Source organism: Pelmatolapia mariae, linkage group LG9, assembly GCF_036321145.2.
Source record: "Pelmatolapia mariae isolate MD_Pm_ZW linkage group LG9, Pm_UMD_F_2, whole genome shotgun sequence".
In the NCBI taxonomy this organism is placed as follows: domain Eukaryota; kingdom Metazoa; phylum Chordata; class Actinopteri; order Cichliformes; family Cichlidae; genus Pelmatolapia; species Pelmatolapia mariae.
The window spans coordinates 18,394,807-18,466,895 of record NC_086235.1 but is presented as its reverse complement, the minus strand read 5'-3'; the positions used below and the strand labels follow the sequence as shown (position 1 = coordinate 18,466,895).

The window sequence follows — 72,089 nt, the reverse complement described above, 5'->3', positions numbered from 1 at the left end:
AGGTGGACAGGGCCAGCTTTGAAAAATAACACCTTTGTGATCCCCAGTGTTTGGGGATGGATCGTGGTCTGCAGATGGCTCCGGATACTCTCTGTGTGGATGGTTGGGAATGAGAGCGAGCGAGAGAGGGCTGAGCTCTTTTGTATCCATTTTTGTACCTGAGGTTTAAAGATTGAAGTCTGAAGTTTCCAGTTATTCGCAAGTTACCTTAATGGGTCATTTAGTCAATGTTCTATTATTTTTGATCAACGGAAAGTCACAAATGAAAGTGCCGCTAGATGCAATTTTACAATATGCCTCCCCCAACACCATCATGATGATGAATACGGCCTGCAATTAAGTTATACAAAAAGCTGCCATCGTCCAGAAAGTTCACACGCGGCCTGCATATGGCTAGTTAATGGGTGCGAGTGGAAAACTAAGAAGCAGACGTGGGAACTGGGAGCCAACTGAGTTTTGGACAGGGGAGAATAAATTATTATAGGCCAAGCAATAGTGACAGCATTTTCCCCTCAGTCAAGGGAAGAAAACAGTATGCTGAACTTCTAACCCCTGAATCCAAAATCATTTTTAGCTGCAGTTGACAGTCAGTAACCGGCACTTGACAGCAAGCTCACGAAAGCTGGTGACACTTTCCTGGGGCTCAGCGGGGTCCTCCAGTGGTCCAGCCCTCTGTAAAGATGATCGGCTGTTGTGGTGTTTTTCTTTCCTTCGTCTCGGCTGTTTCAATGCGCAATAAAATATAGAGTGTGTTTCATTCCTTTCTCCACTTTATTTACATTTCGCTCCTTTGCTCTGTTTGCTCAGTTGCTAGCACCACATTAAGAGCCAGTATGGGAAATGCCAGTTCAACGCAAATAATCATTTCAAAAAAAAAAAGGGAAAAAAGATGGGTTTTGCATTTAAACAAAATAGTCTTTTGATCAAATTTTTTGCCAGCGTTTAAACTTTAAATTTCACATGCACATCATCTTGTAAGGTTTTTTCTCCACAGACATAACGTTACAGTATTGGGACAGAGCTTTCAAAGTCAGCATGAGTGCCAGTCTCGGAGCTCAGTAGAGAAGACAGTGCCTCACGAAGGCTTGTGTTGCCTCCAAACAGCTGTGGTGCCTCTTTTGTATTATTTGGAGGGCCTGTTGCCCCTGCTCTATTCAAGGCTTTCACACCAGTCTCACTCACTTCTCACTCCCTGGGTTCCTCCTCACAGGTCATAAATTAAGCGGAGGGAAGAGAGGCCTGAGATCAGAGAAAAAAGATCAGTCAGGGCCTTATTTCGGTTGGTTTTTGCCACACATTCTGCGCTACAACAGCACAGAGAGAGTCCGTTTCATAAGCAAGTGTAAGAAGCAAACCTGCTGCTTGGTGAGAGGTTCCCTAATGTACAGACAAGTCGGTGGATTTGTGAGTTGGGATGGTGCATTTTGTGTTCATCCACTTGGGGCCACACTGCTGTTGACACTATATGTTATTTTAATGAGTGTTGCAGCGCAGTGGTTAATGTGGCCACGGCTCGTGGCTCAGAGGTGCTGCGAGGAAGCGTGTGTGCGTATGAGAGAGACAGAGTTGGTGGGGGATGGGGGCTGGAGGGGTCACAATATGGTTACGGTGACAAGCACTGGAATAACTCATACACCTCTCCTGTCAAAACAAAGACTACTTGAAGTGAATGAGGCCAGCAGTGACATATTTTATGGTAACTGGAAAAGCTTTTCTTGGCGCCGATTTTTCTTTTTCTTTCACGAGTTCAGATGGTTAGTTCTCATTTTCACAATTCAAATAAAAAAAAAAATCAACATCGTGATGGACATATTGTATTCAGTAAGGTCACCAAACTCAACCCAGTTGTGCATACTGCGACAATGACTTAATGACATGAATGGGGTAAATACTGCACAGTTCAGTGGGTTGCATTGCGTGCTATTATTCCTTTGTGATACAGGGAGATCAAAATTATGAAATATCATGCGACACATGTGGGATCTATTCAGTGATATCACAAAACTCCCATTGAAAAACGGGTAAATGGCTTTGCATGAGGCTGTGTACAGAACCATATGGACGCCTCCACATCTCCTCATTTCATACATGTTTCTTTTGACATCAATAATGCCTCGGTATCCAGTCGCGTTTGGAACACATCCAAAACAATTATAAAGTTGCCGTGGAAACTGAGGTCCTGTGCCAGGGTGAGGCATACTGTCTCCGCTCAGATAACCACATGGAAAGTCACAGCAAACAAAGCACTTGACAGGGGTGCAGAAATGGGAGAAATAAAGAGAGGGAGGGAGGTGAGGGATGGGCAGAGGTGAAGAGACAGCGATGGAATAACAAAAGCAGCGTTCTTGGACAATAAACGTACAAAATAAATCTGTATTTTTGGGGGGTTTGTTTGTTTGGGGGTGTGAATTATAGACATTTCATGCTAGACAAAAAAAAAAAACCTTGTTGTGACCAATTTAAAGGCCAGTGTTCAGAACATAATAAGGCAAAAAAAGAAAAAGAGATTTAGAGATCGAGAACCAGCGTTATGTCGAGGTTCAGCAAAGGTCTTAGTTTAAGTGCGGAACAATGCATGTGTTTGTGCTCTTGTGTGCCTGAATGAACATTATCATGGCAAACTAAAACACAGCCTCTTCGGTGACACATGCAATTTTGTGTGCGGAACATTGGGACTGGAGTAATGTATTGTAACCTTATGCTAACCTAATGAACAAGAGGATGAAAGCGGTGTAATGGAGGCATTTTTACATTTATCTTTAGGCTCCTCATTATGCGGTGAATCTGACAACCTCGTTAGGAGTGCACGAAAGATTACCCATGCGGATAAAGAGCACCACCTTCACATAAAAAAAAAAAACAAAAACACACAGAAGAATTGTAGAACAGGTAGGAATGTCAAGAGCAAAGGGTGTACAACTGGTACGCACACACACACACGTACACAAACATGCAGATCATTCCCTGGTGGGAGTAACTCGGCTCTGGAAGTCAGAAGGACAATCTGACTGGCTTTCAAAGACCCCTGACGGTCTGTTTATTTAAATGGGAGTAAAGAATGCCACCATTTCCGAGGCAAAGCATTAGTATGTTTTGATCACACTGATGAAGACGTTTCAGTGCTCTGTTTGGGCAGCTGGGATGATAAATGGGATCACCGATGCTACAAATAAGTCTGCTTTACTTCACATTAGATCCAGGGTCTACAAACTCATGCTACATGTATAGTTGTTGGGGGGGGGGTAATGAATATTTAGGTTTTATAGCAAAACATTTATTTACAGAACAGAGAAAACACAAAGCAGCCTGTAGATTCAGCGTTTTTTAGGTTACATCAGGTCAGCAATCGCCGTAACGTGAATCAATTAAAACATGTTTTTAGGTGTTTGCGCCTGAAGTGTCAGCAGATCTGTGTGTGAGTCATCATTTGTTCTCATTAGTGTTTCTTGGAGAAATCAGTAGCGCTTGAGGAAATCAGGTAATTTGTATTCACAAATAAGCATACTCGACCCAACGACGTCATGTCATTTGTAACAGAGAAAATGTTTTTTGTGCGTGTGTGTGTGTGTTTGTAAGTACAAAAATATCTTCTTTTTTTCACAATGAAAAAGCAATTTCTACATTGGTCTTCTTACGAACACCAATGAGGCCGGGCATCATTAGCTCAATGCTGCTCTCCAGTGGATGCAAGGTACATTGATACACTCAAAGTTCAAGTGCACAGGGAGGGTTTTCTAGTATATTTGTAGAAATTGAGTCTCAAGGTTTTGAAACACCAGTGCTTTGCAGCTTAAGATTGTATAAGTCAACCTAAGCCTAAAGCTAGTTTTAAAGGACGGTTAAAAACATGACTAAGAAAAAGCTTTTAATAATCTAGGTCTGGGATTAATCCATGTCTAGGAAACCAAGCCACATTTTTTGGTTATTCCTGCATGTCTTGGATTATTGAGTTTCACTGTAAGTATGACATATGTTCAGAGTTTGACAAAACAAGATATGACTAAAACAAAAGTATCTACATCAGAACAGTATCTTAAAATCCTATCCTTAAGAGATAGGAAGAAAACAAGGAGAAAAGAAGATTACACGGAACCTGGACTGAGAATTTATGAAAAAAAAACAGATTTTAAGTACACGACTCCAAATTTGAAACTGTCGGTTCAAATTGCTGTCAGTATGTACATTACAGGTCAGGAGAGAGGTGCAACAGTGAGTGTATAGCCATGAAACCACACTGTAAAAGACAGTAGAGGTGTTCGATGTTCGGAATATTAAGAAATGATCAACACAGAAAAGTACCATCAGATTTTGATACACCATGCAATACTATCTGTAAAGGATGACTGTGATCCCAAACTCAGTGCCAATTAAGTAAAAGCACAGACAATTAAACACTGTCAGTGATGGATTACCCTCCACAAAACTCAACATTATTGAAGCAGTGTGAGATCATCTTGACAGAGAACAGAACAAAAGGCAGAAACAACCAAAGAAGAGCTTTGAATGTCCTTCAGTAAGCCTGGCGAACTATTCCTGAAGACTACTTAAAGAAATTACAACAAATCTTGCTTAACAGATTTCAGGCTGTGCTGATGAATAAAGGCAGCCATACTAAATATTGACTTGCAAAATTATTAGAACTGTATAAAGTCTGTTTTGTCCTTATATACTGTATTTTCATCAACACTGCAAATATTTCAAAACAGTGCACCCATTTTCATAGTAAAATACAGTATAAGGAAATGAAGAGTGACTTATTTGGACTTAACAAATTCATGCATAGTAGTTTGATATTCTAATAGATCTTAAAACAGGGAGATAAAATCAACTAACACAACTGTTATAAGTCAATTAGTCTTTCTCCTGTGTGAAGGACCTCAGTCTGAGACCTCTAGTCTGACTCTATTCAATCTATAAAAGTTGTGCTCCACTGTCAGGAGAGGACATTTTGGGCCTTCTATGGATGCCACGTTCGTTGGGACTTGGTTAACAGAGCACATGGACTTTTGTGAAAATGACGAAAATGATGCAGTTTCCACATTTTATGGCCTCCAGGGAGATTAAATGATAATTTTCTGCAGACATTATAATTTCTATTGGTAACAATCACATTACTTTTCAATTTAATAGAATTTCAGAAATTCTCTTCTGCACCAAAACTGATATTCAGCGTCCTTTCTAGTGGACAGCGAGACATACTACCTCACATTTTCAACCTATATCTATACTTCAGGAAGCACAGGGAAGGGTAAAGCTGAAAGGATTTTACTCAAATTGTAGAAGATGAGCCAGACTTGTTGGAGTTAGGAGATCTGGTCGAGGAAGGACAGACATTAGAGCAGTGCAAACACTGACTTTTGAGGTGGTATGTCATATGAAGTTTTTTTTTTTTTTTTAATATATATATATGGCTCTGAATTGTAAGGTAAAGACCCTACTAGATCCTAATAAAGAGAACACCCCAACAATCAAACGAGCCCCTTTGAGCAAGCACTTGGCAACAGTGGAAACAAAAAACTCCCTATAAACAGGAAGAAAATCTCAGGCAGAACCAGGCTCAGGGAGTGGCAGCCATGACTGATTGTGTGTGTGTATGCTAAAAGTGTACTAACTCTTCTGTCGTGTTGACAACCCAACCATCCATCCAACATACAGATATTGATTACATCAAACAGAAAACAAGCAACCAGGTTTTCAGAAAAAAAAACGTCAGACCAAACAAATCAGAGTCAAGTGCTCATCCCTGAAGGAACTCTGATAACCTTGGATCCAAATTTATTGGTTCCTAGTTATAGTCAAGACAAAATCTTCAAGATTGGCCATGAAAGGAACAAATTATCTTGATGTCACTGATACGGAGGGAAAGGAATAAAGCCCTCTGTAAGGTGAGACCTCCCTTAAACAGAATGCAATGAGGCTGCTTCAATTTGCTGAGACGGTGTAAAGATGATTCCCTTCACAGGTCAGTGTCACATATACCAGTTGTGAAACAAAATCCCACAACTTCAGAGCTCTAGTGGTGTCAACACACCATCCCTCTGTCATACTATCCATGATTATCGTTAGGTCCTTGGGTGACATGACCATACAACCCAGCTTTATGTGCTTATTGCCAGTGTTGGGGTTGGCACTCAATAAAAAAGTAATGAATTACAACCTAACCATTACTTTTCTTAAAAGCAGTTCAGTAATGTTACTTAATTACTCACTGTCACATGATTACCAGTTAGCAATATAAACCTTATGCTTCAGTCCCACACACCAACACAAATCCCTAACATACATAGAAGCTTTCTTTTAGTGTTTACGTATGAACACAAAACCCACAACAAAAAGCAAAGATGAAACCAGCTCAAAGAAACAAATGCCACAGTATTTAAGTGTTACTGTAGAAACATGAACAGGCACAAACAGGCTTCAAGCCTGACTGCTCATCACTGTCTTTGTTACCTGATAAAGATCAGTCTGGCTCCTGGGCTGGGCATGCACTCAGCTTTCAAATCACTCTGGGTTCTTGGCTAGCTTTGTGTTAGCATGCCGTCTGTGCAGGTGCTTCCAAAGAGCAGAAGTTGTGTTAGGACGATTGTTTCTGTTCTGGACAGTTTACACTTTGCCATCATTCAATTAAACTAAAACTAATGTTAAATTCTCTGTGGTAAACCGCTCCACCATTTTCCTGCTCCGGAACAAGAACTGAAATCAGCTGATTGCAGCGCAAGTGTGCGAAAAATAAAATGAAATTTTTTTCTTTTTTTTTTTTTATATCTACCCTGCATGTAGATAACAAGAAACTTTGTAACACAAGTAATGACATAATAATGAGTTACATTACTGAAAAATGTAATGTGATACAGTACAGTAATGCATTACACCCAGCTCTGCTATTTTGTGTGCAGATTAGAGTTTAATTGAAAAGAAAAAGAAATAAATTTAACTGTTAAATGTTAAATTTATGTTTAAAAGTCATATGCGTATTCTCAGTACAATATAGAATTATTTCTATGTAGTGATTTTTCAGTAAAAAAAAAAAAAAAAAAAAAGTTTCTCCAAATAGAAGCAGTTAAGCCAAAGACAGATAATCAGGGTATTAATGCCAAATGAGTGAGTTTAAAGCCAGATATACTGCAGGGTACTTACCCTTAAGGAAACAATCTTAATAAATGCCATCCATGCTTGCAGGAGGCAGCATATGGTTTTAACATCTGTTAAAGTTAAACATTGCACTATTAACTTTATTATCAAACAACAATTGCATCATAGCACTAAAACACAGGAAGACACAAAACCAACATCTGAGAGCTTAATCAAAGCACATAAACAAGGGATTGTAAAAAAAAAAAAGTTCTGTAGTAGAAATCACTGTGTGAGATCAGGTCTGATAAACTGTTGTGACTGATTTTGTCTGCATTCAAAAAAAGTTTGACCTTTACGATGCAAAGAAATTGATATATATGACCAAGATCCGGAAAAGCTGTTGTATTTTTTAAATATAATATGGATTGAGGCAAAGTAGAAAACTGTCATGTTACTCTTACAAATCAAATATTTACTTTTTTTGGGGGGGGGGGATTGCTTTTTGCGTTTTGCTAAAGACGGAAGACACTATCGGCCTGTTATCAGCAGGCAGTTCAAAAGCACACATATGCGATGTGATTACCATACATGGCAAGGGTTGCTTTCTATGAAGGCACCATTAATATTGGTGTAAATAACGTAACTGCTGGAATTTATTGTAGATTGCTTTGTAAAATCCACACGTTAAGATACACAGGTAACAGGATATACTTGAAACCCTTTCACAGTGTTGCGTTTCCTCGTATTTATGGTGACATCAAGAGGATGGAAAAAGAAAATACCAGGAAAACCGATATGCTGCTAACGTGTGCATAATGAATAAATTAAATAGCGTTAATTATTAATGTTTGCTTTTTCAATTATACTTATCTATTTTTGGTTTTGTTTTGCTTTTGTGCAATGCAAACGCTCTAATCGTGCAACTTATTCCTATTTTAATTTGCTCTATTTTTTTCAGTTCTACTCAAATCTATTTGCTTCTGCTGAGTTCATTTCTATACTCTCATATCGCCATTGGTGCATGAAGATGGGAAGTACAACCACGTCGACCAATGAGATTAGAGTTTTATTCCATTGGTTTGGTTCCGGAGTGGCCCGTTATTATTTTAAGTAGCAGGTTAAAATCGGTGAGTATTTTTTGTCCCTCTTGTAACATCTGGATGTCTCGCGTCTAGTTAGCACTGCGGAGGGCGTGTAGAGACACTTTCGTGCTGACTGTAGCCCGTCGCTTTGAACGACTGGCTCTGTCTGAATCCCAAAGTAGGCAGATCGGGGTGCGCTCTCTGCACCAGCTGACGAAACATTCACGGGTAGTAAACATATTTAACGTGATCGGTCACATAAATCTGCGCTGACTCGATCTGCTTGCTTGAATACGGTCAGTGTGGCTCACACGGGCTTTAGGCCCGCTGTCTATGTGTAAACAAACGGACTAAGAGGATTTCTCCAGCTGGTGTCTCCCCGTCAGAAGCTCGTCACTTCCAGAACCAACCAAGAATGTCTGTGTCGCCCACCATGTAGGTCTGCAGCCGCTCCCCCACGCTGTGGACTATGACTACATCGCTGTTGGTTAACAAAAGCATATTCTGGACCTTAGAGAGTACAACGATGCCCCCAGGCTCTTCTACCGACCTCAAAATACTAGATAGCTGTCGAAAATATACGGATCGTTGACCATTTGCTTCGGTTTAACAGCATTTGTTCACGACTGTGATTATACATAAGCAGAAGATGGCGCCATTTCTCAGTTTTAAACACTTTTCATCAACAGGTCTCATCAACTCCCTCTGGACGGTATGAACATGTATGCTGTGCCCAGCCCGGGAATACCAGGCTGTCCCCCAGGATTAGAGTACCTGACGCAGGTTGGTAAAGTACAAGTGACTCTAAATGGAGCAATCTGCATAGCCAAAAGTCTAAATTGATACTCAAGGGCAGACATAATGAGCAATATTACCTTCCTTCTGGTTCCTAATATTAAATAGCCACCTGACACAGCAGAAAATCACATAGCAGTGAAAACTATGGAAACATACTCTGACTTACTCATCCTTTGTGACTACATAGATTAAAACACTATGTAGCATTGACAATATTTCCTCTAAATTAAATAGCTTAAATTAAATGCTTAACCAAACTGACGTAACTAACAACCCTACATATAATAATCGCGACTGATGTTCACACAGGCATTCTGACATGTCACAGTAGGAGAGTGTGAAAAATTAAAGGAAAAGTGACTGAATTCTGTGCAAGCTGGTTTGCTGTTACATTATGATTGTTACACTTGTTGTTAATAGTGACACTTCTGCTTTTGCTTGCTGTGATAAGTCAGCATCTCCCCTGTAAATAAGCTCTGTTGGAAAGAGTTGCTAATTAGTTGAAGCCCCAGTCTTTTTCTTCATTTCTTGCAGCTTTAGGTCCATTCATTAAAGTTGAGAAGAACATAATAAAGTCCATGGTAAGAGTATATTGATCCACTTAAAATAAAGTGAGATGCGCTGCATGTGTTTATTCCAGAGGGTAAGTTGTTATAATTAGTAAAAGACGTGAGACCAGGCTGTTCTGATCAAATCAAAGGCTGTCTTTCAGAACAAAAAAATCACGTCATCAGAGCTAGATTTGTTTGTTCCCAGTGCTTTGCTCAGCTTCTAGAGCTCCATTTAAAGTTTGACAAATTTGAACTGTGACAAAACTTGTCTAGATTAACTGGCCAGCAAAGGTTTGTAGACGAGGCAGTGGCTCTCACATCCTCACTCTGCTGCCATAGCAACAAAACATTTCTCTGATCCCTCTGGCCTCGCCTGCGCCTCATTGCCTTCATCCTTTTTTTGTTTTAGAAAAAGCTTCTTACGTTCCAGCTTAGTTACCACCAGAGGCCAAAAGTGACAAACACAGTAATGGGAACGCTCCCTCTGTCTCTTCTGGCCTCGCTCTCATAAAATGAGTGTGTGCAAGTGATTTGAAGTTTATCTGCTGCTTGAATGACCCAAAGAGGGGAGAAAAATACCCTACTACAATTTTTGATAAGAGGTATCATATTTTGGGGGGAATGGATTTATCCAGGGCTATTATTGTTCTATTCTATTGATTATTTCTATCTGAGATCCTGGGCTACTCGTTAAAACAATGAAGGTTGTAGTCCTGGACAATTCATTTCAGTGTTATTTTTATATAGTAAAAACCCTATAATAATGTGGAGAACCCCCCAAAAATAACACAACTCCCTATAAGCAAGCACTTGACAACAGCGGGAAGAAAAACTCCTTTTAATAGGAAGAAAGCTCTAGCAGAACCAGGCAGGGGCAGATGTAGAAACGTTTTCTTAGATTTGCATGAGGGTGGCATGGAAATCAGATTAGGTGGCAAAATCAAAGCCATTTCTTTACACATATGCAGGTGTTACCTTCTGTAATATGTACTATATATGGATAAATACATCAAATGCAGTAAGTATACACGTTTCATATAAACATCATCTGTATCTTTCTTATTGGCTTTCACCCAAATAATAAAACATTTGAGTTGCTTAAAAAATGTGAATTTTAATTTTATGTACTATATAGCCTAGATAATGAATAAGCATTTAGCCCAATAAGTATACAATCCAGAAAACTGCACAACATGACGTGGATCAGTTAGTTAGAAATACAAGTCTAACTTAAGTTTCACACTCTTCTTATTAGAAATAATCAAATTGTTACACGCCTAAATTTACACAAAATGTCAAAAATGCGCTGTCAGTTGCTACTGACAACAAGAAACAAAGCCGTTTTGCGTTAGGGGCTGAACCATTTTTAATGAGGGGGGGGATTATACAGTATATTTCATTTTAGAATTGACATTCAATGTTAATTGAAGCTAGGCTCAAAGTGTTAGTGATAGCTTATTTTAATAAACAACTGTCATATGCAAATCTGGGGTGGTAATAGAGGTGGCAAAAGATTATTTTAGGGTGGCACATGCCACCCCAGGCCACCACAGTAGATCCGCCCTTGGAACCAGGCGCAGAGAGGGGGAGCTGTTTCCTGTGACTGGGTGGCGGTGAGGAGAGGGAGAAAGAATACAGCACCTGTTATTTATGTTTATGCCAGCATATTTAACACTACCCCATCAACAGCTGCTCCTCTCAAGTGTTACATAAAAAAATATAACATTGTTTATGTGGTTTTCTAGGTGGATCAACTGCTCATCAAACAGAAAGTTGAGTTGATTGAAGGTATAGTATGTAAATAGTTTACTACATGCATATTTTAAGGATGTCTTTAGCGACAGTTGTTCAGTGGTTTGTTTGTTTTTTTTAATCCATGCAGCTCTTATTGGTTTTGAAAGTAATAATAAGTATGAAGTTCGTAATGTCATGGGCCAGAACGTCTTCTACGCTGTCGAGGAGAATGACTGTCTGAGTCGACAGTGTTGCGGTCCCCTGCGCTCCTTCACCATCCACATCCTTGACAATTTTGGACAAGAAATCATCACTGTCACCAGACCACTTAAGTGCATGTCATGCTTCTTCCCTTGTTGTCTACAAGAGGTGAGAGTAACTACGTTTAGACACATCCTCTTTGTATATGTTAAATTACAGTCTTTCCCTTTGATCACCAAATCACTCATTGTTTACACCTTGCACCACATCTTTGATTTTTACATGTATTTTTTAAATGCTGACTAGAAATGAAACTCTGTTCTTTAATAATGCTTCATTCAGCTGGAGGTGCAGGCTCCCCCCGGCAACACAGTGGGCTATGTGATACAACAGTGGCATCCCTTCTCCCCTAAATTTATTGTTGCTAACGAACACAACGAACCTGTACTGAAAATTCATGGGCCTTTCTGCGGATGGAGCTGCCTTCCAGATGTTGACTTTGAGGTGGGTTTACCCAAACACAGAGAAATCCGTGAAATTTGTGAAAACACAACATGACATGGTTACATTCACACCCACTGGACATTATTTTTTTAAAGGAAGCCTCCTCGTGCTCTGAAGCGAGAAATGTGTTTCCAGTAACACAAGCCCATGGCTTGGATGAAGCCACTGCACAGGGCATGCTCTTGTGTGGCATAGTGTAGGCTTTGTTCCATGGCTCAGCTAGTTTTATTAGATTGAGCTGTGAAGGGGATTTGGGTCAGTGATACGGGCCTTTTGCCAGATCCAAAGAAAGGGTAACTGAAGCATGATATTACCATCCCCTAGCTGCTTTGAACTCATTATGGAGCGTACAAATCTCAGATTTCTGTGGCAGCGGGCAAAAAAAAAAATCGAATTATGAGCTGTTCAACGATCCTGTTCCAGTAAAACCAAACAAGTCCAGGGAATGACCTTTACGCTAATGCAACACATGTGCGCAATTTGTTTTCTTATGCAACTCTTTCCACAGATTTTAACAATGGATGAAGTCAGCAAGATTGGGAAAATCAGTAAGCAGTGGACAGGGCTTCTTAGGGAGGCATTCACAGATTCAGACAACTTTGGTATCCAGTTTCCCATGGATCTGGATGTGAAAATCAAGGCTGTGATGATCGGCGCATGTTTTCTCATTGTAAGTTCAACCTTCACTTACCTTTTAATCAAAATGATTATATAATGTATTAACCTGTCATGTTAAGGCTTTGTAAAGGATGTAATTTTAGAGTTCTTGAGCTGCAGATTAGGTGTAATTTTCAACACAGGGAACCAGCAACTGACCGACTGACTTAATGTGTAACTTTGCCCTCATTTAGTGGGAAATGTGGTTTAAAATCACCTGAATTTCAACTAATAGAAAACAGAGTTTGCTAAATTCTTTCAATATGTTTTTACTTTTCTAGAAAATTGGCAGTACAAATTTTATATATGCTTTGGCTGATGCATTTTAACAGACGATTAAGCATTACATTGTTACATTTTTAAACATTTTTATGAACGCTTTCTTTTTCCTTATTTTGCATACAGGATTTCATGTTCTTTGAGTCAACTAACTAGGAGCCAAACTGCATTTCCTTGTACCTCTGCAAGAAGAATGAGGCCTCAAAGCCATGATGATTAGTCCCAAATGCCCTAACAGCGAACAGCCTTCAAAGGAATAGTTTAAAGAAAGTACCAAATGGTACCTCAACGTCAACACTTTGCATGAACAAAGAAATAGAAGGTTTGTTTTAGTCTTAGCTGCTCAGGTTTGTTGCAAAATCATGTCATTGGGCTGAAAGTGCAAAATGCAGTTTTAGTTTAGCCAGTGTTCATGAAGATTTCATTATTATAATTATTATCTTGTATTTATTTAAAAGAAATGTTTTTTTAATATATTTTTTGCTGTGTGTTTTACATTGTGATCATTAATTCAATCTGGAACCCCCCAATAACTTTGCTATTACTGCAAAATAACGTTTAGGGTAAAGATACATTTATATACAAGGAAATAAAAACGGAGCACAGCGGTGTAGGAAAAAAATAGTTTGGTGTTAATATGGTTAGTATGAAACCCTCATATGCAATTTGGTCATATTACAAGTAAAGATACTAATTTACTTAATCTACTCTGCTTGCATCTACTGTGTGAGAACTAAGGAACTCGTTTAATTCAGTTATCTGTAGTTCTGATATCCAGTGCCCTGTTTTTTATTGCTTTATGTTTTGGTCATTTTCCACATATAGCGATGTCTGTGTGCACTGCTTTGAACAAGTGTTTGTGTGTCTGTGAGCTATGATTGTACTTGTCTGTGAACAGAAGTTATAATACCATAAAATATTTTTTTTCCACAGTATTTTTTTTTTTTAAGGAAAGGGTGGGTGGGAAGTAGAAAGGATGTGCTATAAGCTTGACATACTGTTCTTGTCGTACCCACTAGAGGGAGCTAGATATTCATTTAAGAATAAGCAGCCCAGATGAACGATCTAAATACTTGCTAATGTTATTAGTATCTGATGACATTGTATATTTTCTTGATAAACTCAGGTTGAAATGCATGCTACTACTGTATTACAGTGTTGGTTACTACTGGCTCTGGACGTTACACACCTGCACCTGATACTATGAACATAAAGCGTTCACTGGTTTGTTTTCTTAAATCATTTTGTACATTATATGATTTTAATATCCATATATTGCTTCCATTTTCTTTTATGTTACATTTAATTTTGATTATGTTTACCTTTTACATTAATATTCTATATGACAGTTTTACATGTATCAAAATATTGTAGTTTCCAGTACAATAGAATAATATTTTGCAGAAAATGGACATTGGTACTCTTTCGCCATACTTCAATTTAAAATTATAATACATATTAAATGTGGCAATCGGTGTGATTAGGGGTGGTATAAAGTATTGTAGCAAAGGCGTTATGTGTCAACTACATTGCCAGTTAACATTCTTTATGAAATATTTTTTTCACCATGACTGTATAATCTGTGACTTTACAAATCTGAAAAATTAGCCTCCATCTTAAGCCATTTTTACATATTAATACTTAAGCTTTTATTTTTGTAAAAGTACTATATAATGCCAGTTGGAAGAGATAATATTACTGGTGTAAACTTACATTTTTTTTGGTGTCCAGAGTGTTTTATTCTGCCTTTAATGTATTGACACTTGTTTTTAGAATAGCCATAAGTGGATATATTTCTCTCTTTATAAACATAATTTTTTAAACCCCTTAATTATGCGAAACCTAAATAAAAACTTAATAGATGTCTTTTATGAAGTCTGTTTTTCTTCTTGGCATACAGTTGGTTGAGATAATACTCAGTTGAAATAAAATCCAATCCCATTCTCGCCACTAGCATGGGCCTTTCTTTTTCTTACAATACAGTAGTAGTATAAGATGCTGGTGCTAGATCCTCTGAAGGCTCTTTGATTGTGTTTAAACGCCAAAAAATTAAGCCAAAATGTGATCTTAAAAAAGGGAACTTTGCTATTTTCAGTCAGTTATATAACAAAAACAGTTAGAGTCCTTATTCTTCTACTTTTGCACTATTACTGTAAACTGATAAACTGTTTAGTCACGCAATGAATGGAAATGAGCTACGCTTAGATTGTGCAAATAGTCCATGGAAAAACGTCAATAAAAAAATAAAAAAGAACTGTGATGTGTGATGTTCTTTTGATTTCAATACTAAAATGAGTAGAAACTGACCTTTAACAACCACTGATAGTGAAAAGGTTAAACTTTAGTAGGTACTATGAATGAACTTCTTTGTTATAGTCATTTCAATATGTTTTATAACAATGCTCAGACCTTGTAAACGGTTATGTAAAGGCATTGTGCTTGGTAACCACCTTCATCTGGTCTTTCATCGGTTTCCTTAAAACGTCTTTGTTAATGTTTCTGAATGTTGAATTTTAATGGAAAAACCTGATCTGAGGTGCAGAATAATCAACAGTTGCATCAAAGAGATATGAAGGATATTATGAAGAGGGAAACGAAAACTATTCATTTTCTCCCTTCTGAAATAAGCTGCAAACCTTTATTGGATAAGTCCAAGTAATTCTCATTTACAACAGCCTTTTCAATAACAGCATCTTTTGTTATGACATTTATTCAATGGAAAAATTATCTGCTGTGAAAATACTCATATCTTTTGATGAGCCTGGTGTTTATGAAAATTATCATTACTAAGTTATATTAAGAGCTTCCTTATAAGGTAACTATTTAAGGGCAAATTTCTCTTATATATAGGGTTTGTATTATACTTAAGGATATGTGTGAATCATGGCAAATATCAAGTTTCATCTATTTTTGTGGTGCAGATGGTTTTTTCATGTTATATGGCAATATTTTCCGGAATACATGATGTCCTACTTCTCTGAGTGGTACAGATAATTAAGTTGTGGTTGGAAAATAGTGTGGAGGAGTGCACGTGGAGGAGGGAGGATGTGATTAAAAATAACACTTGATGCCATTTTTTTTTATTTTTTTCTGATCATCAAATAAAATTCTTCTCATGACATAGGTATGGCAGTGGTTATATTTGCAGTAGTACTGAGGTGGATAGATGGTCAGATTGTTGTGGAGTGGCGATGTCTATGATATAGCAAGTCACATTTTCTGTATGTGCAAGTAAGCCTACCTCTTCTAGGCTTCAAGTGACATCCATTCTTTTATTAAAGGGTTTATGAAAGGGCTGTAACACACACAGATTCTAGATCTGACCAACCTTCTCAGCCGTGGGCAAAAGATGACAACCAATAAAATTCTAAAAGATAATTTATTAGTACACTGATCATAAAAATGAAGGGGCAAATTAGTCCAGTGTCCCACTTGCAAAAGGGATACAACACACAGTCCAAGCTATGCCACACTTCACTACGGCGACAACTTTAACAGGAAACAACAGTTGTCCTCCAAGACCCAACGCCCTGTAAGTAAAGGGCTGATAATCACTCCAGCCTCAGTAAACCAACTCTGCCTTTAGGCTGTGTCACATAGTAGGCCCTGGCCTGCACAGAGAAACAAAATATCACAGCATTGTATTGGGTATAAATAGACCAGAGTATCAGTACAATCAAATACACTGCCTTCAATTAATCCAACCCCATAACAACCACTCGTTCACAGCAATTGTGACACACAAAAAACCTCCCAAACTAGTGCCCAATACCCACAGCAAACATGGAGATGAGTAAATATAGGCAATACTAGTCCACCATATTACAGGGGCATCACTGGCTCAGTATAAGCCAGTGTAAACAAGCCAAGTCAGCAAGATGTTTTCTTTGTATATTAGAATGCTAACTTTAGCATTCTAACACAAATACATATACAGTATATAGCTACTATTAGCCGGCCTCCTGTTCATAAGGGATTGCTACAAGAATCAGGGATCAGGAATCCTTCATTGGTTTGGCAGATGTATAAACCAATACACTACAGAGACACTGTGACTGCACGATTATTTGACTTCATTAGTCTCTCACATTGTTGTGGAGAAATTTTGACCCACTCTTCTTTACAGTGTTGCTTCAGTTCATTGAACTTTACAGACATTTGTTTATGTACAGCTCTTACGGTACTGGCATGTTAATTAGGTTAAGGTCTGAACCTTTACTGGGCTATTTACTGGGCAACACCTTGATTCTTTTCTTTTTTAGTAATTCTGTAGATTTGTTGCTTTCTTGGCTATCATTGTCATGTTGCATAACTCAGTTTTGGCCAAGCTTTAGGTGTTAAACAGATGACCTCACATTTTATTCTAGAATACTTTGGTATACAGAGGAGTTCATGGTCACTTCACTGTGCAGATGCTGTGTTTGGTTTTCACCAAATGTAGCAGTGTGCATCAAACATCTCCAAATTGTTCCAGTGTTTAGCTTTGTTCAAAAGCAACTTTCCAAAGACATGCAATTTTTAGAGAGTGGAGGCTTTCTTCTGGCAACCCTTCCAGATAAACCATATTTGTTTAGTCTTTCTCCAATTGTGCTGTAATGAACTTTTACATTTAATATGCTAACTGAGGCCTGTAGAGTCCAAGGTGTAGCTCTTCAGTTTTTCTGAGTATTGTACAGTCTGAACTTGACGTGGATTTACTGGGATGTCTAGTCTTTGGAAGATTGTGGCACACACCTGAATGCTCCAGACCAGCAAACTGACAAAACATCTGCTTTTATAGATGTCCTCATACTTGGTCATCATCAAATTAATGAGGTATATTTGATTAGCAGCACATGGTTGCTAATTACCCTGTTAATTTCTATGGAAACAGAGAGTGTGTACCTAACTTTTTAAGTACATAACCTCACTAACATAACTAAATATAATCTATTTTTCTGACAACTGTAATTCTGTACTTAAACTTACCCTGGTTTTCAACCATGAAAAAAGAGGAACAGTTTTTTTGAGATTAACAATGTAGCACTATGTAGATGCCTGCAAAAATGGTAACACACACAGCTAAGATTTCACCACTGCTTGTTACAAATATCACCACCAGGTGTAAAACTGTCACCTGAACTCTTTGTGACCCCACATTTCAATCAACATCACTGGGAACTTTACTATCTGTTGTGATGAGCAATCCCTTTATTGTTGCAAATTCAATTTAACAAGGATTTAGAAGACTTCCTTGGAAAAAAAATCACCCTCCTTTGACATGTACTGTAAAAGAGCGCACATTTCAGAATTTACTGGAGTTCTGCTGTAACCTATCATGTTTCCAAGGAACATTCCACATTTGTTAGGAATTAAATATTTAGACCACACAGAATGACCTCATTGATGTCGGTGCAGCAATTTTGATGAGTGACATGTTCCAGACTGTGAAAAACAGATTTATTTTTTTATTTATTTGTTGTTGTTTTTTTACAGCAACAAATGTTTTGTGCCAAACATTTGAAACTTCATTATAATTAAGCACATTTGCTTTCAATAACTGTGTAATATTTTTGCAATACATATACTTAAAAATGACACAATTGGTTACACAAAAAATAAACATCTGTGAGTCAAACATATTTAATATACTACGACAGTGGTGGGTTAAGCAGACGTGTCGGTTCGGGAAACTAGATGGGCTGAATTATTTGTATTCCTGACTTGTGTGATTTACAACATTAAAAAGTATTTGAAGTCAAGCTGTAGTTCAACATTGACGTTGCAATGAAAAAATTCAAACTCAGATCAAAAAAACATTTGTCAAGCATTACAAAAATAGAACTGTATTAATTCGAATGAAGTATTAACAATATATACTTTTAAATCTGTATTTGCAGATTGTGATTTCCTTTGTTAGAAATCGTAAATGTGATATGAAACGAATTTATTCTTCAGCTCTAGCAACAAGCCAGCATTATAGTAGTGATCGATTCACAAGTTTGGCTGATTATTTTCTATTAACTGAACTGCTTGGTGTAATCACTCTACACATTTTTAATGATGTTGAAAGATGTTAAAATTCATTTTAACATCTGTTAGCATTTGTCATGCATGCAATAAGCATATCCTGTTAGTATTGTGATAAATCTGCAAAACCCAAGCTGGAATAGAAAACATATCTTCTCATTACATTTGCTGTTCTGCTCTGAGAATAAAATGGAACGCAGATTGCTCCGTGTTACAGTGACTACAATTGTCTCCCAACAGTATACAGAGAGTGGAATTTCTGGTATCTGTATTTTAAACCCAGGGTGATAAACAAATGGCTGAAGCAACATCTGTGCAAATGGAGCCTAAGAAAACACTATATACCCACAAGGGTAGAAGAAAACAGATGTAAAGTATAAAATGGGGGAAGGTTGTTTGCTTTTACACTGAAATAAGAAAGACTGGACTGGAGTCAGTTTAGACTGCCCGTGCCTATGAACAAGGTAAGTGTATCAGAAACAGCTTGTTTACAAAAAAGATTTAGAAGCTGTTTTAATTTGTAAATAAAAAAAAAGAAAGAAAGACTTTTGACAAACTAGTCAAAAAATGAAACAGACATTTGTGTTTTAGAGAGATTTTTTTAAGACCAACACTATAATACATGTATATACAGAGCTGTGGAGAAAGTATTTGCCCTCTTCTTGATTTATTATTTCTTTGCAGATCTGTCACACTTAATGTTTCAGATCATCACACATATTCTAATATCAGACAAAGATGATTGAATGTTAGTGTCAGTTCTTATCCAAACCTACCTCCTACCTGTGTGGAAAAGTAATTGCCCCATTGTTAAATCCTGAATTAACTGTGGAAAGTCACATGAGAAAGTCAAATCACAATCACATGAGTAGAAACAGTCTGAGAAACTGAAGTAGGCTGAAAGATCTCAAAAGCAACACATACTGCCATGATCTAAATCAGGGGTGGGGCAACTTCAGGCCTCAAGGGATGGTGTCCTGCAGGTTTCAGATATCACTCTGGGTCAACAAACCTGAACAAATGATTAGTTTGTTACCAGGCCTCTGGAGAACTTCAAGACATGTTGAGGAGGTCATTTAGCCATTTGAATCAGCTGTATTGAATCAAGGACACATCTAAAACCTGCAGCTCACCGTCCCTTGAGGCCTGGAGTTCCCCACCCCTGATCTAAATAAATAAAGAACAAATGGGAAACAAAGTAACTGACATCTATCAGCTTGTAAAGGCTTACAAAGATGTTTCTAAAGCTTTGGGACTTCAGAAAACCATAGTAAGAGCCAATATCCACAAATGGAAAACAGCGTGAGTAAGCCTACCAAAATTACTTCAAGATCACCTCAACAACTCATCCACGAGGTCACAAAAGAACCCAGAACATACCGTAAAGAACTGTATGTCTCACTTGTCTGAGTTAAAATCACTCAAAGTGTTCGTGATTCGACAATAAGAAAGAGACTGGACAAAAATGTCATCCATGGATTAAGAAAAGGGTTAGGGTTGGGTGTAGAACTAACACAGCATTTCATTAAAAGAACATCAAACCAACAGTTAAACATGGTGCTGGTAGTATGATGGTCTGCTGCTTTGCTTCTTCTGCTGTAACTGGAACCATGAATTCTTCTCTGTACCAGAAAATCCTAAAGTCCAGCTATCATTTCAAATCTTGAAGCTCAAGTACACTTGGATTATGCAACAGAACAATGATCCAAAACACATAAGCAAGTCCACCATTAAATGGCTAAAAAAAGAAAACAAAATTAAGGTTTTGGAATGGCCTAGTCAAAGTTCAAACTTAAATTTGATTGAGATGCTTTAGCATAACGTTAAAAAAGCTATTTATGCTCAATATCCCCCAGTGGGACTAAATTTAAACAATTCTGGAAAGAAGAGGGGGCACAATTTCTCCACCGTGATGTTAAACACTCAGTGCCAAGTTATTGCAAATGCTTGATTGCAGCTGGCATATATAATAGGAGCACTAAATGTTAAAGCTAGGGAAGTGTCTGATTATACTCCTGATCCAGAAGTGGGAGAGTGGCGATAGGCACTGTCTTGCTGAAACAGCCACAGGGTGCTGCTTCTACCTACTATTGATTGAAGCTGGAGATCCAAAGACTAGAGCACAGTGGGAACAATAGTAAGCAGTATGGACATAAAGAGCAAACCCAAGTCAAAACAGGGCTGTATATTATTTAGTTAAAATATGACAAAACCACAACCCTTTGGTAGTTGATGACATCTTAAAAACTGTGGGGAAAAGGACCCAAATCCTAATCTACACTTTCTAAATTGTGAACTTAACCACACACCCAAGCTTCCCCTGTGACCACTGAGATATAGATGTCACATAGCAGATGCACTGAACCAACTACTGTCAGTGAACAGAATCAAGGCAACAATTACTTGTCCTCCAAACTGCATTTGGAAAACCAAATTAGTAGGGTATGTACATATATTTATAGTGATGAGGTGGCACTATATTGGCAGGTTTACTACAAGGTTGAATCTTCTTTTCCTTAACCCACTTCTGGTACACATTTTGAGGCCTTGTGGTTCTAACTTTGCCGCCTAATGATGACATTCAAATGAAAGGCTGGAAAAAAGAGCTTATTATATGTGTCTCAAAACTCCAGCTTGTCCAGTAGAAATGGACATTCATAAGACTAGAACTCACATATATTTAAGAATTGCAAGAAACTATACACTTGATAAATACAAACTGCTGCCTCAAGTGGTTAAAGTAAGCTGTGGCCTGTTTTCTGAGACAGTAGATAAAAAGCCATCCACGAAAAGAGTGAATTAATCCATATCTAAACCCTTTCCCCTTGTGCAGCTAGACTCTGTGACTATAACAAATGTGCATGCTGTGCTATTTAAAGGTCTTTAGTCTAAGATTAAATGCAGTGTTACCTTCTAGCACTTCCTTCGAGGAATCCCTCAGCCACACCCTGGGCCAATGGAAGCCCTAAAATCCCATAAATGTGACCACAGGAGCCAGGCGATGACGTGGTGACGTACTGGGTACTCGGGAAGATGACCGGCTGAAGTAAGAAAAATGAGTTTTACTCTTTCCATTGATCTGGACTAGTAATTACACTTTCTGTGAAGTGATCAAAGCATTGGGATAAAAATAAAACCCATTCTTTTACAATCACAGTGCAGTTGTGGGTTCTCATGAATGCTTTAGGGGACCAAGTTTCTGTTATATGTGACTCACCAGTGCAATTGCAAAACCATACCAGAAAAAGAGGGTTATGTTAAAAATAGAGCACAAAGTAGAACAAAATCCAGGGCCAACTGACAGATAGTCAATATTCTGGCTTATATATTTCCTAAACTATTGCACTGACATAAATTAAATGAGTAATATATATTATTCTTTACATTTTATTCTCACTATTGTTTGTGTTAGTTACCAGTTAATGAGCAGTTTTGTCTTCAATTTTCCCTGTTTCTCTCATCTTTTTAAGCCATTTTTGTTGTTTTCTGTTCAGCATTGAGCATCTCCTTTGAGACCTGTCTTGCTAATGAATCATCTGTTTCTTCTTGCAGCTTGATTAAATTTAAACAGCGCTTTTAAACCCACTGTCTCAACAGCACTGCCAAAAATAGAGGATGGTCTGCTGTCGTCAGGGAGCTACAACACTATTTAGCCTTTTACTCACTTCAAGTGACAGTGAATGCTGGAGGCTTGTGTGTTTTTGTTTTCCACAAAAATGAGCTTAAATTAAAAGGCGGGCTTAAGAACACACCACCTGTGCTGCAGGAAACTTTCAAACAGCCGGCATTCCTTTTAAAGGTTGATAAACAGCTGTATTTAACCGTGTTGCCATCCAAAGTCTCCTAGTATCCCCTGATACGCAGGCAGATAGAGTGGGGATAATGAGGTCCAGGTGTGTCTTGTTGCAACGATGAGCTAATGGCGTCCTACTCTGCCATCACCCCCCTCACCGCAGCCATCTCCCAGTTTCTGTACCCTGCACTTGCCCATTTTTGTGTAATTAAATGCAATTTTCTCACCCACACCACATACCCAATGTTTAAACTTGTCAACAGTGCTACTGCCACCACCGTGGACTCTTGACATGTCATTACTTCAATCTGCAAGTGCTGACTTCGACAGACAAAACTCTATAGATGGCCTCCTGCTTTTTTGCATCTCTATGGTATGTCACATTTCCAATTACTGTCTCTGGCAGAAAATGAAATACCCTGTATGACTTCTGGACATTTTTGTCAGGGTGTAATCAAATCTAAAGAACATTACATTAGCTTTTTCAGATATCTAATGGGTATTGAGTCAGTGAACTGAAGCAATGGTTCTAGCATATTCCTGTCACAAGCTTCCAAAATAAAACATTAGGTTTTGCACCACAAACACTTTTATTTTCCAGCTGCAGAGAGTTCCCTCACAAACCCACAGGGCAAAAATCCCTGTTATAAGTTATATGTTTGGTGCTGAGCTGTCAAATTGCTTTAATCCTTCTTTTGGCTGTGAATGATTGGACTGAAACTTTTGCAAAAGTGCAAAAGCAAGGGTTGCTCTACTGTTATAACTTGGTCTGCGTTAGTCTGAGTTCCCAAATAGGAGGAATCTCTGTTGTTGAAAGTATTTCTATTCAAGAGAGACAGCGAGATTTAAAGGGGTAATTTTCTCATGACACTAATGACACACTAATTTCAACAAACGTGCCTGCCCAGTGCTTGCTATAGTGTCAGTTACACGCTGACTTACCAAAAAGGAAGAAATTAAAAACAAAAACAAGAGAACAGCTGAAATCAAAGTCAAACATCCAATGCCAATTTTCTGGCACGACTCTACATTTTATAGTTCTATCAGGGCCTCACTGGAAAGAAGTAATAAAAGTTCTCACTCTAAATTTAAAACCATGATTCTGGTGACGTCATTAAGCAAAACAATCTTCTGGCAGTGACTACAACAGCCATGCAAAGTGTTTACCAGGAAGAAATGGTCTGAGCTGGGGGGCAAGTCTGTTACTCTTAATAATGAATCAGGGACACAAATCACAGAAGGCATTAGTTTCAGTGTCAGCTAAAACACAAGGAAACACAAACACAATGTGACAGTTAATGAAAGCCAGATTTATCATCTGGTTTCTGCTTTCCCCTTCATTTCTTCTTGTTGAGGGCATACAGCACCTCTAACATGTGTAGTATTACATAGCTGCTTTATATATGTTCATCACCTCGATGATGTCACAGGATTCCCTACTGTGTATCATCACCTGGATGAGGATCTGCATTTGATGGGACCAGTTGGTCCTTGGGAGGATGGTCTACTCAACCAACAGGACATATGCATGAAATGCTCCATAGCCAGGAAGATCGCAGGGGATTCCAGCAACCCCAACAACCGGCTGCTGTCTGTGCTGCCATCAGGGAGCCTGCTGGCTGCCAAGACAGAAAGGACGAGGAGCTTTTATCCTACTCGTAGCTGGACTGTCACATAAGCTCCACATTGTAACTGTATAAGTTTACATGTCTAATTGTATATGTATTCAATTCGAGCTTCTGCTATAACACCAAATTATTTACACTCAATTATAAGGATTTTTTAACTATTCAAGTAAGTAAAATGGAAAAACTTTCTCATACTGTAATTTCTCTAATGCAAAAAAGCGATCCAAAACTACCTGGCCCTGTGTGAAAAAGCAGCTTTCCCCTAAAGCTAATAATTGGTTGAGTCAGCAAGAACAGCAATCAGTTGTTTGAAATAACTGGCAATAAGACTTTCACATCCATGTGGAGGGTCATCTTTACAAAATTACTTTAATTCAGCCACATTAGACGGTTTATAGAGACCGCTTAAGATCATACCAAGGTTTTCTTGAGCTTGCACTTGAGCTTCACGGGGCAAAAACTGATGGCCAAACAGTCTCCTTCAGGATTTTTCTTTTCTGGTAGAGTGCAGAATTCCTGGTTTCATCACTTATGGCAAGCAGCAAAGCAGCTTCAGCCACACTGCTACCACCATGTCTGATTGTTCTGATGTTCATTTTATCAAATGTGGTATTAGTTTTATGACAAATCTAATTGGACTCAAGCTCCCCAAAATTTCAGCTTTTGTCTTTTCACTCCACAGGATATTTTCTCAAAAGTCTTGGGGATCATCAAGAGTTTTCTTTTGGGAAATATGAGATGAGCCTTTGTGTTCTTTTTAATCACAGTGGTTTTGGCTTTGAAACTCTCCCTGTGGATGTTGTTTTTGGCCAGTCTGTTTCTTATTACTGAATCGTGACCACTGAGGTCAGTTATTTAGACATTGTTCTGTGTTTTTCTCCTGAAAAATGTGGTTAATCACAGTTAAATAATTTGAAATGAGCGTCAGATAAGTCTGTATATTTTTTTCCCTTGAATATTGAAATAATGATGCAAACAAACAAAACAAAACAAACAAACAGCTTTGTCTGGTTTTCTTTATCTAATAATATCCTAATAATGTATTATTATTTTTGTTTTTTAACCATCTGAAACATCTAAGTGTGAGAAATATGCAAGAAAGTAAGAAAAAAACAAGAAATTGGGATAATAAATAATAAATGAATAAAATAATAAGTTTTACTTATTTTTATTATAGTTATAAAGGAAAAAAGTTACTAAGTAATTTCTGGAAACGGACTTTTTTATATGTGTTTTTGCTGAGGTATTCGACAGCTTACACTGATGAACTGTTTGAACTTCCCCGCAGAAGGGGAGAAGTGTTGGTCAACCAGATGCCGTGTGCTCAGGGGGAGGGGACCAGAGGAGGGATAGTTAACAGCCGGCGGGGTGCGGGGTTCAAATACAGCTGCGCTTACTCACACTTTTCGCGTAGGACGTCCCTGTGCCAGGGGTGAATGAATACCGTTATCTTTCCCTCTGCACCGTCTCACTTCATAGGCTTTACCGGGAACTCAAGCTGCAGCTGCAATTAAGGAACCACGCCTGTTGCTATTTAATTTCCCTGAATTGTAGCACTTATACGACAGCTCCCTAGAGCTAAAAGAATAGTTACAAGCTCCCGACCAGAAATCACACTACTCGTCGATTCTTTTTTCTAACCCCCCCTTATTAATTTTATTATCGCGAGAACCAACAGTACGAGCCTCCTGGGCTGATCTTGACCACTGCTGCCGGGCTGGGAGTTAATATCCCCAGCTCTCTGACCTGGAGCACGCACTATAGCAGAGATGGAATACCTCAAGTTTTCTTTAGTGTTTTCTTGCTGGATCAAGTTTGCAACTTCTGTCTTGTCCAGTGATGTTCCTCAAGCCCCTGTGCCAATTCCTAAAGGTAAGAAACTATTAAAAAAACAAAAACAAAAAAACTTTCACTCCTTCCTATTCTTGTTTAGATACAAGCAAATATGGCTACTTTGACACAGCCAATGGCTACATCACATTTTACTGCGTTTACATGATACTGTATTTTCCTGCGTCTGAGTTGTCATGCCAACTGTGCAAATACGAAGTTGTGTAGGTTATTTTTCTGGCTGTAATTTCCGGTTACATGATGTCTACATGAGACGCAGGTTGTCTGCCTGCGGCTCCCTGTGTGGGAAAATGAATATGTCTAGCGCGACATATGTCGGAACGTAAAATTACATGATGTTGCTTGACAGAAGAGTCGTCTGCGGTTTCTCACAATTCTGTTTTTATTTGTTTGGCTGCACACAGCGCTGGCTTTTTATAAAGATGTCAGGCTGTAAATTTCACTGCGAGAAATAACTAACCAATTGCGGGCGAGTCTTTGATGATTTCACTAGTTTCCCCTTACTCTGCATTAAGACTAAAAATTCAAACCGTTATTGACTTAACCTAGATCCGAGTGAAATCCCCGAGTATATCATTTTATATATTAATTTATTTATTATACAGCAAACAAGCAATTATGTGATTGAGATACAGAGAAACGCCTGTAAACGTGTTATAATTTAAGGTTTATGGAACAGAGCCAAACACTGCTCAGATCTTGAGACAGGCTTTATTCTGATGTAAAGGGCTAAGCTCCTTGAAGCAAATCGTGTCACATTTTTATTGACTTTGGGAGGGGGGAATCCACCCCCTGCTAACACGTAGCTGTCGTTAAACTGCTCTAAATTACCCTCATATTATTCCCGTTTAGCATGACTTCTTCCATAGTCACAGAGCACCTTGTAAAACCTATAGACAACATAAGCAGATGTTGTGGCCTGTGTTTTAGTTAAATCTGGAAATCTGGTTCTTTTCAAATGATGCATCTTGCTGGGAGATTTGACTATCAGGACACAACAGCTGCTTTCAGTCTCTACAGGCTTGTTTTGTCATCTGCTCTGGACTAACCGAGCGCCTTCCACACAGTAGCCACATTAACTTTACGAGGGATATAATGTTTTATTGTGAAAGCCTTCGATCACTAACCTGATGCAATATGTTGGCTAAATTTGTGACAGAAAGCAAACTTTCAAAAACCATGACTAATATTAAAATTGAACCCGTAAACTGTAAACTCTACATATAAAGTCATTTAAAATGAGAGCACTGGACATTTCATTTTACACATTGTATATACTTGTATATATACAATGTATACAAGTGTATATATATGGTACTTACTAAATTGATTAAATGAAAAGGACTAGGAAGGAATTCAAAGCTGTTTTAGTTTTGGGAAGTTCTACATTAAAGATTCAGTACATGGTAGTGGATGATTGCAAGCCTTTCTTTTAAGCATCTGAAGAACATCAGAAAAGTATAAAGTAACTCCATTTGGGGGCAATTAAGTATTTAATACACAGTCACCCATTTCCAGGCATGCATTAGATGGAAGAAAAGGCCATGAGAAACATTTGTTCTGCCTGGCATCAACTCGATGAGTATTTTGCAAAAAGGCAACATTTCTAGAGAAAGGGTGGGTGTCAACAACTTGGTAGTTGTGTGTTTGCCAGGTGGACATAAATATGTTTCATTAGAACAAGTTCAAATCACATGCCGCTATGAAAGAACAAGGTGTCACCACTGTTCAAGTAAAAGTAGAAATGGTAGCTAATAAGGCACCAATGAAAGGACCCTAAGTCCCTAGGTGTTTGTTAAACACTGGTTGTAGCACAAGATGCAAACGGTGTGATTTAGCACTGAAAAGGGGTCAGTAGAAGGAGGAGGAATTTACAGCTCTGCCCATTTCTCACCAGTGTGCACCTGGCCACTCATGGTGAACAACGGACATGGCTGTCTGGTTTGTCCGTTTTGGAAAGTTACAAAAATTGGGGCTGCGTAGACCCCCACTGTCCAGCAGTCTGAAAGAAGCCTTTCACCTATGTTTGAATGACTGTGTGAACTTCGGACGGAGCATTGGATTCAACATGGAGGTCTTGCTAATCCAAGTTTGAATAGTTTGCTGCAACACATAGTTTAAAATAACCAGCCCACTGTTAACCTCTGACAGGCATCCTATCAGAACAATGTTTTTCCATTTTCCTTGGCCCAGCTCTTATCCAGTTTGAATGTAAAGTATCCAGTGAAAATTTAGCCGCTTAGGTGATTATATTTAACTGCTGTTTGTTTGCGAGACACCCCCCCCCACAGACACACACACACACACACACACAAGTATCATTTTAATTTGACGCAATGCCTGATGTTTAATAGTAAATGCTGGCTAGGTTAAAGGCTATTTCTCATGGCTTGTACTCTGTCCCCCTATTCCATGGATGATGCATCTCTCAGCCCTTTCCCAGACATCATTGACGTGTCAACAGGCAGCATTTTATAGAGAAGAAAAGGAAACCCCACCTAAGGTTGTCCATGCCTTATATACTGTATAATAGCGCTCTCTATTGCCTGTAATTCCAGTCTAACAAACTTAACAAACCTTGTTGCCAAGCCAAGGTTGTAATCATGCCTTAGAACGTTGTCACTATGTCACCACAAGGTTGGTTTCGTGCCTTCTTTTCAGCCAAATATGTGTTGTGTTGTCTGCTTTTTTGCATTGCCTTGTTTTCTCTCTGCTGTGTCCCAAGGATTTTATGTTAACTTGTAAATGTATAGATACATGAAAACTGCAAGAAGCACAGTTCTCAAGGAGAACTGACAGTGAATGACACTTTAAAAATGTCAAAACACTCCCTATTGTACAAATAATCAATTATTTTAAGTCATTTTAAATGGCTTTCTGGGAATCAAGCAGCTGTTGATCTTTGACAAAAGCCATGCTGGCTGAACCTTATATTGATGCAGCTGAAAAGACTGAAAAGGCAGTACTTTTCAGACTCCTGCATATTCTTCAAAATTTCAGGACTCATTTAGATTGTAGTAATATTGGCCAGAATGTCAAAAATATTGAGGCTGGAAAATTTACCTTCACCTACCAACAACTTAGACATTGGGACCAGTTTTCAGACTTTGCCTGTGAAAGTCATTACTATAATGCATTTATAGTGGAGAGAAAAACAACAAAACTTTTTTAGTTATTATTTATTTATGCTACAAAGTCAGAGACATGGTCATGTGCATTCCTGCTGTTCTGCAAAATTAAACAAAACTGAAAAGATCAAGGTGGAACATGAACAATGAGACAGTACATTAAGTTTTGATTTGTACTTCATAAAACTGCAGGATAAGTCATTAGTCTGGGTGAAGGATGTGCTTATCAAGTGCCTTTTGTAGTTGATTATAATGATGGTTTAAGTAATTGATACACAACAAAACCAATTTTAAAAAAGAAAAATTCAAAGGTAAAGCCATGTTTGTGCTATTTAATGAGGCAGTGATTCAGTTTATATGAGTAATCATTGATTCTTGTTAAAATAAATTCCATAGCTGAGAAGAAGCCAACCCATGCTCTTAGGGACCTGCTCATTGTTTGCCTTAAACAAATCATTTCATCCCCTTTCCAGGTGCAGCAAGAGAAGCAAATTTAATGTCTGTTTTTCTCTCTGAAAACTGTGTGACAGTTCTGACAAATGAGAGGAAACTGAGAGAGAATCAATATAATTATGATATAAGGGTGAATTCTTCTGTTAGAAATTGCTTGGGACTATGTGTTGTTGGTTTATTACAAATTATTCCTCTATGCAAACCTGAAATCTATGTGTAATATATATAATGTGTAGAAGAACATAAAATATTATTTGCCCATCAAATCCTGAGCCATCATTGGTAATGAAGTCACTGTTACGTTGTCACATAACTAAATGTTCACATCTTTTGGTTTTTCTGCAGTACGTACAACTAATTGAATTTATGGAATGTTAGAAAACCTTGCTATGAGGGCATCTCTGAAGAAATATTTCAAGCACAGTTTGTTGGCTTTGCCACTGATGATGCTGGAGGCATGATGGGCCGACACTCCTCATTGAAAAAATCGCCAAGATGACTATTATTTATTGAAACATTTAGAGTACTTAGAACTTGTGGTCCATAATGCTGGAAAACACGTTACAGATTAATTTTCACATGTTTCTTAACTCTTAAAGTTTGAAGTTCTGCTGGCGACCCCTCCTTCTCAGGTCAGATATTTACAGATTTGGGTAAAAAGAAAGACTCAATCACTGTAAACACTACTATCCAGGAAAGTAGGAGAAAATCTGAAATCAAAGCAAGTATTTTCTTAGGACTCTACTGCAGTGTTATGTTAATTCTTTCTTTAAACTGAAAGCATTTTGTACTGTTGCATTTTAACATTACGGTATGTCTTATTAAATACTGAAGTTAAATGGCACAACTACTCAAGTGGAGATGGGATGTAATCCTGGCATGTTTGCATTGTTTTGTTGGCTGTGAGTGTCTCAAACAAATTGTCAGACTGAGAATTGTGCATGTTAATTTAACACTAAACCTAATATGTTGCAACAGTAAGACATTAGTCTAACACACATATACAGTCCTGTTAACAGCTTTATTTTGACATATATAGTAGCAGCTGTCAAGGGAAGTAAAAGACCAGACAAGACTGAATATAATATGTTGGTAGTCTGTCTTTGTGTATAAATTAGATGCCGATTACTTGGAGGCCTTCCACAATCTGATTGAGTGATTGCAGTGAGTCCGATTTGGACCAAGACAGACTGCCTTGCACTAAGTGATCTGTGCAATCGCCTTGCTATGAAAAGTGTTTGACCAGAGGTTGAGGATTTTGCATGCTCAACCTCTGGACAACCAGCTGGTTGTAATCAGTCTAAAACAGCAAAAAAAAAAAAAAAATCAGCCCAATCACTTACACATTTTTCCTGGTTGCACAAAGGCTGACATTCAATTTCTACTCTAATGTGATTGAGACCTAAGTTGTGTTTGTCATTCCTTATACAGCAATTCAGCACAGAATACATTAGCATATTGATTGAGTGCTTAACCTGCAAGTGCATAATGTTGAACTGGACTATGTGTTCCTTTCATTACTGAAAGTCTATAGTATAACCGGAATTTTTGGCAGAAGAGAAAATTACTGTCCTAACTGTCACAGCATGACAAAACCTAGATGAGAGATTAGCTTTTTTTCTAGTTTTTATTTGTTTGTGTAAGGAAAGGTAATGAGCTATTCCTGATTCAAAATGATGTGTGACGAGACTACGAAAATTGTTTCCTGGCCCACTGTTGGTGACATCATGCCACATCCTACGCCTGAAGTGCCTGTGGTTTGAAATGTGTAATTGAAAACACAGCCGTTTCTGTGGATGCCCTCCGTGGCTCTTGTGTTATGGAAATAGTGTGTTTTACCAATTATGGTGACTCTGCTAGTCACTAAAAAATAAACTCTTTATTTTAGTTGTAGACAACAAAAATAAGACTTGTTTCATCAATTCTGCAAGCAAAAAGGTTTACTAATGCCTTGCCTATCCTCTAGGGCTACACACAGGTTAAAAGTAATGTCCTCGTGTCTGCAAGTCCAGGTTTAATGTATGAAAAGTGAAACTTCTGTGCGTAAGCCTCTTTGTGGTCACATTAAAATTCTAAATCTTCCAAAGCTGGAAAAAGCCTTACAAAATAGCTATGGGCTGGGTAGTATGCTTTATGTGTATCTGAAAACTTAGAGATGAAGGGATGTAAATGTCAGGGATTAACAGCTTAAGAGTTCATTCATTTTTGTGTATATGTATTCTTCTTATATTGTACACATTCATATGGTCATCATTTTCTAATTTTTATCAGTGCCAAGTTATCAGTATCAATATACACAAGTCATAAAGCTTCAGAAATACCCTACTCTCTCACATTTCAAACAAAGGTTTTGAAATGTCCAGTCAAGATTGGGTTTGAACTTTTTCTTCAAGTCCTCTGTCCCTTCACTGTGTTAAACCAAATTTACTAGCCTTCTGAAGGAGACTGACTAACACTGTGTGGCATTTTTAACAATGTGGGTGAGTTAAATAACCAAGTTTGCATTGATATTCAGATCAACACCTTTCTCATTCCAGCTGTGGCCCAGTATCTCAGCTGGGATGCCGGCTGATTGCAGATTCTTGTGATGGCTGAATTTGAATAATTTCGGTAACTTTGGCAACTGATACAAGTGATGAAATATTAATTCATCAGAAACTGAAGTATACATTCTTCCAGGGTTGGAGTTAGCTTTGCAGCACACAAGAAAATACAACAACCTCGTTATCTTCTATCTGGAAAATCTTAATAACGCTGAGGAATGTCATGGTAGACAAAGATAAGCGCTGTTTGCAATGACTAACGCCAAGAACACCTGGCATAGCTCCGTCACTTCCCAGCACCAGTATGGCCTCTGGAGCTAATCTTCCTTCATGCACTCAGAACAAAGCTTCCTCCAAGCATGTCTCAGCGCATTTTAGAAGCATGCCAAAAGTAGTCCTCTATGTTAAAACTTGGTTGGGTCCTTAAAACAGTGTTGTTATATTTTGTTGCCAAACCAACCTTGCTTCTCCAACTTGTCTTAGGAAAAATGTGCTTTGGCCAGCCAAATGATTCTCCATTGTACTTTTCTTTTATATAGTTATATTTTCAGCAGCATTACCTTTAAAAGAGAGATAATTGTATGTGAAGGACTTGTTACTTTAAGTAACACAATGAAGGGTTTCAGCTATACAAAGTGCTAGTATAAATCAGCGTTAAGGTTCTGGTTATGCACGAGGAGCAAAGCCATACATTAAGAGGAATCTTTAGAAATCCATTATACTCAGTTTCTTAACATGTTCCATATACTCAGAAATGCAGGAAGTCAACACAGACCTTAATTAAATTTAAATTTACATCACAGATTGGCTTTTCAGGAGTTTCTGCAAGAATATCTGAAAGTTCACTTTGAAATCCTTGCAGGGAAATCTAAATGACCTCTGGATGAGGTTATAAGAATTCCCTTTCTAGCTCAGTAGGTCTCTTGTTCTTGCCATCATGCTCAGGTTAATATGGACCAATTCCAGCAGACTGTGAATGAGGCCGATTGTTTCTCGTTGACATGAACAGCGTCCTCAAGCCAGTAAATGCAGATAAAATAAATGTAGGTCATTGACTGCAATATTTGCGAAGTATCTTTACTTACTTGACCAAAATAGAACTAAGGCTTGTGTTCACTGGCCAGGACCGTCTCATCAAAAAGAATCCTGTTATCCTTATGTGCAGGCCAGGGCACATTCCCATGATACCCCTTTCCTTTCTGCAAGAAATGCTTACTTAAGCCTAGCCCCAGCCAGTGAGTCAGAACTTTTGCTCATCCAAGTGTGAAAGTTTACCTAGACGGCTGAGCCCCATGTGGTACAGAGGAAAAGTGCAAAGGAAAGACCACTTGGCGTCCATGCCTTTTTTGGAGAAGAGTTTCAGCAGCACTGTATGAGCTACATTCCTCTCCTCCTGTGGGCTGTTCATACACTACTGACAAGAGAACACGCTGTGTTTACCCTGACTAGACACCAAAACTCTAAAATCACAGCTGTATAAAAACCTCCCTTTTAAGTGTTACCATCTGCCGCTCAATTATGCTTCATTATGGGTGTGATTATGGTGTTTGCATAAAAACACATCAAAGGACTGCTGGTCAGTTGCCCTAAGATTCAAAATTAGTGTTAGACAAAAAAAAAAACAAAGGAAGATGTGTATTTCTATTACCCTGAAAAAGTCCCTACGATTAAGTCAAATAATGAACGAAGTGTGTCTTCTATTAACACCCTAGCTCAGGGGTGTCCAACTCCAGGCCTCGAGGGCCGGTGTCCTGCAGGTTTTAGATGTGTCCTTGATCCAAATGCCAAATGACCTCCTCAACATGTCTTGAAGTTCTCCAGAGGCCTGATAATGAAGTAATCATTTGATTCAGGTGTGTTGACTCAGGGTGATATCTAAAACCTGCAGGACACCGGCTCTTGAAGCCTGGAGTTGGACACCCCTGCGCTAGCTCATCACCCAGTTATTTAGTTGGTCTAAACCAGGGGTAGGCAACTCCAGGCCTTGAGTGCCAGTGTCCTGCAGGTTTTAGATATCACCCTGTGTCAACACACCTGGATCATAGTTCATTCCCAGGCCTCTGGAGGACTTCAAGACATGTTGGGGAGGTCATTTGGCATTTAAATCAGCTGTGTTGGATCAAAGGACACATCTAAAACCTGCAGGACACCAGCACTCGAGGCCTGGAGTTGCCTACCCTTGGTCTAAACCAAGCCTATAGTAGCAATCATTATTATATTAAACATGAATAATATAGGTTATGAATGCTGCATAAAAGGATATTTATTTCTAAAAAAAAAATTAACATTTGGGGGAAACAAGTGAGATGGTATAGCTAGATTAGATGAATGATTGAACTATTTCTTTTCACTATTATAATCTGTTATAATTTAATAGTCTGTTATAATTTCATGGAGCCTTATCCCAGAAGCTTGCACTAATCTAATATGACAGTGCTGTTGCTCCATTAAATAATGAAGAGTGAACAAGTCCTCTAAATGTCTCCGCCTAGAAATGGGCAGATTTACCTGGATTTCTGCATTAATTGGTAGCAAAATGTGGTCTGGTTTTAATCTTTGTCACAATAGCAGACCACATGCTGGTTAAACTAGGAACACATGAATGGCTTTACTTTTAATGCTTCTGTTGAGCACATTATATAATTACCCAAAATGCTGACTGGAAATGTGAACCCTTGAATTAGTAACTTGTTGAGACTCCTGAAGCAGCAATAGCCTCCATCAAACGTTCCCTGACAAATTGGCTTGGCTCATCAGTTTTCTGATGGAACTTTGGCTTGCATTTGAAGACAGTTTCACAATATCCAAGCAAGGTTACCATCAACAGTTCACATGAGGGCACTGAAACTCCTAGGGGATTGCCAAAAATGTTTGAAAAAAAAAGAAACACTTGGAATGTAGGAAATAAAAGTGTATGTCTCATTTCTTTTAAATCAAAGGTGGTTTGCATTTCCAGGCTATACTTAAGTGGGAGCTTGCTTGTTGGGATGCACTCATGTGGTCTCCATGTTTATGACAGGAGTGAAGTATGTGGTTCCGAAAGGTCACGCCAGAGTCACAGAGGAGTAATTGGTGTTAGCTGTCAGTGCGTTTCTTCCTCATGGGAAATGTCTCACTGACATAACAGGAAAGTCACTGTTTTTCTTTTCTTTTTTTTCTCAGAGTATATAATGTACTGAAGCACAGCTCTTCGAAGTGAAAATGGATGTCACCGTGCAGATATCACAATATGCAGCACCCTGTTTTCTTTCATCGTAGAAATACAAACAAACCTACTTGAAGTCTTGAGTTTATGTGTATGTGTGTGCAGAAAAAACAAATGGAGTTAATTTCAAAAAGAAATACTAAACATTTCCCCTGGCTGTAATCACAGCCCACAAGTAAAAGAGACCTTTCATGGAGGTTTCAGAATTTTTCCAAGACATATTTGTGTGCGCCTTTTCTGTCTGCAACACTATGGCTAGCTTCCAAGGTACACAGTCTGAAAGTCTGTTCTTTTATCCCCATACCTAACCTGGCTGACCTGTGAGACATCAGCTTTGCCTCTGTGTTAGTACGGTTTAGGGAAATGGGCAAAATAGAACCCTTTCCTGCAACCATTTAAATAACCTGTTTTATAGAGCGGTATGAGAAATGTGTTTCTCAGCTGCTGGAAACATCATCCCCTGGCAGCACTGTGCTCCAACATCTTCTTGCTTCAAGCCAAGAACAAGAACAGGGAACACCTGTGGTTCAGAATAGTCATCCCTTGCCTCTTTACAGCGATTGATGTGAAACTCTTTCTTTTAAATGTTTCTAGGTTTTGTTGGGTGACATAGCATTTGGAACTGTTTGGAAAAAGCAAGACAGGGCATTATTTCCACCTTCTATCAGGACTTTTACGTCACACTAATACTGGAATGGCTGTGATGACGGAGCCACAGACTAGACAGAGATGAGAGAATGGCTAAGTCACACTGACGGTAAAGGGATGGAAAAGAGTTGCAATGAGGTTTCTGGACAAATACAGCTCTAGAATAGGACCTACCATGTGAACTAGTTCCTTACTTGACAGCATGTTTAATTTTACACTAGTTTCTGAGGTTTGTTTACATATATTCAGTTGTTTGTGTTTTTTGTTCACATAGTGAGAAGTAGTAGATAGTTGTTAGTATGTCTGTGTCAGTTCGTCCCCAGTAAAACAGGCCTAGAGACTGGTTAGTGTCTCCCTAGCAACCTCCAGTCACTAGGGAAGCATGTGTACACCCCAACTAGTTGGTGAGGGGTTGCTGGAGGTTTATGGCTGTCACTAAAAAATCAATTGCTAAAATTCCAATTGGTCACTCAGACTTATATACTGGTCTGTGGCCCCTGGTAACTACTGGTTACTCGGGAAAAATGTTTATTTACTGATCAGTCAGTGATTGATTGCTGAATGCTGCTGTCTTGCTAGGTGAAACTGGTCTCACAGACGTCTATGGTAGTGCTGCAGTCATCCACAGTTTGCTTAGAAGACACAGACTTGCCTGCAAACACTTGCTAACTACTAATAAAATGGTAGTGAAAATGTGAAAAGTGCAACACAAATGCAAATAAGACTGTTTGCCTTCAGAGTAAAAGCTGTGCCATACTGCTGCAGCCAACAAGTTTCAAAAGGGACAGCTTTTACTTTGAAAGCAAAGGGTCTCTGTTTTACCTTTGTTTCACATTTTTTAAGTTACACTATCACTTGTTTGCAGACAAATCTTCTGTTTTCAGGGTAGTTGTTCAAATGTTTTAAAAACCCGATGCTCCTCTAACTGTTCATTGTATGGGGCAAGGGATTGGGACAGGAACTAAGGTCTCTGTATCTTAACATTCAAAAAAATTACATTTAAAAAACTAGGGTTTCATAAACTGCATTTAAATTATATGAAATAAAGCTGAAGCGACAAATTTATCCATTTAACGTATCAGCTTTTTTAGATCCACATCAAAGGACAGCCAAGTAAGATTTATTGGGCCAAGATTAAGAGGTCTCTCGAGATGAAAACATGATGTCATAACATGTCCTTTTTGAACTGTCCAATAATTTAACTCTTTATACGTATAGTGAGGTTTGCATTGCAGTCAAAAAGACAAGAAAAAGATCAGTGATGATAATCGTGTTAAACTTTGCACTCCAAAGGAGAAATGGCAGCTCTTTAACTATGTTCCTGGGCAGGCTGCATTTTTGAGTTAGGTCCTCTGGAAGCCTTTATAGGTCCCAGATATCTACTCTTTCCCACTCCCAATTCCACTTGCCAATGTCCAATAAATATTTTACAGGGGTTTAATGGAACTTTGTGCTGTATATTAAACAGAGGATAGTCTGGTTTCCATATTTGAAAAGCAGGAATAGTGCTCAAATAGTCATTTAAAACCACATTAAAGCATCATTAACTTTTTTGTTAGCTTGTTTGATGGCTAGCACAGAACAGCACATTTTAAAATGTAAGCTAGGAATTAATTAGTTTCCCCCCTTTATGTTGTAACACCATTTCATGAAAAAGATTTGAAGATATGTGGTCCTTCTTCCCTTGGCAATAACTGCCAGAACATTTGTGATTAGAGCTCCCCCCCACTTCGTTTTACAAAACATGACAGAACAAGTGAAAACTAGCTCAGTGAGTTAAGCTTTTGAGGAATCTAGACACACTACAGTGAAAATTTGCATTTGGTTAACCCTTCTTCAGACCTCAGTTTTCAGCACTCAAGGCCACTAGAAATATCCTGGAGGTTTGTGGGAGTTCTTCTATCCCAAAAAGGAAGAAATTATTTTGTCTGTCTTTGAAAATACACGTCCGTTTTGGGATCAAAATAAAACTACAGTAGTCCCTCCTAATTTGAGACATAGGTTTGCTTAACCAAATAGTTACCAGTATGTTGACATGGGTTTGAGGTTTACAACGATCATGGTCCACAAAGAAGTGGGAATCTCAATGCGTATATTTAAGCTTAGAAAAATATACACATTTCTGTGGATATCCTTCAATGAAAGCCAAAATTTTTGCAACCTAATATGTCTTCTGCAAGAGTATATCCCTGCATCCCTGTAATTTCACAGGAAAGAAAGCATTTGATGACTTAAGGTCAAAATAAGGAATATTTAACGTTCTTTTTTTTTCTTTTTCAGAGAAATTGCTCGTCTTAACTGTTGCAACTGAGGAAACAGATGGTTTCCTCCGCTTCATGAGGTCTGCTGACTATTTTAACTACACTGTGAAGGTAAAACTTTTTCTTTTTAAATTTTGAAATGACTGCATATTCACAAATGCACAGTAAATGGCACTGCACTGACACAAACAGCAGCAAAATGTTTTAACACACACTTCCCAGGATTGATTGCACTTATTAAAAGAAACAATGGAGTGGAGCAAGCTGCAAAAACATTCATCTCAAACGGATAGCGTTTAATCTGGGTCCAGAATTCCCCTCTGTGGTTGAAACAACTGCAAAAAAACGCTTTTTCCTTCTTTTTTTTCTTGCTCAGAGTTCAGTTCATGCTCTGCCCTCATTTGTATGCTTATGTGTGTAATTGTGCTGCACCAGTTTGTTTTTGTTCTCCAGGCAGACATTTTCAAGAGACTTTGTTAGCCTTTTGGGCCAAGACAATCCATTTTAGTGGTTTGAACTATTTTAAGTACTTTTTGTGTATTGCTTCTTATTATGTGTTTGCTTATATTGTTTCTGCAAAATGCATACAACAACTTCTGTACAGAAAGCTCATAAAAAAGATTAGTTAAAAAAAAGAATATCCAGAAAATGTAATTGTATCTCAGGAGTTTTACCTGTTACTGATGGTTATTATGTTAGCTTAGGCTATTGTAGTATTATAGTATCACACTTGCATTATACGGGATCAGGCTGCAGAGTAAACATTGCTCCTGGATCAGTTTTGCACATGTTGTTATCAAGAAGGAGGGCTAGATGGATGTTTCCGGGAAAGGAATGCAACCAGACAGTTTACAGTTGTACACAGCTGGGAAGAAAAGGCTTTGGTCATACTGATCAACTTCACAGAAGTGACGAAACTGCCATTTAAGAATCCAGAAAACTCTTAACATGCTTTTTTGTCTACTGAGGCATTTTAAGGCTTGCATGCTCCGGATGCAGCACTGGTTCTCATCACAAACACTATTAAATTAAAACATCAGCTGTCTTGCAACGCTCCCATTTTCATTCCCGTCAGACAACGACTCCCTGTGTTCTCCAAATCAAGCCATAAGCGGGCTGATATCTTGTAGCAGTTGTGTAGACTGAGCGCAGCGTAATAAGCTCTTCAACTGAGCGATATTTACCCATCAGCTTTAAAGAATTTGAATTATTTTATCATTAATCAAGTAACCAATCTGACTGCATTTGGGAGTTGTTTTTTTTTTTTTTTTTGAAAACTATACAAAATAAAACTGGCTGCAAGGCCGTTTTTGGTGTCGAGCCAGTTTTGGGACTCATTGTGTGTTATGTTTTAGGTGTTGGGAATGGGAGAGGCATGGAAGGGCGGTGATGTGGGTCGTTCTATTGGTGGAGGGCAAAAAGTCAGACTACTGAAGAATGCCATGGAGGCTCTGGCTGATCAGGAGGATCTTGTTGTCCTCTCTGTGGATAGGTATGTTCTGTTTTTTTCTGATCTTTTCTTTAATATTCAGATTCATTTTCTGTTAAATAAACACATTTAATTACATGGGAAAATATATCAAAAATATTTCTGATTGGCTAAATTTATTTGAATCTAAGCCTTGACAGATGTAAGGTATCATGAATATTCCCAAAAGACATTTGTGAGACAGATGTGCAGACAAGCAAAAGCCTTTATTCTTATGATATTTACAGTCAATAAATATAATAAATTTAAAAAAAGAATAAGTTGTTTGATCATGTGCTTTTGCTTCCTTACACTATATCTTTGTTATTTCAGTTTTTTGTTGTTGCTCAGCTTCTGTTTAACCATCAGCTTTGATCTGATTTATGTTTTCTGTTTCAGTATAAAAAAGAGATGCAAAACACCTTTAATTGCTACGTAGAGCTATAAATGAGATATTGTAACTAATTTTCACAATCACAGAGCATAATAATTGCTTTGAAAGCCTTATTTCCTGAGTGAGAGGTGTTTCTGCATATTTACGTGTGCTCCACTTCTTCTTGCAAAGGCATTATTATAGAGCAATACCAAATACATGAGGAGAATAATTCTCCCATGCAGGTAGGTGAATTATGAGTTTTGCAGTCAAATGGAAAGTTTCACTGAGTAAATGTGAGTGTTTAAGAATAATAAGAGCTTTGCATGCCACATTTCCTTAAATAGAGCAACAGACGATGATACTTGCCATACCATGTGACATGAATAATGTTCACCATAATTGCCGTGCAGAGCTGTCACACCCTTGAAGCAGGTAATTGGAATGTATTTTTTTTCCTTTTAGAGGAAGTGATTGTAGTATATTCAACTGCCTCTGCATTTCAGAGGATTAGGAGCCAGTTAAATGTAATTTAACATCTATAATCCTGCTAGACCACCTCGGGTTTTTTGACAGTTTCTGCCTTTGCTACAATCACAGGCCTATATTTTGTCTTCTGATGAATTTAGTCATTAAACTGTAATTCACTGTGTTTTTTGTGCTCTTTAAAAAATGTGCTGAATTCTCAAAATCAAAACGCCTACATGCATTTAAAAAAAGACACATGCATACATAGAACTAATCACTTCAGTGTTTCACATTGCACATTATAAATTGTTAAATGTGTTTTCTCACACCTTTGTAAAGACAGGAAGAAATGGTTCTTCCATTTTTAAATTCATAAGACAGGAGAATAACACGTTTTCTCTAATTGCTGCCTAACTATGTCCAGATGTATTTTCTCCTCTTTGGTGGCTTTGACTTGGATCAATGCTACTGCAGCAATCAAAATGTTAATGAAGCAATGACAAACAATATATACAGTACATGTTCTGGATTTACAAGTACACTATGAATTGCACTGTTCATCATACGTTGCCTGGCACTTTTTACTGGGTACTTTATTATTGTTCAGCTGCTCACTGGTAACAACCAAGATGTGCAAGATAGCTTCTCTGAATGCACATCATGCTGAACCTTGAAGCATTTGGACTACAGCTGCAGAAGACCACACTGGGTGTCACCCGTGTCAACAAAAAGCAGGAAACTGAGGCCACAATTTGCAAAGGTTCAACAAATTTGGAAAACAAATTAATTACGTGCTTGATGTGTCTTGATTTCTGGTGCGACATTCAGATGCTAGAGTCCGAAATTGGTGTAAATAACATCCCTTTTATCAATGGTTCAGACTGTTGGTGCAGTAATGGGGCAGAGGATATTTTCTTGATATACCTTGGCCTCTTTAGCACCAGTGGAGCATAATTTTAAATGCCACAGCCAACCTGAGTATTGTTACTGAGTGAACCCATTTTCTGATGGCAACACACCATGTCCCAAATCTCAAATCATGACAAATTTTCTACTTACTTCATGGTAACTAGATCTTAATCCAATAGAGCACCTTCAGAATGGGATATTCACATCATGGATATATAGGTATAATGTGAATATGGACCAAAATCTCTAAGGAATGTTTCCAGCACCTTTTAAATCTATGTTAGATACTGGTTACATTCACCTGCTAGTTTATTTTGATGAGTCTAGCAACCTAAAACAAATCTTGGTACCAGTAGTTAATATTCACTAGTTAATATTACACAGTATTCCATCACACCAAAGTTTAGAATTGTAGCAAAACAATTTGGCATTTCACTACAGTGATGGTTAATTAAACATCATGAAAAGACATTTGAGTAAGTTTAGGTAAATACAAGAAATGCAGAGAAAGAAATCTAAAAGACAATTGTTTAATAGACAAATTTGTCTTCTTTACCTTTCTTGGTTTGCAAACTACATGACTAGTTACTATTGTTTTGCAATTGCTTTGCTTGGCGTGGTGATAAACTGTCATTGCACAACTCAAGCTGTTATAAAAAATGGGATTTAGTTCATGTGAATTCCCCACAAGTACAGACGAGTGCACACTTCATCAGAGCCACATCTATTAGAAAATATTTATTAAGCAATTATTTTGGGAATGGTGTCACTAAAATGAATCGCCTCTTTTATTGTTATGATTTCACACCTCCAAGTAATAAAATCACCTGAAATATTACGATTTTCCACATACTAAAACATCTGACCTTTGGGTAATAGCTTACTTTTAAACAAGTCACCATGGGGCCTATGTAATGAGACGGGCATTTTCCCCTCAGTCTGGCCCAGAACTGTATAGCCCATGCATGCGTCAGCACAGTTAAAGTGCTTTTGTGTGTCGGTGGCTGACAAATCACAGCATTTTTTGAAATGCCTAGCAGTACAATCCACAGTGCTTGGCTAAACAAGTGTTCCCACCTGAAGAATGTCTACTGTTTACATTGAGATGTTTATCAGTCTCAGGCAAGTAGAAGCCTAGGAGGTGTGTCAGATGTAAGATAAAAGATGTTGATGAAGTTGAAAGGTTAAATGATCTGTTGCATTTCGTCTTCACTCCTCCCTTTTAGCTATGATCTTATCTTTGCTGGGGGACCAGAAGAAATTCTCAGGAAGTTTCAGCAAGCCAATCACAAAGTGCTATTTGCTGCAGAGGGACTGGTATGGCCAGATAAACAGCTCGCTGACAAGTACCCCTTAGTCCGCACTGGGAAACGCTACCTCAACTCTGGAGGTGGGTTCTGAAAATGAAAAGCTGCTTTGACTAGTTTAAAGTCCAATCTCTGAGACTTTGGAGTAATAGTAACCATAAATTGTGGTTAAAGAAAGTGAGTTCAAAAGAGTAGACTAGCTCTTCCCTAGAGGTACATCTACACAAAAAGCATTGCAACTTTGTTTTTTAATCCCGTGTTTGGCATGCATCTGACAGAAACAATTCACTTCTATTTTAACCAACCCAGCTGTTTGCATGAGCTGTATACCAGCTTGCATTTTACTCATAAAAGAAAAAAAAGATGTGAGGTTTTCTTTTCTGTGTTCTTAAATGCACAAGTAGAGGGATTGTATATTAGTCCCAGCACAACTATATACTCTGCCTGAAGGCATTCTCTTTCTGCTGCTGCTCTACACCTCCTGTGTAAGCATAATGTTTCTAATTCAACCCTGTCACCCATGTTTTACCCTAAGTGACAAAATCCAGGCATCTCCAGAGAATAAAATGTATTAGTTAGGGTGAATGGTTCCTTGTGTTGAACAACTGGACGCTGCAAATCTGAAGGCAATATTAGGATCATTACGGCAATGGTTTCCACTAAAACTGCTTCCAATGTTACCCACTGTGTTTATGTTATGTGCCTAGATATTTTATGCTTGACTGTAAACACACCTAGTTTCTATGTGAGCAAAGGGATTTTGAAATTCCACCATTAGCTGTCAAAGTTTGAAGACCTGTAAGCCTGGCTGGAATTCGGGAATTTAAGCCGCAGTGGCCCTTCAGAGTTTTACAGTTATGAGAGGTGGAGAAGCTGCGAGACCTGCAGCCCAGTGTTAGTTTTAAAAATATAATACCACTTAATGTTTTTTTTATTATTATTATTCTCTTTTGCTGCAAAATTCAACTATATTTTCCTTGTAATCTTGCTCCGTCAGGTATTTCCTGTCTGCGGTACACTGGAGGTGGGAGAAGCCCATGGCATACTGCGGTTTCTTTTCTTTAGTAATGATCCTCTCTGCTACATGAGGGGATGTGAATACACACCTGAAGATGTGAAATGAGAGAGGGGGAAGACAGTTCAGAATATGTGCACTTATGCAGAGATTTTTAAGAAAGAAACAGTAGCAGTATGTTCTCATATATAATCCGTATGGCCTGGTCATTTGCATTCTGCCAGTTCTTCAGGACATTGAATTACTGCCTTCCTTGTGGTCATCAGTGTGGTCTGACCTCCCATATTGGAGCCCGGCTGTCTCAGACTGATCAGAGGCTGTTTTTAGCATTCATTGTCATTGACATGACATGTGGATTTGTCTTGGGCCCCTGAATGTGCCACAGTTTGTATAAAATTGTAGGCTTTGTTTGTGTTCCTAACGCTACCGCCCAAGTGACCATTGGGGAAAGTTTTATAGCATCTGGATGCATACTTTGTCACAGAGAGTCTAGTGTCTTGGAGATGCAGTCAAGATAGGGTTATGTTTGTGTGTGACTGCATGTGTTTATTTAAGTAGAGTGAGGGGTCACACACACTAACAAAACTACTAATGGTTAAAGCTAATTACCTGAAATCCCTGGGATTTAGCCATTAAACCCTGTTTGTCCAAGCATATATATCATAAAAAATGTGAACTGTTGTTTATATTATGTGTTTTCATTCCTGAGAATGTTTTATGCTGCCTCATCTAGTAGAGCAGTACAAGACACTGAACGTTTCCAACAGGCATGCAATTCGCAGCATTTGAGGTGGACTAGCTATCAGAAATAAAAGCTTAAAAACATAAAATATGATTTCTTTTGAACATTTTTCTCTCATTCCTGCCACTTAGATTATGTCATGTCTGTCCATCGACTTGTTTACAGTGTCTGAGGCTTTTTTCAAATGATAGGATGCAAAATGGAGCAAACCAGCAACACAGCCAAACCCTGCAATCTGTTATTGCGGTCACTGTCCTTGAGCAACACAGTGAGGAAAAGAGGAGACGTGGGGGGGAAACTGGAGTAGAGATTGCCATGAGAATGTGCATTTATAGTGTGTAAGATACCACCAAATATAGTTTCAGAAACTCAGCTAGCAGTAAGTTGTGTTGGTCTAAACATAAAGATTACAACCTTCCTACTACCCATTATTACTCTGAGGGAAGAGAAAGTCCCTAGCTATTTCTTGTGTGTGCTTGGGATTATTGCCAAAAGTCACACTCTGTGCTAAGACGTCCAGGCTTCCCAAGTATTTAGACCTACACCATGGAGCCAGCAGTTGTACTGTAATTGTCACCAACAGCCTACCAGCCATGTATACCCCTGTAAACATTTCTCACCCTATCTTTAACTGCTGGATTTGTGTTTCACACTGTTTATTACTTTCAGGTATAATTGGCTACGCCCCGTACATAAACAGAATAGTTTCACAGTGGAACCTTCACGATAATGATGATGACCAGCTCTTCTACACTAAAATATACCTGGACCCATTACAGCGGGTAAGTCCTGCCAAGAGAGCAAAGATTCTCTAAATCTGTGGCTTGGTTCATGTCTCCATTGTGTTTTCTTTGTGTTTTTTTAACCACGGGCACAGTGAATTGATCGTGACTACATCAACATCTGCCATGTCTCTATTAGTAATGTAATGGGAGCTCCACAGCTTGGCAACAGGTTCAAATTGGATGTGGTTATTGCAATAAGAGAAGACAGACCCACAAGAGTAAACTGTGCACCACTGAATCCCAATGGCAACATCTTAATTTAAAACACATGTCTGTGTTTTAAATTATGGATAGCTATGGATGGCTAAATGTAGGTCTTTGTGTTCTTACAGGAATCTCTCAATATGACTTTGGACCACAAGTGCCAGATTTTTCAAAACCTGAACGGGGCTGTTGGTGAGAATTTAAAGATATTTTATTTTCTAATTGAATATTCTGTGAATCTGTATAATTTAAACTCTGTCTTGGATGTCTAAGTGGAAAAAAACAACAACCAAAAAACTGCTTAAACCAACATTTGATGTTGGTGCTGCCGCCAATCTGTGGATTACTTTCAGTGAACATGTAGGATTTGCAGTTTATAAGTTATAAATCCTCGCAGCTCTTGCCCATGTAGTAAGTCAGTTTTCAAAATCTGGCCTAAAATGTCTTGTGTTCCCCTTTTTGTTGGCAGATGAAGTGCTTCTCAAGTTTGGAACGGACAGAGTGAGAGTTAGAAACACGGCGTACGACTCTCTGCCAGTAGTTGTCCATGGCAACGGAAACACCAAGGTGAGCAAGAAATTGCAGTCAAGGACACACCTAATGTAGCCTACTTAAGGGACAGAACAGATACTTTTAAGATAATTATCCTGACCTATGACACTAACCTTGATGTAATTATCAAACTCTTTCCTGCCATTTGCAAATGAGTTTCTGTTGGCCTGTGACTTTTAGATTTTATCCAACAACCATTCATCACTGCTGCTGATGTTCTGTTCGTTGTATAAATTTGACTTTACTTACTGGTAACGTGATACTTGCTAGTTACCTAGGCATAAAAGGCAGTGAATATAGCTACAATACTCTCATTTTGTTTTTGCCATCACTCAATTCTACATCACGGTGAGGAGCTGAGGAAACTAAAAAGCAGGATGCTATAATTCTGTTGATTTTTCTTCTGGTCTTTTCCTTCTCCTGGCTCATTTTCTGGCCAACTGCTTATGTTTGGTCTTCCCTGTTAAAGAACCAAACCCACCAAACTACTGAGTCATTCTTCCCAGAGGGCTCAACAGCTGAAAGAAAAGCTTTTAATGAGAGATCACAGTATATACGGTCTAGTGAGCTGACTAGCGAGATGTCAGACCATTAGTTCATTTTATTTCCCAGTTATCTCGCCAAGTTGAGTTTGGTGACAGCTACACGATCACGGTGTTAATGTCTGCAATAACAGACTGGTAAACGGTAGCAACCAGGAAATTACACGTTCTCCCACTAAATACAGAGCAGCAATGGTTGTGCTAACAATATGTTGAAAGTTATGAAGAATGATAACATTGTTGCCAAGCCTTGGCTTCTGTAGACGACACATCACTCTGTGGCCTTTAGTCTGACCTGCAAGTGAATGTGTCCAGTCATGACACAGTCTTACAATAAATCTTTATGTCCACAGTTGTATTCCAGGTTAGGATTTTCAAACATATCATAAGAATGTGACCTCAGCTGTCTCAAGTCTTTTATTTACTTTGAATGTTTTTTTCTTGCAGATGTACTTGAACTATCTGGCCAACTATGTTCCCAATGCATGGAACTATGAACATGGCTGTAGCCACTGTGATGATGACGTCGTGGACTTTTCTCAGTTAAAAGTAGGTGCTTCAGACTGCTTTTTTCCATCTACTTGCCATCCTTTTTTAGTCTGCTTTGAAATAGCTGCTGTGGAAAGTTCTTCTTCAGCCTGTCTTCTGGACTCCGGAAAGGATGACACATACAGCCCGTTTCCCAACATCAACCACCCATGTATCACTGACTGTTTAGACAGTAGTTGAAGATCCCAGATTTTTTTTCCGTATTTCAACAGATAAGCAATACTGTTGGTACTCCACTGTCTTTCCAGCAATAATAGGTTATGTGCCCATTCTGCATTTCTGGACCTTTTTAAAAGAGCATAAATGCAAGGGGAACTACTTGGGCAAGAGGAAGCACTGCACATCTGTGGTGCAGGATATGGCTTTTGAGGTTTTCTGAAGGGTTCATTTAAAGGGGTGTCACTGTCGACCAGGCTGTCTTTTAGCGTGCGCCGCACTGTGGGTTTTATCCACAATAGTAACTTACAGTGGTTGTACTGAAAATTTGTCACAGAGTTCAACCCAGGCTGGCAACGTATAGCCGGCAGAAATGGCAGGGAATAGGAAATGTCTATTGCTGTGTGGTTACGTCTGTCAAGAATGGTGCCAAACTTTACTTCTGGGTCCTCTAGGCAAACACTGTAACCAACACAAGATCTCAGTTCACCTTTATTTATTTTTACCTTAAAAATAGTTTGAGGAAAATCTGTCTATTGTAGAGCAAAATATGTTTTTACTGTTCACTAAAATTAATGTTTTCACATTACACAAATAAAATTGCTGTAATCCTACATGCTGCATGGATACACTTCAATAGTTTAACTGGAGCCGATTCAGTACAAACCAAGCTACATGAAAGACATCACTGTGAAAGTTGCTATTGGTGACCTTCCACAGTGAATGAAGAAAACACTGCTCCTTCTCAATAATAGGCACATTAGAAAGGACATTTCATTCCACTGTGCCCCTTTGTTTATGTGGGACAGAAACCGGTGGAAGCTCAGGTCATGTGGAAAGTTTGGTCATACTGTCCAGGCCTTTCTTGTGGGGTAAACCCAGTTTGGAGGAGGTACTTGTTGGTTTTTAGTGTACTTGTGTTTTGAGATTGAACTTAAGCCTTGCAATGACACTGAGAGTTACACCACGAAAGACCAAACAATCCCACCCAGGCCACTTCATTGCTTTTCTTTAACTGTTTCTACTGTTGGGTGTTGCTTTTCTCTGCTATAAGAAATGCTAAGGGTAGCTTTTTGCTTTTGTTTCAATGTTTCTGTCTGCTTCTTCTTTTCTGTGACAATTTAAGCTCACATTGCCTTGATGGATGAGCTCCCATTCTTGTGCCTAAAACACAGTAATTGCGGAACTTGCAAATTAGATGGTTCTGTTCGGATCTCTTTTCATCCTTGGCCCAGACCTTTGCCATGAACTGGTCAAGAGGATCAAGAGTCCAGACTGAGCTGTGTGGGCTGGAGTTGAGTGTCATGGGAAAGTCTTTACTCTTCTCTTCTCTATTGCTTCATTTTTCCATTTTATCTTTATTTCCTCAACTTTCTGCATAATCATTTTGTGCACGTGTTTGTAATGTGGTTTTGGTTACCCACTTCATTAGATTACAACATATCAGCTGGTTGGGATGGAAGGGTTTTGCAGTGTGTCAACTACATATTTAAAATGTTGAAGCCAGCACCAAATTCTGCAAAGACAATAGTCAAGGCACAATTCTAAAGTCAAATCAAGAAAATAGAGTTAATGCAATGACAGATGTTTTGGCTTCATGGTTTGCTTATGTGAGAACTGAAATGTCAAAATCATCCATGATTTATTTTAAACAAGTCCTCCACTGCCAGGGACACTTTTATGAAATCTAAACAATATGTCTTTCTTTCTAATCTAAACAGGAGTATCCAAATGTGCTGGTTGGAGTATTCATTGAGCAGCCAACTCCATTTCTTCCTGAATTCTTTCAGCGACTGCTGACCCTGGACTACCCAAAGGATAAACTCAAACTCTTTGTCCACAACAATGTGAGTATATGCAGCTGCATGTGCAGTTTTTTTCCTTCCTAGATCTCTACATGGCTCCTTACATAGTATGTGGTGTCTCTGTTAATCCATTAATATCGGCTCCCTGCTCAGGAGGTTTACCACGAGAAGCACATCCAGAGGTTCTGGGAAGAGAACAGGAATGTGTTCAACAGTTTCAAAGTTGTGGGACCAGAAGAAAATTTGAGCCAAGGAGAGGCCAGGAATATGGCAATGTATGTATAACTATTATAAATGTATCATTTCTCAGAATCTGAAGTTTCTTAGAATTTTTGAATGATTATAAAGGCTATGGTGTTTTCTGACTTTGATTAACCATGCAATACTTTCAAAACCTCTAAATGAGTTTTCATGGTTTCTGTTTGGGAAAACAGTCATCTTTGTTGCTAGAAGCATGAATAATTCAGTGCAGGCAAGGTCTGTATTAAGAATAACCAGAGAGACAAATACACCTGTGGTGCTGCTATGTAGTCTTTCTGTATTGATTACTCATAAAACGTGGTCTTAGGTTCAGCTAAATCACGATTACAGATAAACATAATATGACCAAACTAATAACAGACAAACAGTTGTAGTTTTTGCTTCTGAATATCATTCACAGTCAAACCTGGGAAAAGGTGCTAAGGAAACTGGAAATGTGGGCTGTGGACTGGATGTGGACTGGAAATGAGAGCTTCCCCTCTCTATCAATATAATTGCTTTTATATAAAAGATGGTAGTAGGGGTCTACTCCTATTACAGAAAATAAAGTCGAGTTATTTAAAAGTCTTAGTAAGCTCTTTCTTGATGGGTTCATGCTCTAAAGTCTAAAGTCTTTTTAACTATAACATGTTTATTTTGTAAATCATAGCCACTATTAGTGTTCTAAAGGATGACAAGGCAGGGTATGTTTTATTGTAACTGACAACCCTCTTCAGCTCGTGCTACAGCATCCCAGTCAGGCTAAGGCCAGCAACTTGGTAATTCAAAAATATGAATTTTCTTAATTTTCAGCCATTCTAATTTTTTTGAGGGCTTTTTTTTTTTTCATTTTAAATTCTTTGCTTCCTCTATCTGTGAAGCCTTAGACCCTATGGTTGAAAAGCAGCCCCAAACATAATGCTCCCTCTACCATGCTTTATATTTGGGTGTGCTTGATTTGTAGCGTGCAATTCCATTTTCCTTCTGACATTGTGGATTGTCACAATTAAGTCTGAACTTTTCACATCTACCTACAAAACATCATCCCAGAATTGTTATAGAAGATGTTGAAGGAAAACAATTGTGTAAGGAGGACCAATCCAAAATGTCTGCTCATAGTTTAGCAGGTGTCATAAGCATCTACAAACATCTGATGGAGACTGAGAGAGTCCTCAAGAAGGTTGTAAATGTTGCTAAATTAAATTCATTGACTTAATGTTTTTTCCAGGCTGCACTGTGACTGATTTAAAATCCTCGGCAATGTATAAGGATTCACAAACACACACACTCAGGTGTAAACTGCAGCTCTGTTTGGACCAAAATGTTTAGGCACAGCATGCCGGAAAGCATTGGTCAGCACAGCCCTGTAATGAAGAAGTCTTAGGTTTATTAGGAGTCTCTAATTTTCTGAAATCTCCTTATCCACTGGAGGTTTAAAGATAGCGAGAGTCAGACTCCACCATTGAAAATTACACCTTATACTTTGACGCTGATAAATCTAAAGCCGTGACAGTGATTAATTCCAAGCCTTATATTGACCGTAATCAGCTCTGGGTTGGAAAACAACAAATGATTTTCTCTGCCATGTCTGTGTTTTAATTTCATTAGGGATCTTTGCCGTCAGGATGCCACATGCGACTACTACTTCAGCATAGATTCTGATGTCATGCTGACCAACAGACAAACACTGAAGCTCCTCATTGAGCAAAACAGGTAATCACACAGTAACTGGAATAGAAGCCACAACTGAGCCTGTTCAGACCTTCTCGGTAGCTGTTGTGATCATTGAACCATTTAGTTTATCCCGCAAGTGGCAAAACCACAGGAACATTACAGCTGAGTGAATTAAAGTTTTAAAATAGGCTGCGTTGGCTTCCTGTTTTTCTCTGGGCACATGGATACAGCAAAAGAGTCTATTGAACTAACTCAGAAATGCCACTTTGCATTATACAAAAAACAAACATTCAACCTCTTTTTGCCCTTCTGCAGCTCATGATCTTAAAGAAACCTTCCCATAAACTAGATGTCACTGTGGCCGTGGCATGGTATTGTGACTGGCGGCATGCAAAGTGGAAGATGTTTACGGATATTTAAAGACAGCATGGGAATTCTCAGCTGGCACAGAGGTTGTGGGAGCAAAAGTCCAATTTATCTCAACCAAGAAAGTTTACCATTAGCATACTGCAGTATATATACGAACCCACACTGTGATTTATGGTTGTGTTATTTTGCAAACTTTTTCCCAGTTTATTTAACAGAAAGAAAGTACACTTCTTTGAATTGAGTCCAGCATGACGTACTGGTGTGGTTTGAATGTAATATAAAGTATACTATCCAGCTAGAGGTTGAGACTTTAGATAGAGGCCTTACCCCAGTGGCAAGTGGTCCAGTGCAATAGGGAGATTTCACTGAGTTTTAACTGCCCTGACAGAGTTACCATCTCTTCACTCCGTCTCTCACTTTCCAACAGAAAAATAATTGGCCCCCTTGTCACTCGTCACGGCAAGCTGTGGTCCAACTTCTGGGGAGCCTTGAGTCTGGATGGTTATTACGCCCGATCTGAAGATTATGTTGACATTGTGCAGAGAAAACGCGTGTAAGTCACAAGAGCAATAAGGGTAAACAAAGTTATGGCTTTGCATTTCATGGTTCACAAAGCAAATGTGGGTACTGGATCTCTGAGCATGTCCATAACTATGAATAAATCTTGCACCGTTGTGCTGGAACTATTTTCCTTCATGTTTAGCCACAAAAAATAAGACCTGCTAACTTAGAAGACCTATGTGAACAGTCAGAAAAGTGATTTGATGTGAAAAACACTGAAACTAAGTTAAACTTTTATTTCTGACTGACTTGCTTAAAAGTAAGTTAGTAAGTTAGAATTGCGCTAAGATGGCACGGAAACATTTATTCACCCACAACAGTTGGAACTCAGATTGACAGCATGCAGAAAATAAATGGTTGTTATGTAAGTTTTAAAAGATTCTAAATGAATATGCTGAGCTTTTTTTCTTTTCTACCACACAGTTCACTACTGCACACTGTATGAATGCATTCCAAGAATTCAGATTTTGAGGATTAATACAAAATAAGCACTTCCCGTCTTTATGTCTTGTTGTTTCTAGGGGTGTGTGGAACATTCCTTACATGGCACATGTATACCTTGTCAAGGGCAGTGCCTTAAGGAATGAACTGAAAGAAAGGAACTACTTTGTTCTGGAAAAACTGGACCCAGATATGGCTTTATGTAGAAATGCCAGAGAAATGGTAAGAAGGCACAACCGCCATCTTTAAGGATTCCTCTATTAGCACTACTGTCCGTGAAATATTAAGATTAATTTAGCAACAACAATGTATAAGGTCATACTAACTTTAGGTATATTTATAATAGTTAGTTTGGTTAAGCAATGAATTTGCTACTAACAAAAGTCAACAGCTCAACGGAAACCAAAGACTGGCAAGTATTAGTGTTTGTATGTATGAGTGTGTATGAGTGTCTTCGTCAGCAAGGCATGACCGTCCTGTGTATACAGTGTCTCTTTGGTCGTGCAAGGTTTTCTGCTACACTTGTATCCCATCATCCTTTACTTTCTTTTAACCTTACGTCTTGAACACAGTCAGTACAACCGATGCCTGGCTGGCTACCAGACAGAAAGGGTCTTGTCTCTTGTGGGGGTTTTTTTCTTTTCACTTGTGAACTTGTTATCTAGTCTTGCTTTGCGTCACTTGGACTTGGCAGCTGCGGTGTCTGATTCAAACACGGTGTATGTTGTCTGGTTTGCTTGGCCTGCTCCCCCAGCATGCATTGCTCCCATGTTAACCTACAAAAACATCAGCTTCAGAGGGAATCTTGCTTCTTTTTCGTGCAGGCGTGTTTCCTCTCCTCCTGAATTCCTATGTATGTGACATATGTACTTCCTCTGTCACCCTGTTTTTTATTTTGAATTCACTAATGTCACCTTATTTACATGATGCTTCTCCTTTATTTTAGACCAGTCACAGAGAAAAAGACTCCCCTTCTCCGGAATCATTCCATATGCTCAGGCCCCCAAAGGTTTCCATTTGTTTTGACTACTCTGCTTTCTGAAACATCCATTTCCAATGGGTTAGCACTCAGAAACCAATCTAAGACATGTAGCATGCATAGTTTTAGGTACAGAAATAAATTTTCCCTTATACTGAATTTAGTATTGGAGGTTTTGTTTTTTGAAAATGCGCAGTTACAAATTCTTAATAAATTCGTACTGAGTTGCCTACTTTGTTGCATAAGAAATTAAGATGACTGGCAACTTTTTGGAAATTGATGTTGACTTTTTGCTTGTGATAATTTTAGGTCTAAAAGTAAAATGATCTCAGCCAGACAGAGAAAGACTCATATTCTTTTATGTTTTTATGATTGCTTCTAAGAGGAGATCACGGAGGAGACAAAAGCTTGGAGAGTTAGTTCACACAGTGAGCAGTTCCCCTGTCCTGATGCTTTACCCTAAACAACCAAACCCTACATCACACACACGTTACCAGCTGCTCTTTCTAAACATACTGACTAATCTCAGACTAGGCTCAAACAATTTTTTCCCGCAGTCATGCTAAACATCTGGTGCAAATCACAGTTTGTCACAGAATGCATTTGTACATTAGCAATTTGGAATCTTGTGCAAAGAGATTGCAAAACTATCCTTAATTTTTCATTCATCTTCATCAAGCACAAAGCCTAGTCTGATAGTAAGTCCAAACCACTCCTACACATCTCCCTCCCCATGCTTCACTTTAGAGGGAATATAATTCCTGGATTTGCTTTGTCCCAACCTCCCCAGCACCCCTCTGTTCCTGTACTCCCACTCCTCTCCTCCTCTCCTGCCCCGTGTTATCCAGTTCCCAACCCTCTAGGACCCTCCCCCAACACCCATAAATAATCTAAGATTATTTATATGACATCTGTGTCTGTTTGAACATAGAGTTCAATAATGATTTCAGTGTGTTTAAGCACACTTAAATCCGACTATATTCTCAGTTTTGGGCAAATGAAGCTTTTAGTAGTTTGCCACAAGTATCAGCTTGTCAGTTTTATTGCCAGTGATAACTACTCATGAGTATTCATGTGTTCTAATACTGCATGCATGATGATTATGTAGACAAGTAAATCTTGCTTGTGGAACATCAGAAATCTTTTGCTTCTCGAACTTTTATGAAACTTACTCAACTTTTTCCTGCTTGCTGCAGGGAGTCTTCATGTACATAACCAACCGTCACGAATTTGGGAGGCTCATTTCCACAGCCAATTATAACATTTCTCATTACAACAATGACTTGTGGCAGATATTTGAAAACCCTGTGGTAAGTCATTATGATCTCTCATTATCCTTCAACCACAAAAAAGCTATTTTTTTCTGAATAGCTGAGATAAACAACAGCCACCTGTAAAGGTTATTAACAATAATGGAACAATTACAGATGTAAGACAATTTTGGAATAATGACTTTGGTGTGATAGGGCTACTGACTGATGATTTACTACTGTATTTGACAAGCTGGGATCTGCCCTGTGGGAGATGAGATTAGCTCTGTGAGGTATGCAGGTCAGAAAACAGTTCAAAAAATGGGCACTAATTTGAAGTACTTTCTGCTTGCAGGACTGGAAAGAGAAATATATCCACTCAAACTACACTCGAATTTTCACTGAGAACTACTTGGAGCAGGTTTGTATGTATACATGTGTATCTGTATGTCTTCAACATACTGATACAGACCGTGGGGGGAAATGGGATGACATAATGTCGCAGCAAAAAAAATCCCAACATCTGGTTTTACCATATCTGGGTATTACATTACAGTTACTAGAGCTCAACGTGAAGGTGTTATTCAAGTCTATTCTCAGTAGCCTCTTTTTGTGTGTCAATGTGTGTGTGCGTGTGTTTTATAGCCATGTCCAGATGTGTTCTGGTTCCCAGTCTTTTCAGAGAAGGCTTGTGATGAACTAGTCGAGGAGATGGAGCATTACGGTTCATGGTCTGGAGGCAAACACCAGGTGTGTATTTTTAGCTCAGTTTCACTGAACATAAAGTGCTAAGTGTAATCGTCACACTACAGGCACAGTCCTCTTCTTATTCTTTCTGTGTTTTATGTTTACACATTTTAATAAGGTCACAAGCATAATAAAATATCAGTGGTACTGGATTCAATTTAGAAGTATGAGCCAAAAAGCAAATGTTATTTATTAGAGAGGCCAGGCACTGAGATGCAACCACTGACCTCTTCACCACAGGGATAAAAAGACATTAAATGACACGTAAAGAATCTAAAAGTATAGAAAGTAAAAATTCAGCACTATGATAATAAAGAAGATGGCAAAGATTAAGGCTACGTTCACACTGCAGGCGAAAGCGCATCAAATCTAACTTTTTTGAGCCTATGCGACCCATATCTGATCATGGTATGACAGTGTGAACTGTCAGTGTGATTTTTTAGAAAGCGACTGCTGTTTGAACAGTCATGTCGCATTAAATCCGTCTTTTACATCACTGACACAAGACAGACGCCAATTATCAGCGCTGGAGAAGCACCCAAGAAGACATCGTGAACGCTACCTGGCCACCCAGTGTAGATGTTAGTGAAACTGTTAGGAAGACAATGTTGGAGAAACGTGAACATTTTATTTGTACTGTATAATCTGCAGATTCTGACAGAAATCTGCAACTATCCTTTGAAGCACCGCTCCTCTCTAAAACAGCAATAAGGATAATTATTAGGCCATATGTAAATAACAAAATAACTTTATAACTTAAAGCAAAATTGGGAAACGTAAAGTCCGAAACAAGTCTTCATATTAAGGGCCATCAGTCAAACAGTACTGTTTGGTCTGGATCTAAACAGAGCGCATTGTGTGCGACGTCTTCTTTTGCGCATGCGGGCCGCTTTGAGGGTTCACACTAGAGCGCGTTTGCTGTCACATTTTATTTGTAGTGTGAACAAGCAGACAAAAAAAATCTGATTTGATCAAAAAATCGGAATTGAGCATTAAGACCTGCAGTGTGAACGTAGCCTAAGTTAATTTAGTTAGCATAACAGATATGCTGGGAAAACTGAAATGTACTTATAGTTTGATATGTCTGCTTTATCTTGCTTAACATCTTAAAGTTTTTTAGGGCTAAATACAACCAGTGTACTTTAAATTCATCAACTGATGGTTTCATTTATGTTATGTAATGACAAATACCCATTGCATGTTGCCAGAAACAAGAAGACACTCTTCCTATCATTAATAATGATTAAAAAGCCTGCTAGTGAAGCTGGTTATGGCTGGTTATGCGCAGCACCAGCTTTAGCTCACAACAATAGTGTGAGGGCATGCTACCATTTGCTAACACCACTAGCATGACTAAAAGGTTTATTGATTTTTTTTAAATTATACGGTAGAAATTTAGATTTTTGAAATTACCCCAAAAGTTTACATAAATTAACTGAGTTAACTATTGCTGATACTTTTAAGCACTCTTTCACTGTTTGTGGGTTAAATGACATCCAGATGTAACAAGTATCAAACAGACTATTCTTGGTTAGCTTGCTAGCTTTTAAATGTAAAAGTTATGTTTTTGTATGACACAGAAAGTTACACACATGCAACTATGATTAATGCATATAGTAAAAAATGATTTTAGTGCTGTCATCACAAGGTTGGCCATTTGAATACAACCAAAAAACCCCAGCTGTGTTTTAGTTTAATGGTGTCTAATTCCCAGTGGCTCAAAGTTGGCCAGGGAGGTTACATTTTGTACAAATACTTTGACTCTGTTTGAGAGACGACTGAGCTGGATGGGTCATTAAGTCTCATACAGGCAGACAACAGAACAGCCTGTGGTTTAAAAAAAAAAAATAACACATGCACATCATCACAATCACCATCACTTTGAAAACTGTGGACACACACTTTGAGGATAGTGGGTCATTTGTTCCATCGTTAGTCACACTGCATCGTGCTCTGTTTCTCTCCTTTTTCTCAGGACAAGCGGATTGCTGGAGGCTATGAGACTGTGCCGACGGATGACATTCACATGAAGCAAATTGGGTTTGAGAAAGAGTGGCTGCATTTCATCCGAGAGTTCATATCACCTGTCACGTTAAAAGTTTTCTCTGGCTATTACACAAAGGTTTGTGTGAATCTGACCTTTTTCTAGTAAAAGCTGAGTTATAACAGCAGAAAAGTTTAATCATATAATGAGCTGCTGACCTGCTATTCATGTTTATGTTTGTGATTCTGATGAATCTGGTGAATCTTAACAAATGATGACAAATTTTCCATTGGATGACAAATTGGTAGAATTTCCCATTACCACTCGTTAATATTGTGGTAATAATGGTAATAATGGGGTAGTAAGGTGGAAAGAAAAAGGTGCCAAAATGGAAAATTTAAGTTATTACCCCTTAGTAATATCTAAGTAACAACCAACTAATCTCTTGTATCAACAGTGTTTATAATAATTTAATGTGACACTGAAATTTAAGTCATTTGGTAATAAGTACCCAGAAACTAGGGAGAACTATGATACCGTTTTAGGGCCGCTGAAGATCGGAAAGACAATAAGGTGCATTTATTTATGAGGGAAAAAAAGGCAAATCTTCAAGATTAAAGTGGCAAATTTCTGAGAAGATTCCCTGTCCCTCATTTTTTTCACCAATCTTCAGTGGCCCTAAAAACTTTAGTAGGAAACATACATATGCCTTTGTATGTATGTCTATTAGGAATACTATAATATTATACTGGAAACACCATCAGAACTTGCTAGCAATAAAATTGCCATCCATGCATTTTAAATTTTGGTATACAGATTTTAAAGTGATAGTAACCTTATAATAATAAAGTAATACTGGTGGACAGGTTCACATATTAGAATAGTATTACCATATTGTAATGGAAACATATTGTAACGTATGTCCTCAGCATAATTCTTTATTTGAAGGTAACATCAGTATTGTCAGCCAATGCATTTCTATCCTTTTGTCACAGGGTTATGCTCTAATGAACTTTGTTGTAAAATACACTCCTGAGAGACAAGCCTACCTGAGGCCCCACCATGACTCCTCTACCTTCACTATCAACATTGCTCTCAATAACAAAGGCATAGACTTTCAGGTAAGGACTTGTATTATGGGGCATAAGTCACACTAATATTATAGCTGTTATATATTTTTTTTAAATGTAAATTTTATTTTAAGCTTTCCAATTAGATAATCTGTCTGATGAGTATTGTTAACCCAGTGATTTATTTCACAATTATAAATCCAATTTACTTTTTTAGGGAGGGGGTTGCCGTTTCCATCGGTATAACTGCACCATAGAATCACCGAGGAAAGGCTGGAGCTTCATGCACCCGGGACGACTGACTCATCTGCATGAAGGCCTACCTACAACCGGCGGCACCCGCTATATTGCAGTGTCCTTTATTGATCCTTGAACTACCTGACGGCCTTATGATGTCAAGTCTTTCAACCACGCTTCGCTTTTTTTCATCCAATTTTTTTTTGTTTTTGTTTGGTTGTATGATTTGAAGTTTTGTGCACAAGCTGTTCTGCTGATGCGATTCTTTTTTTTTTAAAGCAGTTGCTTTAAAATCTTGAAAAAGTTGCATTCAAATAATCTCTGTCAGACAGAGAATAGAGAGGAAAGGGAAGTAACAAAGGCAATTAACAGTTTTGATACACAAATTGAAACAAAAACCAAGTTAGCAGGGTAAGGATTTCTGTCACATTACTGCTTCATTTTTCGATTTAAAAACAAAATCATTCAGTAAATCGTCTGTGCTGTAGAATGCTGTGATTTTCATTACTCTGTCATGGTAACCATCATTCATGCACCCTGGTTGATTTGCTAGCAATTAGCTGTACTGTGTGAGGTTGTGCAGATGACCATTGTGTATAAAATTGTGTTTCAGGTAAAATGTCACTGAACTTACGTATTGCTTCAAAAGTTACTACTGGTGCTAATAATCATGTTTCTGCAGTGTAAGTTACGTTGTTTCCTACCCTGAGTCAGTCAAGGTTTTATTTGTGATTTTTTAATTACATTTCCATTTGGTTTGTGCCCCATTAAAAGAACTTGTGTACTGTAATTTTGCACAGCAAAGAGAGCAGAATTCAATAAGAATTCTAGCTAAATGAAGATAGATATGTAATTTTTACTTGAAAGGTTTTCCTTCTTTCTGTACTGAATATTGGCAACACTGATTTGCTTTACTGAAAATATTTCTGCAAAATGTTCTTCCTTTTTTCTGACAGATATGAGTGACTGGATTTTGAAACTCAGCAAACTATTTTTTAACTTATTGTGTAATTCAATTAAAAAAAACAGAATACTGAAAAATTAATGTTTTCACATTTACTCTAATTTTGCATTTAATATACTAAAGTGCGCTGTGGTGTAGTCAACACATTGCCTCCTGAGCCTTACGAGACCCTGAAAGGAAACACAAACCCAGCTTCAGGAGGTCACAAGTGTGGGTAAATGTGATGGTTGCATCTGGCATACCATGTGGATCCATCTACTTTGATGACCTCGTGGGAAATAATGGAGCAGCTGAAAGCACATTCTTTCATTTAAAGCACTCGCTGAGAGTGAGCAAACCAAAAAGTCTCTTTGTAGATCGAAGAATGTCTGGATGTAGTTACCACTGCATACAAGCTTTCATTGTCTTATCGCTTTATCAGTTCATTTTCCAAGTCTGGACACGTCACATGTTAAACCCATCACGGTTGGTTTGGACTGAAGTACTCCTCTGCGCAGGGAGTAGCCCCGAAGTGCTTGGGTGCGGTGTGATGATGTACATCAGTGCAAATGTGGTTCAGTTTACCTTAGGGGCTAAGTGTAAACATGTACATGCAACTTCATGAAAGTGGTACAGATGGTGCTTAAAAGACTGATGACAGAACAGAGAGGGGAGGTGTTAAAGGCACAGCTTACAGAGGAAAAAAAACCATCCAGTGAAAACTATGATTTTTACCCTTTACATGACTATATGTTTACCATCTAGAAACTTAATAAAATATCCACCTTAGATTGAGCCCTAGATTTTATCCAAGTTCTCACCTTCTTATCAAATCCCATTTCTTTTTATTGCCGACAGCCTCTGGAGCTTTACTTCCCCCTTGAGGGCCGTGTATTTACCTGACCAGATGTGCATTTTTGCTCCCTGTAAAGCCGAATGAGGGCTGAATTTCTGAGTAGCTGCAATGAAGCAGTGAAGACGCAGGGAGCGGAGAAGGAGGAGATTTAGGTCAGACTAGGAAAGGCTCTCAGCTGCTGAAAGAGCCCTTTGTAGCCATCATTTCCCTTGAACTGTGCAGTGTCCAGACCCTGTGAAAGGTGACATTGATTACAACCAGGCATGCAGGAAAAACCTCTTTACCAACCAAACTAGGAGATTCTCACAGCAATGCCTTTATCAAAAGGAAGAAATGGCAACACATATCCGAACCTTGATTTATTCGAAAGTCGCAAGTAGGATACAGTATACTCGGTGTTTTAGAGGCAAAGGCAGGTCGTTCAAGGTCATTTCCTTCTTTTATTAATAAAATCAACTCTAGAGTCTGTGTTTTTACAGTTGTACATGGTTGTACGCACCATGTTTAACCCAATGAATACCCATACTTAGGGTAAATGGTTTTTGAGATGGGAATTTAGTTTTTATACCAAAGTAAATTCAAGTGCACCACTAACTGCAGGGTGCCCAGTGGCAAATAGTGATTTAGACATTACCCCAGCAAGCACTCTGGTCTTGACCAAACAAAGGATTTAAATTAAGTGTTTACAACATTGTAGGATTTTAAGTGCCTGGGGCCAGTCTATGTGTGGTCATATCTGTAGCTGATGGTTTAGAGGCAATCTTGCACCACGGGTATAATGAGAAGTTTCCAGCATATTTTGTCTGCCTTTAATGCACTATTTACCTGTTAGTGCAGTCACTCATTTACTGCCTGGGGTAATGAATCAAAACATTAATCTAAAGCGTAAGAGCCTTGTGACCTGGCATGTGCCACAAGGCAGAAAATCTATTAAGGGGCAAAATAACTATTCCTAACTGTCCAAGTTCAACAAGATACATCCTTTCATACTTCTGTTTATACTGTTGAGCCACCAAATTTAACTCTCTTGAAAAAAGGCTACAGTAAGTCACAAATATACAGTTTCAGTTCATCTTAGTTTAATTTCCCCACTTTTTTCCCACATTTTTCTTCCCAGTTAATTTCCTCGTGCACCTTAACACTGCTGTTTTTACTAGAGTTAACTTCCAGCTGTAGATTAATAAACCTTTGGTGCGCTATACTATGAACTTTTGGCACCAAGCCAGCCTATCTGGAGCCCACGTAAAACACTGTATGTAAAAGTGCTTGTGTTAATCAGAGTAAAACAGCATGTCATCCAGTGCAACAGACTCACTTATGATTGTGGGTGTTGAATCATTTTTGGACAATGAGAGAGGAGGCGTTTGGAATGAAACCAGGAGTATTTCCATGGAATTTGTTTCCAGTGAAAATATACAAGTTATCATTAGCCATATGCTTTAGGTAATTCATCATCCTCTTGACAGAATAGTTTTGTAAGACATGTTTTGTGTGTGTTTCCGTGAAATCCATGCAAAATCAGTGATCATCCCTGAGGAATATACCACTTCTGCAGGATACAGTGCAACCTTTTCATCTAAACAGCATCATGGCAAAAAGGCCAACTGCATGAGCGTGTGCGTGCGTGTGTGTGTGTGTGTGACATATAAAATGTAGTGCATGGTTATTTCATTGTAAATTTCTCAAATTACATTTATAGAAGAGGGCGGAGGGGTAGTAGGGGAGTTGGTTGATTAGTGTGGTTTGGGGCCAGGGAGAAGGTTCAGGTGCAGTGCAATTGTGAGTGAGGCATCAGTGGAAAAGTACTGTGATGGAACACAGATACAGTAGGAAACATTTGATGCCACTGAGTCGGCATGTTGTGCATTAATGGATGCGTGCAAATACATTTGTGTCCATTATTTTCACTTGTGCACAGTTCAAAAGATGTTAAATGAATTTAATCTCACGTTTCACATAAATGGGACTTCGGGGACCAGAGGTCTTTTAGGAACTGTGTGAGCAGAACAGACGCAGCTAATATAGGCATGCTTAAAAGCTTGGAAATGTGACCTTGTCTGTATCATTTGCTAACAAGCAGTCTGGGATCTCCACTATAGAGCAGCATCTTCAGAAGTGGAGACACAGAAGTATGCAGGCCTGCTGCTACTTGTTTGGTAAAGGTACCTGTTCTGGAAAGAACCAAAAACATCATCACTTTTACATTTGCATCATTGGAGTGCAAAGAAGAAGAAAATGACTTGATAGCATCTAATGAATATATTCATAGTTTTTCTTTACAAACTGTTCTAAATGCAGGGAAGTATCTCGATTTAACTCTTAGATTTTGATTAAAACCTGGTTTGTGCCAGTTGAAGAGTGGAAGTATTTACTGCTAATTCTTTTTTAACCATTTAAAAGCTCCTGTTTGAGGCAACAGCAGCAGCTCTAACACATTGTAAAACCTTTATTGGGTTGTATAAAAAGAGCACGAGACTCTGAGTCTGCAAATCCCTGTTAATGTGTTTTGTTTGCAATCTCACATGTGAGGCTAACATCTATAATATATATGAAACAAACAGAAAAACAAAAAGATTCATGCCACATGTTAGGTAAGACAAGATGATCCATATTGAACATGATCCATAATGTTGGTTGTAACCAAAATAGTACTTATTATTACGGGCCTATCATCATGCCTATCTCCCAGGTAAGTAATGAAATACATTGAGTCCACAGTACCAATTATGTTGATTGTATGCTTCGAGGGAATCAACACCCTCACTTTTTACCAGCCAGACTGTTTACCATCTCAAAGTAAACTGGGTGCAAGTACCATTTAGCAAAATTACACAGCAACGATCTGTAAAAACAATCAGCAGCCCCACACTCTCAGGCAGATATTGATTTATGGAAAAGACAAAAGTGGAATGGAAGATGGGTGGAGGATGGGGAGTTTTCTAAAGCCACAGAAGCTCTGTTTATAGAAAGCAAACAACAGTCACACAACATGTCCTTTATGAGCTATTTTGGAGTCCTTTGAATGATCTTTTAGTGTGTTTAAACCTGTACTTTGTCATTTGAAGTGCAGACAGAAGACTAGTGTTGTACAGTGGGGCATTCTGGTGTCAGGGTGTGTGTGCCCAAGTCTACGTGGTGGCTACGTGTCTTAGGTCAATGTGGTTGCATAAAAAGAGCAACGAGAGCCTGGCATTTAGAGCCCCCCTGTGGGTACAGACTGTTTATGCCACTTCTAAAGTGGATGTCAGGGATTTTTCATTGTAAAGAGAGACGGTAAGACAGAAAAAGAAGATAAAAACAAGTTCATTCGTAGATGTAAGAAAACTCAACCTTTGTTTTAAATGTAAATACAAATCCAAGAAATCAATCAGTCCAGCCAAGAATATATATTGACTGCGATTTGGCTGTTATGCTAAATTAAATATATTTTGATTCTTGATGGTGTGAAGAAATTCAATTGATTACTTTTTCTTACTTGTGTAAATGCACATTTTTTCTATATTGTCTGCTCACAGGAAGCTATAAATGTAAGCACATTCAAAGTATTATCTAGGGCAATGTTCACACATTACAAATTAAATATAATCTACATTTTTTTAAAATGCTGGCAAGCAAAGAGAACAAATCAAATACCCTGATCTTTTTTTTTAGACAGGCAATGAAATTGCCTGAATACCAGCTGACGCCACTTGCTGCCGTGTTTGTTGATGACTGTCGACAAACGTCAAACAGTCAATTTCCCTGCTACTTTCATCAGCTAGTTTGTAATTCTTGGCACAGTACTGGAGATGACCACCCACGCTCAGTATGTCCATAATGATTCACAAGATAGGAGCTGGTGAGAGTGGGCTGTAATGACACTAAGGCCTAAATATATAAATCTTTAAAGGGTTTAATTTTGACTCTGTGATGACAGGAAGCATTTGAAATAGGCTTTGAATCATAAATGGAAATCTAACAAAGATTTCAGCATAAAGTAAGGCAACACTAATAATAGCATTGCATCAGAATGTAACAATAATTACACTTATTGCATGTAAATCTATATTATGTTGGACTTTCACATCTCAGAGACTTAAAATGGTTGACCCCACTAAAAAAGTATTCTTTTGGACTGGCAGTGTGGCAAGAATATGGATATTGTTATACCTTATTGACAGACAAACAGGCCCCTCTAAAATAAGAGGGCTTGAGACAGCAGAAACCAAATCTAGATAATAATAACAGACACTAGCCTTTCATGGTAACGTTTCTGAAAAGTCTTTGAGGTGACTGGTTAACTACCTAAAATCAATAACCATCAGCACAGTTCACTAATAGTGTCATATCAGTTTTAAAAGTAAGAAAAATCGCCCCCAAAAATCAAGGTTCTTTCTTAAAAACATCAAAGATAAGCAGAGAATAACGGGATTTCAACCACACACTGACAGAGCAACAGCCTATCTGAAGTTGTGATGAAAGGCAGTGAGTGAAGTGTCTCATTCATGCAAATGTGCCATAAAGTATCAAATGTATTATTATCCAAAAGCACAAGACACATGGTAAAACATGACTGTGTACTAGGTGTTATATAATTGTACAATCACAAGGGAGACTTTAATTGTACAATTTACCATGTGATTATACAGTGATAATATGTGCTGAATCTTAGGTTTAACCCTTACATACTGTATGAGTCCAGTTTTACCCATTATGACATTTGACAGCGATTCTAAATTTCCTGTAAGTTTTTAGCTTAGCTTTGATCATTGTCCCCCTCTGTGTGGGTCGAGTGAAAGAGTGGTGACATGTCCTAACCTTAACTATTCCATGGACTAAACTTAAGTCTCGTGGCTACAGAGGCTTCTCTATGGCAGGTTCTAGACTCTGGAATAGCCTTCCTCTTTATATTAGATCTGCACAAACACTCGAACATTTTAAATCGCTACTAAAGACACATTTGTATGGCCTGGCTTTTAACATACTTTGATGTATACATTTTGGTGTTAACAGCCTTAGTTGTTGTTGTTTTAGTTGTTTTTATTTACTTATTTTATTGACTTATTTGTTTTTCTACATTTTACTGTATTATTGTTTTGTATTAGATTTATTTTAGTGGCATTTTATATTTTTAAGCACTTTGTGGATCATGGACTGTTTGGAAATGTGATGAATAAGCTCCAGCTTCAGGTGACCCTGAATTTGCATGGATGGATGGATGGATGTTCAAATTTAAACTTAGATCAGTTTTTATGGTTGCTTTTGCCTCCACATGCCAACATTTTGTTAAATAAATTCCTGACATTGAGGCTCCACAAATCATTGAGTGACATCACAGTGGCAACATCTATGTTTTCTATGCAGACTTTTGCTACAACGGATGTGATTCTGCTTTTTCCATCCACTATCTCTTACTTCAAGACCATAAAAATGATGTCTCTATTGCCAAACCTCAGCAATCTTTTTCTTCAAATTACTCAAAATTCCAACACTCCACTTGTTTTACCTCAAGATACAGCTTGTTATCTTACAATAGTATTGCGAGAGGCAAGAGTAGAACAGGTAAAAATCTGAATCTTTGTCAAAAGTGAAACATAGGACCATTGGTGTGAATGAAAGATTCTGCCTTCCCTTGTAACAAAGTCCCACCCAGCTAAAATCTGTGTACCCAACTTAAAATCTATATTTGTAACATTTAAAATCATACTTGGGTATTACTAATTGCTGCAGAAAAGGTTATATGCAATAGAAAGGATTGATATTGCAGCTTTCCCATAGTTTCTCTTGTCTTGATTCCATAGAAAGCTTTCCCCAGTAGCTGTCTGTCCATTGGTATGATATAATTGCATGTTCCCAGTTGTGTGGCTCTTGTTAGATTTGTAGTTAGCACTTCTTTATATCCTACCAGATACTAAAGATGAAGAATCCCTCAGCACTGGTGTGTTTGTTTTGAGCCATCCATATGAACCTAATGCCCTCTGAGGAGCCAGAAGCAGCAGCGACAGGCTGGCAATCTGGTGACCACAGCACATCAAGACAAAACTAGTGGTGATCCACCCTGATCCTTCTAATTGGCTCTTTGGCTCCCACTTAAAAGACCAACCACAAGCAAGGGGGTGTTTTTTCCCCTTGGATACCTCTGTTGTATGTACAAAGGGAATCTTCCACACTGGACATTGTGGTCTGCAGCTCTGTGCTGTGGCATTCTGCCTTCATCTGGGCACTCTGCCCTAACCATCTTTTCGTACTGACTTTCACAAGTTTCTGTGAAAGGAGAATTTAATATCTAGGTCAAGTCTCACTAACCGTGCAAAACTTAAATATTTCATGAGGTAGACTTGGCTAAAATTGCATATACCATGCATTTAAAATGCTGTATACAACTGGGACAGGTTCTGAAACAATTGGATATACTGCAAAAGATAAATGTTTTCTGCATAAATTGAGCTGGAAAGACAATAATGTGGATTCAGATCCCCAACACCCAAAACACAGAAGGCTACAGATGCTAAAGTAAAGCTGGAAGACTATTACCAAAGTCGTTAGGATTCCACTTTTTAGAAACAAACTCCATATTGATTCATGCCATAGTTGTTGAAATATTCCAGTCATCCATTTAAACATCAAATTTGCAAGGATCTCTCCAGTGATGTAATGATGCATTGCACATGCCTCTATCAACAGTATCGTAAATAAAATATTACTTGATATAACAAGTTAATTAAATCTTTTGGAAAGAATGAATGAAACTGACAAGCTACCCAAAGCCCCTTTTTTCACAACACTTGCGGTAGCAAAAAATTGCATTGCTGTTATATCTGTCAGGTGCTGCTCTCCATAATATTAGGGTTGGCTTAATAGAATTACAGAGTAGACCTGAACTTAGCTGTGGGTCCTCTGTGTGAGATGGCAGAGTAAATTTAGCCTCTGAAGGTAAGGATTTGATTGAGAAACAAGTGCAAAGCACAATGCCAAAGTCAAGTGGTGGTCATTATAGAGCACACTTGGGAACCCCATCCCCCACCCTCACTCTCCCTCCCTTCTTTCTCCAGCACACGTAAACACTGAGGTTAGAAACCACAGGGAGTTGTGAAAGCTAGAAATCCCTCAGATCTCTCAGGCAACACAGCCTCCCAGGAATGCAAAGCTTAAGACTGGCTCACAAGGTCAAAAGCTTTTTTGTATCTTGCCTGGTAGGTATCTCACAGGGGAACCTTTTAAAGCAAGTGAGGCTACTGATTAAAAAAGGTTAAAAAATAACATGTTTAATTATTTTCCGCCATGCAGCTTGGGAATAGTAAGAGAGCTTATCTATGTGGGAAATTTCTCAAAAAACTCCTTCTGTATGAAGAGACACATGCATGTTTAAATGCTAATACATACACTCTGGCTTTAGGCTCAACATACCTCCCTCACTTGTCTCTCTCCAGTTACCAAGGTTTTGTCCCTGGAACTTGGCAGCACTTGCCTACAGCCTCTTGCTCTGAGCTGCTTACATACTACAAACATGCTCAAGGTCTTCCCCTGGGCCATTCAGACTGTCAATAAACACTTTCCCCACACACCCCACCCCTGCCCACCCACCTCACTAATCTGAGCCATGGTCTGAGTAACCCCCATCACTCAGATAGAAAAAAAAGAGTCATATACTAAAATTAAAGCTACTTTTAGCTGCACCTTTATTCACAAGGGGTCCCACAGAAGGTAGCATCCACACATTTGATTTGGCATTTTTTGTTTAATGCTGGATGCCATTCCTGATGCAACTGCAAAGGGATTTGTGTCTCCTCTTGAGATTGAACTATGGATCTTTTTCTCCTGTTAGGCAAACATGCAAACCACTATATAACGCAGGGACTAAAAAGAAATCTTGACCATGTTTATGCCTTGTACCAGGTTTTCTCCAGCACATTTGTATCATGTACTGTATAAAACACACACAGAGCCTCTTGAGATGGCCTACATCACTATCTCTGGCTTTTATGCTGACATGCATCAAATACCCCCCAAAATCTGGAAGGGTTTAAGTTGCTGATGGGAAACTCTTCTTCTAGGCCAGAGGTGATCTGGAACATCCATTATCTTAAAAACAAACCAGAACTCTTCTTCTTTGACATGAATGTACTCAAAGGCCATGTTGACCATCTTGATACAAGATGTATTGCAACCCCCCCCCCCCCCCCCCAAAAAAAAACCTAAAAAAAAAACCCCTAAAAACTCAATTAAACCACAGGAAGGGTTTTGTGCACTGCAAATCATTTGGGAGCATGTATTCAGTATTTTTGTTAAAAGATTTATACTTATTCCAACCAGACTTGCGATGTAACTACTGAAGATCAAGGTTTGTGTATAAAGAATAAGAAAAGCAGTTTTTCTCCCGTAGAGAATGCATATATTTCCTGGGCAAAAGACTACTTTCATCACAAAGTTACAAAAACTAGATTTTGCAGGGTTTTTCCTGGCTTAGAAGTGGGTTTTGGGGGAGGGTGGTAGGGCTATCCATAGAAGCACAATCTGCATGTGTATGTTAACAATGCCTCATTTAATGAAATGTATATATTTCACTATCATTTCTGCATAGTTGTGCTGATAAAGTGGAAAAAATAAACTGTAAAAAATAACTTAGTGTAAGGGTGGTTGACTTGAATCCCCCCAAATACTTTTTGTAACTAAATGAATGCATTCGATTTAATTTGAAGAGATTCACTGCTTGGGTATCATCATGGATTACATAGACTTTCCCTTGCAAAGAAAAAAATACTAAATATAGCTTTCCTTGAGCTAATCATAAGCTCACACAGGTAGAAGTGCAGAGGCATGATCATTTCCAGACTATGCTGCACACGAGGAATGATACACTACACCTACTCATATACACAGGTACTCTTTCAAGGCCCTCATTTGAGTTAGTCAGTAGGCCGAAATAACTTGAACCAATCAGTGGTTTGCGTATGTTTGCCTACGTGCACATTCACACACAGCTTCCTATAATTTTCACTTGCATGGGAAGCTGTATAAAAGTACACATATGGCCACCCAACTATGTACATTTGTGTGCTCAGTGCTGGGTGTGTTGATTGCTTTCGGTCCAAACCACAGTTTACTGATGCATGCTGCTAAAATCTCATAGTCTGCTTCCACATATTACGTTGCATAGGTTTAGTGCTTTGCTCATTTGCAGTCTCATTATGCGTATCACAGAAAAGGAAATGGAGGGGTGGGGAGAGGGGGGCTGATAACAAGTCAAATGTTAATTAAATGGTGTTGTTTTTTGTAGTTCCCTGGTACTTTTCAGTATTTATTCTCCGTAACTGCAGAACTCACAGTATGTACCTCAGCAATGATGATCTGATTCCCAGTGAACAATGATAGAATGAAAAACATTTACTTCCTGTATGACGTTAGAAATGTGTGCCACACTCTGCTTTTTCAGAGAGGAATGTATTGCGACAGGAAAGAAATTTGAGAGCTTAGAATAAGAACATAGTATGTAGTCTAACAGAGATCTTTTTTAAAATTAATTAATTGTTTTAATGCCGGGAACAAACACGGAATAGAGGGTCCCAGGTGTTCTTCCTTTTAAAGTTTCCATGGCACTGCCAAGACAGTGGAGCCTGCCAAGGTTCCAAATGTAGGGCAACATCAAACCTCAGTTTTAAACTAATGAGTCATGGTAGTCTGGGCAAAGGTGACATCATTTCCTTTTAGCCACAGTAGGTCTGGAATCTGAACCCCCTCCTCGCCCACCCTCCAAGCTTTATTTAGCAAATCTGTGAAACTCGTCTAGAGTGGAAACAGTCACGATTAACTGACCAAAACCACTGAGTCAAAATCAAATGTGACGCAAGCAGGCTTGTTGCTTGTATCAGAGGGGTCTTGAGGTAAGCAGGCACTATGATAAGGTGATTTTACTTGATGCACTTTAACTAGCACAAAGAAAGTAATAGGAGTCCTAAAATGACAGTGTGATTTGGGTGTTTTCCCAAATGCTATTTACACTGATGCACCATAATCTAGGCCTTAAATTGCAGGGTAGTGCCACAGAAAGTAAGCATTAAGCGAGTTCTTCCACCATTGTGTCCCACTCATTGGATAGAACATTAAGCTAAATGCCAGTATGAATGGAGTCATTACTGTGCTCCGATGAAATTCTTTTGAATTTAAAAGGTGTCATGTAGCAGATTCAAATGAAAATACAAATGCCAAGAGTTCAATACTCTGAGAGCAATGGTAAGAACATCGAGGATATTCACTGAGAGACTGCAAAAATTCTGAGAATGATGCCTGTTCCTAAGAATTACATCACCCACACTGATACTGAGACTTACTGCTGATAAAGACGTATAAATTCTCTAGTGGCTTGAAATGATATGTGAGGGAAAGCTCTGGGAGCAGTCATGAATTATTGTTGAAATACTCCATATCTTCACAGCTGTGTGGGAGAGACATTTGGCCAGTGAAGTACAGTATGGGAGTGGATGTTGCTAAACAAGCCACACTGAAGGACTAAACACTCACAAATCTATACAGCACTGAGTAAGTCTTGTACCCACCCTCATTTCATTATAGATAGGAACATTTATGACAAAAAATAAATGCAGATGCACCATATGAGGCAAAAACAGAATTTGTACAATTCTAATTCCAAGGTTGAACATCTATATTTGGTATGACCACCCTTATTTTTCTACACACCCTGAACTCTCTTAGGCATGCTCTTCTTTGGATGTTGGCTGCCTTTTTGTTCTGTTCTCTGTCAAGATGACCCCACACCGCTCCAATAATCTTGAGATCCAGGCTCTGGGGAGACCAATCTATAACTGATAGTGCTCCAATGTGTGTTTTACTGTTCAGGCGTGCTATATGTTTGGAATCATTGTCATGCTGAAAATTGAACCCGCTTTCCAGATGGTATTACATGGTGGATAAAAATCTAATGGTGCTTTTCCGAGCTCATAATTCCATTGATTCTGACAAGATCCCTAACATCACTGACTAAAAGGCAACCCCAAACTGCCATGTTTTGAAGCAAAGACAGATGGACCCAGAATGCAGACACAGCCAATGGGAGCAGCTCAAAAGATATACTTACAAAGACGATGATGACAACAGAGTCTGAGAAAGGACATTTAGTCCTTACAAATTCTGAGGCAGGCGGTTAAGTAGCCAAAAACACTGCCCTTCGGCTGACTGATTTCCTGAAGAGTGGGCAGGTGGGTCAGAACAGTATCATTCCAGAACTGGGTCTACTCCATCTTACAAGTTCTCAGGGGAGGAAGCACTAACAGGCAACGTGCCAAGACTGAATCCAGCTTTCATAGGAAAAGTTGGGGAAGGGTTAGGAGGGTGATCAACGCAGCTGGCGGTGACACACACACACACACACACACACGCACACACACACACACACACACACACACACACACACTCATACTGGGAGATTTCCTGGAATAGAAGACAAAATGAATGGTAAGTAAAGATTGAA

General features: G+C 38.6%; 2 protein-coding genes across 5 annotated transcripts; both read left to right on the top strand.

Moving 5' to 3' along the window:
- The first annotated feature begins 8,101 nt into the window (after positions 1-8,101).
- On the top strand, positions 8,102-15,108 carry si:ch73-206p6.1 (phospholipid scramblase 1). Of its 2 annotated transcripts, none has more exons than XM_063484023.1 (7): positions 8,102-8,201; positions 8,846-8,939; positions 11,251-11,293; positions 11,388-11,608; positions 11,783-11,944; positions 12,453-12,614; positions 13,007-15,108. In XM_063484023.1, the coding sequence occupies exons 2-7, from the start codon at positions 8,871-8,873 to the stop codon at positions 13,034-13,036; spliced, it is 687 nt and encodes a 228-aa protein (XP_063340093.1). In that variant the 5' UTR covers positions 8,102-8,201; positions 8,846-8,870; the 3' UTR covers positions 13,037-15,108. The 2 variants fall into 2 exon arrangements, with proteins under 2 accessions (XP_063340093.1, XP_063340092.1); XM_063484022.1 differs by lacking the exon at positions 8,102-8,201 and adding an exon at positions 8,255-8,591.
- A 10,609-nt stretch (positions 15,109-25,717) lies between these two features.
- plod2 (procollagen-lysine, 2-oxoglutarate 5-dioxygenase 2) lies at positions 25,718-59,910 on the top strand. Of its 3 annotated transcripts, XM_063483932.1 has the most exons (21): positions 25,718-26,182; positions 38,419-38,510; positions 39,755-39,891; positions 42,844-43,007; positions 45,351-45,463; positions 45,799-45,862; positions 46,140-46,237; positions 47,212-47,313; positions 49,191-49,316; positions 49,428-49,549; positions 51,123-51,227; positions 51,985-52,110; positions 52,640-52,781; positions 53,506-53,568; positions 53,922-53,966; positions 54,735-54,848; positions 55,144-55,209; positions 55,434-55,538; positions 57,511-57,657; positions 58,515-58,640; positions 58,807-59,910. In XM_063483932.1, exons 1-21 carry the CDS (start codon positions 26,080-26,082, stop codon positions 58,960-58,962), a joined length of 2,316 nt encoding a protein of 771 aa, XP_063340002.1. In that variant the 5' UTR covers positions 25,718-26,079; the 3' UTR covers positions 58,963-59,910. The 3 variants fall into 3 exon arrangements, with proteins under 3 accessions (XP_063340002.1, XP_063340003.1, XP_063340004.1); XM_063483933.1 differs by lacking the exon at positions 53,922-53,966 and having other exon boundaries at positions 58,807-59,908; XM_063483934.1 differs by lacking the exons at positions 53,506-53,568; positions 53,922-53,966 and having other exon boundaries at positions 58,807-59,905.
- The last annotated feature ends 12,179 nt before the right edge of the window (positions 59,911-72,089 follow it).

Coding starts and splice junctions, on each gene's coding strand:
- si:ch73-206p6.1 (XM_063484022.1), top strand. CDS start 8,572: ATGTCTGTGTCGCCCACCAT. Junction 8,592..8,845: donor ATGTCTGTGTCGCCCACCAT/GTAGGTCTGCAG, acceptor TTTCATCAACAG/GTCTCATCAACTCCCTCTGG. Junction 12,615..13,006: donor TCGGCGCATGTTTTCTCATT/GTAAGTTCAACC, acceptor TTTTGCATACAG/GATTTCATGTTCTTTGAGTC.
- plod2 (XM_063483932.1), top strand. CDS start 26,080: ATGGAATACCTCAAGTTTTCTTTAGTGTTTTCTTGCTGGATCAAGTTT. Junction 26,183..38,418: donor CCCTGTGCCAATTCCTAAAG/GTAAGAAACTAT, acceptor TTTCTTTTTCAG/AGAAATTGCTCGTCTTAACT. Junction 49,317..49,427: donor AACTCTTTGTCCACAACAAT/GTGAGTATATGC, acceptor CTCCCTGCTCAG/GAGGTTTACCACGAGAAGCA.